Source organism: Tasmannia lanceolata, unplaced genomic scaffold (assembly GCF_043159265.1).
Source record: "Tasmannia lanceolata isolate RefF3 unplaced genomic scaffold, GAP_Taslan_0.1 ptg000016l, whole genome shotgun sequence".
NCBI lineage: Eukaryota > Viridiplantae > Streptophyta > Magnoliopsida > Canellales > Winteraceae > Tasmannia > Tasmannia lanceolata.
In genome coordinates, this window is record NW_027518693.1 from 13758142 (window position 1) to 13830230 (window position 72089).

At 38.5% G+C, this 72089-nt stretch overlaps 3 protein-coding genes and 1 pseudogene across 5 annotated transcripts; 2 read left to right on the top strand and 2 right to left on the bottom strand.

Moving 5' to 3' along the window:
- Nucleotides 1-629: 629 nt before the first annotated feature.
- LOC143848107 (PHD finger protein ALFIN-LIKE 2-like) lies at nucleotides 630-19548 on the bottom strand. Its single transcript, XM_077356920.1, has 5 exons — nucleotides 19293-19548; nucleotides 19165-19197; nucleotides 18767-18989; nucleotides 1113-1233; nucleotides 630-1035 (listed from the first exon to the last, which is right to left on the bottom strand). Exons 1-5 carry the CDS (start codon nucleotides 19390-19392, stop codon nucleotides 781-783), a joined length of 732 nt encoding a protein of 243 aa, XP_077213035.1. The 5' UTR covers nucleotides 19393-19548; the 3' UTR covers nucleotides 630-780.
- Nucleotides 19549-23783: 4235 nt separating this feature from the next.
- LOC143849201 (protein SMAX1-LIKE 7-like) lies at nucleotides 23784-32062 on the bottom strand. Its single transcript, XM_077358267.1, has 3 exons — nucleotides 30755-32062; nucleotides 25990-26236; nucleotides 23784-25834 (listed from the first exon to the last, which is right to left on the bottom strand). The coding sequence occupies exons 1-3, from the start codon at nucleotides 31882-31884 to the stop codon at nucleotides 23960-23962; spliced, it is 3252 nt and encodes a 1083-aa protein (XP_077214382.1). The 5' UTR covers nucleotides 31885-32062; the 3' UTR covers nucleotides 23784-23959.
- Nucleotides 32063-49959: 17897 nt separating this feature from the next.
- Nucleotides 49960-52888, top strand: LOC143848566 (uncharacterized). 3 transcript variants are annotated; one of them, XM_077357522.1, is made up of 2 exons: nucleotides 49960-50068; nucleotides 50688-52888. In XM_077357522.1, the coding sequence occupies exon 2, from the start codon at nucleotides 50913-50915 to the stop codon at nucleotides 52635-52637; it is 1725 nt and encodes a 574-aa protein (XP_077213637.1). In that variant the 5' UTR covers nucleotides 49960-50068; nucleotides 50688-50912; the 3' UTR covers nucleotides 52638-52888. The 3 variants fall into 3 exon arrangements, with proteins under 3 accessions (XP_077213637.1, XP_077213638.1, XP_077213639.1); XM_077357523.1 differs by having other exon boundaries at nucleotides 49973-50064; XM_077357524.1 differs by lacking the exon at nucleotides 49960-50068 and adding an exon at nucleotides 50178-50197.
- A 14061-nt stretch (nucleotides 52889-66949) lies between these two features.
- On the top strand, nucleotides 66950-67714 carry LOC143848465 (wound-induced protein 1 pseudogene; annotated as a pseudogene).
- Nucleotides 67715-72089: the final 4375 nt, after the last annotated feature.

A 72089-nucleotide genomic window follows, 5' to 3' on the forward strand; every position in this document is an offset into this window, starting at 1 on the left:
CCTTACCCTATAGGCATGGGCCTGGGACAAGGAAAGATCAATTTCAGAGCCAAGCATCCTTTTCTCAACGAGGGGAGAAAGAGATATGGGAGCAACTCCAGTTGATTTTTGGGAATTCAGGTTGAGCTTTGACCATAAAATCAGAGAAAGAGACAGGGGAGCAACTCTGATTGGTTTTCAGGAATTCGGATTGAGCTTTGATCATAAAATCAATTTGGATTCAGGTTCATTTTTTTACCAAAAGCTCGACCCGACCCATGTTGTACCCCTAGAAAAATATTGATTTTGGACCGCCTAATTCAATAGCTTGCAAAAGGTGGAGTTCAACCTTTGAAACATGGTTAAACAATATGAGGGTTGTGGAAGCTTAAGTTTTAATTTTTACGAAATAATTGATCAAAATTATATGATAGATTTTGACATAGAAATCCTTTTTGGACCAAATGCACTGGTGGTCCTGATATGAGTACTGCACTCCCCCGCCTCGTACTACCACGAGGCACCGAACAATGGCAGGGGAAAGTTTTTGTAAGCTTTAGAAAGAGGCCCTCTCTTTAATAGGAGGAGATTCAAATCAAGAAATTGTCAGGAAGTCTTAAGCACATACAACATGAATGATTGGACAGAGATTGTTACATAACAAACAGTATAATAACAATGATGTTTCTGAATGAACATGTAGAGTGTTCAGGACAGACTTCCACTTCCACTTCCACTAAAACATTAGTTTCACAACATCAGAAAACAGTTTACTACAATGTCAGCTACAATCAAGCTTAGTTACTGCCTGCCTTTCTTCAAACTGCAAGAGGGGCACTTGTATTGCTTGATACTCTCCGCTTTCGCGGGTGTTATCTTCACACATTTCCCATGGAACCACCTCTCACATATGTCACAACCAATCCAAAACTCATCTGCATTGTAATTACCACCGCAACTTCCACATAGGGTTTCACTGTGTTCATCTTCATCTTCACCGTAACCATCATCATCAACTGGCCTTGAATTGCTTTTTATCTGTCCGTCACTCGCTCGCTGTAGGAGTATCAGATCATGCATCTCATCTAGAAAACAAGTAGAAGAGAAATAAACAAAAAAAATTATGTTCTCACCTTTGCTGAGTGTCTGGATTTACTTCCACTGTCCCCTCCAAGTTTGTCTTTTACCTGTTTCCTTTCAGTCACCACTTCAAAGACAGTTGGCAGATCATTGATCATACTAAAAAGACGCTTCCTGTCAATCGTGAACCACAAGAAACAAGCCCTTAAATGTTGTGGTCCTCATAATATTCTGTAATGCCAGAAGAGCATAGTTTGGCAAAAAGCCAAACAAAAATATAGCGCTGCATATATGCATGTGCAAGCAAAAACACAGTCCCAATAATGTCTGACATGTGGGCCAATTCGGCACCAAAAACACTAATGTGCCAAAGACATTCATTAGCAATTTCTAGTAATTTGTTCCTGATAGTTTTGAAGTTTGTCTAGTATTTAAAGCATAGAAAGAACCCAGAAGATCTGAGGCATTTAGCCAACCCTGTTTCTGTTTTTACATCACTTTCAAGTGATTTTAGTTGACTGTAAAAATATGCTAGCTTCTAAATATGGAGCAGAATTATTAAGTTACTTCCGGTTCGTACAATTGCATAATAACTAACAATTCTATTATGAATAATTGATGTTTTTATTATTATGACTAATTGATGTTTGGAACCATTCAAAACATAATAATTAATGTTTGGGGTATAAGGAAATCTTACCATGGCAGTTCTTTTCATTTCAAGAATAACAATCAGAAACAGCTGGAAACCCCAAATTTTTATTTCAGCATATCAAAAATCAAGGCTCCAATTTCATCAATTCTTCACCTGTCAATTCGAACTTTTCTCTATCAATCCAAGTAACTAGCCAGGACCCCTATACATGGCTTCAAATATCGTTTTGGAATGTGTCAGTTTCAGCAGACATACGTCAACATCAGTCCTCACCAAAACAAAATACATTGGAAGTGAAATCGATAGAATATGTCGGCTGAAATTATGCCGACATCAGTGGATATCAAGATTATCTCGGTCATCAGTCCGCACACACGTGCACGTGCGCGCGCACACACACACACACACTAACTAGTAAGACACGACGTGCGATGCATGGCACAGAAAAGAAAAGCATATGTACAAAAAAGATCAGTTAAAATATCTACAAACAATAAGCAAAAAACTACATAAACCCAAGAACCAAGTCAAAAATGTATAAACTATAAGACCTAAAAGTAGAGAACCCCATCTCAGTATAAAAAATAACATACTATTTTGGGGAATCAACATAGGAGTTTTCTTAGACCATGTTCGTCTAAAATTATGACAACCAATTGGAAGTGCCAAACCTATTATTGGGACTCAAATTACATTTAAATTTGAGTCCAATAATCAGTGTACCACTCACAATCAGTTTTCATAATCTTAAACGAACAGTGCCTCAGGCAGTGTTCGTTTGAGATCATGACAACCGATTGTGCGCCTCAAACCTATTTATTGGACTAAAAATTACATTTAAATTTGAGTTCAATCATAGGTTTAGGTCTGACAATCGGTTGTCATAATCTGAAACAAACAGGGCCTTAGAGTATGTAGTAAATGTGAGATGAAGCCGAACAAAGAAACAATAATGTATCGTCCAGATAGTCCAGATCCTCATAGGCAAAGTCAGAGAAATCCATCTTAGACGAACCCAAAAAGTAGGTCTTGCTAAAAATGGAATTAGAAAAATAAAATTTAATTAGAACTTAAAAATCTAATTATCAAAATAAAAAATAAATTAGAATTGACATAAGAAAGAACTAATATAAAATAGAAGACCATCTTTTCTACTATTTAATTTATTCACGGACTTTCCGAGTTAGCGATGAGTTAATGGCAATCGGAGTGGAAAATCCAAACGACTCTTTTGTTGGGCCCTTTAACTTAAATAGGCTGTGCTCCAGAAATTAATCATCTTCAGAGCACAATCATAACCCTCCACTCTCAAGAAGTTTCTGTAATGTATGATCCTTCAAATGATCAGACAGAGTATCAAGATTTTATGGACAAGGAATATTTAAGCTGGGCAGAACAAATGAAGGGTTTGGATGATTCAACAACCTGACGAAAAACCTATAAAAACTAAAATTACAAATGGGCCCAACTTAAAAGGAAGATCCATTAAAAAAATGATATATTCTCACATAGCATATGAGATAAAAGAAAGGAATACTTCATTACGGAATAACCATTTAAAAAGGATAATTTTCCTTTAATCCATAGGGCCCCTTTTCACCTTTTTTCGCTTGAATAGCGCCAAAAGGAGAAGGAAAAGGAATACACAAAACAGGTTGTCGTTGTTCTTGAGAAAAAAAAGAAGAAGGAACGCTCATCGATTAGGGTTCCAATGACCTTCTTGGGAACCTGGGACACAATGGCCGATAGATAGAGTCGTCAAAGAAGGGATCGAGATAGAGGAAGGTTGGGTTGCTTTTGAGAAGAGGGTTCTTGGTCACACCAGTGAACAAAAGCCTTCTTTCCTCAGTTCCAATTATTGTAGTTTGCAACACAAGATGTCGGCTAGGGAAAACAGTGCGACAAATCACGGGTTTGGATGTAGAGATGACGCAAAAAAGGGATACATTGGAGCTCGGATTGGTGATGTCGGAATCAAAGAACAACTGCAATGAAAAAGACTTCACATCGGGACAGATCTGTTCGCGGCTGGAAGAAGTGAGAAAACACAGAGGGAGAAGATGAAGAAAAACTGAAGATTAAGAAAAACCCTAAGCTATGTGTTGCACTAGGAGCACGGATGGAAGAAGACGAAGAAAACCCTAATTTATCTACATGGGAAGAAGATGAAGGAAAACTCTAATCTATGTGTTGTGGCCTCCAGATAGTGGGACCGAGACAATAGAGGGGAAAGATTGAAGAGGGTTTGAAGCTCGGTATGAGGAGTGGGGTAGGAAAGAGAGGGCGAAAGAGCGCTTAGGGTTTTGGGAAGAGAAAGCTCGAGAGATTTTAAAAAGGGGTCTCGAAGAGAGAGAGAGAGAGAGAGAGAGAGAGAGAGAGAGAGAGAGGCATGTGCAAAGGGGATAAGAAAGGAATTTAGATATAGTTTTGGGAAGAGAAAGCTCGAGAGATTTTGCAAAGGGGTCTCAAGAGGAAGAGAGAGATACATGGAGGACGGGAATCTTCTCGAGAAAGAGGGAAGAGAGTCGTGCGACGAGAGAGAGAGAGAGAGAGAGAGAGAGAGAGAGAGAGAGAGAGAGAGAGAGAGAGAGAGAGAGCATGTGTAGAGGTGATAAGAAAGGAATTACGATATTTGAGGGGACATTTTAACGTGAGAATTGAGGCGAAAATCCAAATGTCAAAATGCAGGATTTTACCAAAAAAATCAATCAATTTCTGTTATGTTATAATATAATGTATATATCATAATATATTCTTGGACTTCGGTCGACATGTCAATATCACAGCCGGTGTCAATAAAAATCTTATGTTTTCAACAAATTGTTGATTTGATGCATTTCCACATCGATTAGTGCATGAAATTTTGAATTTGAATTTCAGAAAATTTCCAATTTCATGGATTGTGAGTTTCAAAATTTGGGAAAAACTATATATCCAAAAAATAATAATCATGTGCTGATGTGCATATTAGCATCTACTCTTTTAACATGTGATCTTGCACGATCTACCGATTGACGGAGTCAAGTTTTTTTTTTTCAAAAATTAATTATGTTATTTATTTTGTTAGAAAATCCTTAAAATTAGGAAAATGACTATATTAAAAATTTTGATAAAAACCCAGTGAAGACTACATAAAATGCTATAAATATTTGTTGCAAAAAGAGCAGTTTTCTAATCTAGAGACTGGTATGATTTCACATTTTTCTTATGAACATTAGTTTTTACTTAATATTTTGTATTAAAAACTTATAAAATAATAAATATTTTTAAAAATCATAAAACCGACATGTCTTCACTTCCATGACAACCGACGTCCATACGAAAACCAACATTTGAAACTATGCCCTATAGATCCACCAATGACTTCATTAGAGACAATAACAATAGACTTAACCAATTGCCTGTAAAAATATAGCTTCAATCTCAAAAAAGCAAGATATAATCTTTCCCAATAACTCCCAAGAACATCAGCCACGCGAAATAGATATTGGTGCCCGAGATATGAAAAACCACATATATCTGACAAAAAAATGGCAAAATGCTACCAATGTTACCTACAACTTCAGTCGTTCAGGTATGCAGTACCAGCGAGTGCCCATGGTGTGCACTTTGATACACATAGGTAGGGAAGACTATCGTTTGGGCACTTAGGGATGTAGTGCATGACTACCTTCAGTATGCAGTACACTAGGGGAGGGGTGAAACTCAGATCGGGTCAGTTGAGCTTTTGCTGAAAATGAATTGGAAACAACCCGAACACGATTTTACAGTAAAAGCTCAACCCGAATTCTCAAAATCAACCTGAGTTGCACACCTAACTAGGGGTAGGAAAATTCAGGTCCCACATGCACATACTACCAACTACATGTAAATTTGTGCACACAAATTATATTGTAAATTATATTGGGAAATGATGACCGCAATCCCTCTTCTGATAATGGCACTCCTTCATGTAGCACTCTTTAAAATTAGCTGTTATAGACTATTAAAATTGCTAGTAATTCATCAGCAGCCAATCATTGAAGTGTTTATAAAGTGAGTAGTGACATTTTCCTCAATATTTTAAATAATAATAAACAATGCATGCACAATATTTGGTATGAGAAAATGTGAGAAGAAGAGAATCAACTGACACCATGGGGACCGCTTGCTAATGCGAGAGGGAATGTTATATGACCCCACTTTGACTAGGACTCTAAAATGGTGATCCGTGTTGCAAACGTCCCTCTAACGGGGCTATGTAACCTAGATCAAGGAATAAAGAAGAGGCATCCATTTCGGATAATCATGAATGCTCAAGAAGTTGGAATTGCAAATATTAGACTAGAGTTGCAATCTCACAGTTCAGCAGACAGATATCTTAGTGACCCAACCACTAATAAAGAAGATTCAAAGAAAGCTTTTAAGAAAGGTTCGAACAACGTGTTTGTGAACGATAACAATATATTAATGAAATAAAGTACATGGAGCAAACTGAGAGGCAGAGCGATAACAAGAACAACAAGCAAAAGTTAACAAATAAAGAAGCATTTCTACCTCAAGATTCAAGGGAGAAACACTCTCTGGACACTCATTATGAAATGTGACTCGTATGACTCCTTTGGTTAAAGAATCTGCCTCCCTATCGGCCTTTCTAAGAGTCTATACAAAAGTCACTTCAATGGAACCACATAGGTCTAGAGAATCTCCTCAATCAGGTCAGCCAGCCTCCATGGGAAAGATCTCTTGTTAGAAACCATCTAATATATTGCTTGAGCCAACCCCCACTATAAGATGAATTTAAGATGACAAGTCACAAGCTTAGAGCCTTGACAAATAGATAGAATCCCAGTCTTATTGGAGTTGGTTAGATCCCACCATCAAAGAGAAAGGCCGTCAAAGCCAAACTCACAGTACTCTCATGATCTCTCTGTAGACCACTCATACCCAAAAGCGAGGTTTTAAATGTCGCTTTCTGTATGCATGTCAATCGCCACATAAATGAAAAAACGTAAGTTTTAGCCATAGATTTGGGCAGAAAACCTATACAATCACGGAAGTTTTAGGAAAATACATGCAAATGATGGTATTTTAAGATAACACTTCAGGAAATGCTAGTCACAATCATTCATAAAAGTTTAACAAGATTAAACATCTAATGAGATGCAACATTGTGCATATCTAGAACAATAAGATCCATTCTAAACTAAAAATGTATACAACCACATCTATATATGCTTTAAATAAATACAAAATATAGGAAAATAGCCACTTCATTCATTAATTTCAACAATATAATGAAAGAAATAATGTAGTAATGAAAATTCAAAGGATTTTCTTGATAGCAATGCTATCAAGAATCTACCAACCATGAAGCCGATCATCAGCTTTTCCACACTTTCCAATCCTGGGTCCCAAAGGAGGATCAAAGGAAATTTCCCCTCCTATAATGCAAACATGAAGCTACCACCTTGCCCAGATCCTCCACTAAATCAATACCCATCACCATCGACTTTGTCAAATTAACATGTGCCTTTAAAACGCTCCAAAACATCTAATAACAATGTGTGCCTTTTCCATTGATGATTCACAAAAGAATCAAATGTCATTCAGGAATTGAAGGTGCAGAAGCTGCATCCCTGGGTTGACTAGCCTGAAGTCCTCCATTGATGCATCACAAAAGAATCAGATGTCATTCAGGAATTGAAGGTGCAGAAGCTGCATCCCTGGGTTGACTAGCCTGAAGTCCTCCATTGATGCATCACAAAAGAATCAGATGTCATTCAGGAATTGAAGGTGCAGAAGCTGCATCCCTGGGTTGACTAGCCTGAAGCCTTGACAACCTCGCATCTAATTGCTTTCACAATTACCTATTTAAAGCCGCACTTTGTCAAAGATCTTTAGTGATCTAGAAATAGCATTTGAGAGAATCATCCACAAGGATTGAGAAATGAGCTTGAAATAGCAATGCTATCAAGAATCTTTCATGATCTGGAAATAGCAATGATATCAAGAATCTACCAACCATGAAGCCGATCATCAGCTTTTCCACACTTTCCAATCCTGGGTCCCAAAGTAGGATCAAGGGAAATTTCCCCTCCTATAATGCAAACATGAAGCTACCACCTTGCCCAGATCCTCCACTAAATCAATACCCATCACCATCGACTTCATCAAATTAACATGTGCCTTTAAAATGCTCCAAAACATCTAATAACAATGTGTGCCTTTTCCATTGATGCATCACAAAAGAATCAGATGTCATTCGGGAATTGAAGGTGCAGCAGCTGCATCCCTGGGTTGACTAGCCTGAAGCCTTGACAACCTCGCATCTAATTGCTTTCACAATTACCTATTTAAAGCCTCACTTTGTCAAAGATCTTTCATGATCTAGAAATAGCATTTGAGAGAATCATCCACAAGGATTGAGAAATGAGCTATTGATATGCATTCCCATATCAAGTTTCTCTGCTCGGCCACAAACCACATATTCTCAGTAAGTAGTCAACAAATCCAAGTGTTTGTATGCCTTTTCCATATCTAGCTAGCAAACTACGGACATATTGCCACGCTTATGTTACAATGTTTTCACAACCCCAAAGACACCATAAGAGAACCCAACAACCTTGGATCAAAGTCCTTGCAAAGGAAGAAGAAGAAGAAACCCTTGGAGACAGAAAACCCCTTTTCTTGTAGAAAAAAGTTCTTAACCTCCCTTTTAAGAATAAGTCCACCACTAAAGATAAAACCTTCTTTGGTCACTTATAATAAACACATGGCACGAATGCTCCTTCTTAAGGAAGTTAACCCAAGTGATTTTATATCATAATCCAACAATCTCCCCCTTGATAGAAAATCACCACTTGCCATTGCCAAAATCACCAAACTCAACTTGACATAATTCCGAGAGAAGTCAAGCTCCACTCCAACTTCTCTCCTTCAACCACCTTAGTGAGCATATCCGCCACATTCTCTTTGGTTCCCACTTTCAACAATCAGATCCTTCCGTCTTCAATGACTTCCTGAATGTAGTGATATTGGACGAATATGTGTTTGGTCCTTTTGTGATTAACCGGATTCTTAGCCAAATAAATAGCACTCAAGTTATCACAAAACAAATTCATGGGTTTTGACTCAATGCCAATCTCACCCATCAAACCTTGAAGCCAAACCGCTTCCTTGCAAGCTTCCGTTGCCGCCGTGTACTCCGCCTCGATAGTTGATAATACCACCGTTGTTTGAAGTTTAGACATCCAACTTATCGCCCCATTAGCAAATCGTAAAACATAACCCGTAGTAGATCTCCCTATATCACGGTCATCGGCATAACTTGCATCCACAAACCCTTGAATTGATGTCGAACCTTTGCTAAAAGTAATGGAATAATCACTACTGCCTCTCAAATACTGAAGCACCCACTTTGCCGCTTGCCAATGCATCTTTCCGGGATTAGCCATGAACCTACTTAACACACCAACCGAATGAGCAATATCCGGTCCAGTGCAAACCATTAGAAACAGCAATGATAAAGAGGTTTTTGTAAAGGCTTGCATGCAGGGGAGGGTCCTCAAATGGCTTGGAATATTTATTTTAGAAGAAATTTCTTTGATAGAGAGTTGGATGGTGTTGCTCGTCTTCTAGAAAGGTTGCAGTCAATTTATATCATGAGATCTGGAGATGACACTAGAGTTTGGATCTAGAGCTCTCCCCAGATTTTCAGTGTCAAGTCTTTCTATCATCATCTTGGACCCGTCCCTATATCCTCGTACTTGGCTAGAGTATGGTGCACCCCTGCCACACCAAGGGTGCACGCTTTTGAGTGGACTGCCTAACTTGACAAAATCCTCTTTGTAGTCTATCTTCGTAATCGGGATATGATTATCATAGATCACTATACCCTCTGTGTGGAGGCGGGAGAAACTATGGACACGTGTTCCTTAATTGCAAACTGGCTAGATTCGCTTGGGGTAGAATATTGGATAGATTTGGTACAACATTTGTATTCCCTCAAAAATTAAGTGAATCGATGCAAAGTTGGCAATTTGCTCCATGGCGATTGAAAGGAAAGATTAGAGGAACGGTAGAGTATCCAGGGGAATCGTAAAAAGGCCCAGTTTCAGCTATATAAAGATTCTTGCATTAACGATTGCTTGGGTGCGAATTCTAACCCCTTTCAGGTTTGTCTCCGCCTACGACTTGTGGCATGGGTGGAGGGAGATTTGTTGGGGAGTTGAGCATAGAGAGGTTATCTCTGCCTCTTGAGCCTGGCTCAGTGAAGCTAAATTATGATGGCTCAAGTCTTGGAAATCTCGGACCGTCGGGCATTGAGAGTCTCCTTAGGGATGATTATGGTGCGATTATTTGGGCTTTTTCTAGGCCTATTGGTTTTGCGAATTCTAATGAGGCGGAGTTGCAAGCGGTGCTCCAAGGAATACGGAAGTTGGAATCACATAATCTGGATAAGGTCGTGGTGGAAGGTGATTCCGTAAACGTGATCTGTTTGCTTAAAGGTTCTCCCCTGTCCTCTCCTGGAGGTTTGCTGAATAGATGAGATTGCTGACCGTGTCAGGGATTCATCAATTTCTTTTCTACATGTGAGAAGATCGGCTAATGGAGAGGCCGATAGGCTTGCCAGAGATGGAGTAGATAGGGTTGCCTTGGAGTTCTTTGACTTACCCCCTCCTTGATGGCTCTTTTTATTATTTGTATCTTCATATGATGATTATATCTTTGTTTTGACCATCTCGGTCGCGAAGTTCTCCCCTTTTTATCAATATAATTTTTACCATTAAAAAACAACTACTAATAGAAATCCTAAAATGCAAATATCATGAAAATCAATATTTAAAACCTTTAGTAGTCCCAAAACTCAAGCTTTCTTTACTTCAAATACTTATTTTTTCCCAAAAACCACTATGCTTTCAGATACCACCAAACACCTACCTCAAGATTCAGCCTCCATTATGCATGAACACTTGACGCTGGGTTAAGTACACGATCAGTTCGCAACACAGATCTTCCATCCAATAATGATGTCTTCAATATGGGGATGGATGTGATCAAACTTGCAAAAGCTTTCGTAGAAGCAGGACAAAGACAAGCATCAGTCTCGATTATTGACACAGTGTCCAAACATCCTATCAAACTAAGAGGTTAAGATTGTGAATGATCTCATTTGGAATATTGCCCATTCTATCCAGCTACAGAATTTGTGCTAAGAGTTCCATTTAGCAACAAAACTGGAATCCAATGGTAGCGATTTGATTGTTTGGAGGCATTAAAAGGACTTTCTCTTTCTGGTAAATTACTTTAATCAACTCAGCTTCAATTTGAATGTTTACTAACTTCATTTATTTGCACAATCTTCAGCTTTCATGGCACATAAGCTTCAAATGGTCCAAATAAATTTCCTCAATGACCCAAAGAAATTTGCCCTGAAGTGGATGTTGTAATATTAGAAAGATCCATTTGTTAACCTCCGAATGGGTTGCAAGCCCCATCCTAGAGGACCTAAGACTGAAACGATTTTCAAGGATTTCCACCGAAATATCCAAATAAAACAGTTTCATCATGACTGAAATTGAAATATGAAATCTTGACATCAGCTACATTGCTATCACCACAAGGACCTGCATAAGCCAGTAAAAATCTGTCACTGGGGTAAGAAAAAGTGAAAGTCACTCCCTCGCCCAGCCCAAAATCCACATCAAACAAATAGTAGAGTGATAGCTCTGAGAAACTTTGCTAGTTTTTGACATTGAGTTTAATCCACCCAAGGGTGGACATTAAAAATCCCTCAGACGCTCTGAGTGGGGGAGAAAAGGAGGGGACGAGGGCAACTTAGCGTTGATAAATATCCAATTGCAAATAATGTCTCCAATAACAGTACTCAGAAACATATTTCATTTTGATGTTGGGAAACTAGGATTAATTCTGACAATATGCAGATATAGCATAATAAGACTTGACTACAAAAATCACACTATGTTCAGGACAAGGTCTTCAATTTTGGTTTTGGTTTCGGTTTCAATCGCCATGGAAATGGAAACATTTCGGTTTCTGTTGAAAATTTCGGGGGAAATCCTATAAAATCAGGGAAATGTATAGAAACATATGCAAATGATAGAATTTTAAGATGAACTTTCAGGAAATGATAGAATAAACACAAATACAAACTTAGAAACCATCACATAAGCAAGACAGTCATTCATAATTTGTTTCACAACATCGAACACCTAGTAACATGCACTGTTGCATGTTTGATAATTCAATACATGCCACATTTTACATGTAATTCATATAAAGACGTATACATAATAAATATATAAAATTTCACTTCCAATTTATATAAATAAAAATATGTAACACATACTGATATAGTACACTACTAATAAACTTACATTTTTGTTTCAATATGGTGTGTGGTGGGGAGGGAAAGGGAAATATTTCAGTCATTCCGTGTCAGTTTCGGTGGAAATTTAAAATCATGATTCATGAGACCAAGTTATCTTATCTACGTAATCACGAGACGAAAAATCATGGTCCTTTTAAGTTTTCAAATAATGTGAAAGTCATTTGATGCTTAAAGACATGCCTTATCTCAAGATGGGTGTGACAACACAGCGAGGGCCCCCTTTATCCATGTAATCAGCAATTGATGCTCTGTGATAAACAGATTTTGTGAATAGGTTTGAGAAGACCAAAGCAAGCAATTCGCGGCACCACTTATCCAGCTAAAAATAGATACTCAACCCATCCTTGACAAAAAAGGAGATAGTAGTTTTGAAGGTTGTCACTTTAGATCTCCAAGAATTCCATATAGGAGAGCCCTCAATCACCCCTCTCCTAGGTACAGGCCGCACCCCTCCCTTTTGGTACTTGGAGATGATGATCTTAGCCTGTGACTTTTCCTTATTGTTTAGTGTTTACTAGTCACCATCACCGTTTGGCAAATAGTGTCAAACTTTGCATCCTAATATTCTTTATCCTAAGACTGCCAAACAGTTAAGTGGCCTCTCCTAAATGTCAAGTCATTATAGCATAGAAATTTCCAATGGATTCTCTCTATCCTTTCTGCTACATAATGGGGAATCTTATGCATGGAAGAAGAAAAAAAGTAGGGATATTTGTATAGAGGCCTTTAATATGGCAATCCCATGAAAAGACGGATACTTGGTTTTTCAAATTTTCAGTCTAGACTCGCTTCTTTCAACCATAGGGTCTCAATCATGGGGACAGAGGCGCTTAGAGCCCCTCTTCCATCAATAGGTACTCCCAACGCGTTGACCACACGGCCTAACATGGCCTTTCCAGCAGGAACATCCACAATAGATCCAGTGCGCTTGACAAGATCTCCTTCTTTAATAGCAGTATCACTACCAAAGACAACAATCCCTATCTTTGAGTGGGACCAAGGTCCTTACTTTGGAGGGAGTCCGAATTGAAATTGAGGACGGAGGCAAGGGGATCAACACCCAATTGGTCATCATTGAGCCCACACACAAAGGACTTTAGTGATTAGTTTTTGAATGGTGGTCTCCATTATAAATGTAATTAAAATGTTGAAAAAGAAACGTACTTCTTTCTTTTTTGTTGGAGAAGACTGCTAAGCCCACTTGCGAAGACATATCATTCTTATTACTTTCACAAAAAAATTATTGATGTAAACAGATTGACAGAAAGAAGCCTCAACGGATACAATTGTGACATTCGCATATTGCATGTGAGAGATGGACTGACCCCTCAGGCACAACATAGTACCTTGAAGGACACCGGTCTCTATAGCTTTAGAGAGGATCTAACCAATATTCTCGGTTGTCAGCGTTGAAAAGCAATTGAGACAAAGGGTCTCCTTGAAAGAAACCAATGGGTGCAATGAAATGACCAAATTGGCCCCCATTATGGTAAAGATGCACCACTAGATCCATTTTCTCCATTTAAGGCTGAATTGACCCCATTGGACGGCCTAAGATGAAAAACCAATTTGATTCCGCTCCATACCGCTCTATTGCTAACCTACACAAAGTCACTTTCACAGCAGCGACATGCAATGGCCAAAAGAAAATTGATGCAAGGATCCGAATACACTCCCCCACCCACCCATCAACCCCAATACCAGCCAAGCAGACAACATCATCATCAAAAGTGAGAGAATATGTTGTCACCTCCGCTCGTGAGGAGATAGAAACACTACCTTCACTTGTGAACTTAATACCATAGAATGGGTCCCTGGTCCCACGAAGATCTCTACGTACTTGTCCAGTCCAGGACAACTGAGATCTTCCGGTCTACGTGCGTGGGAGCAGCTCAAGCAAAGAAGAGTCTGGTCCGGTCTGAATTCAGGCCCGGCCCGGCCCGCCCGTCTGCTGCTAGGTCCGGGAATGGCGCCCGAAGTTGAGCTTTAGCCAAGCAAGGAGAGAACGGGGGACTAAGTATCAAGGACTCAATATCCAGTCCTTAATTAGATCTTGAATATCTATACATACAAAACTAGGAGACTTTGACATGTGTTCTAATACTTCAACAATGATCCAATTAATTACAAGGACAATTTCTTTACATTTTCCATTGAAGATTCGGTCATTTCTATACTTACAAAAATTCCAAAATATTAAAGAAAAGAGGAATTCCCCAAAAGCAATTGAGGCTCTCATCTCCCACCAACATACACCACCATCCCAGAGAAGATGATAGCAGAAAAGACATTTATTTCCAAACGCACACCAAATAAGCTAAAAAAGTAGCTGCGTATTTGAGCCAACCACGAGTATTGAATGAAAAGGTGGATAGAGGACTCACCGAAGCACCACAAAATGTGCAATCACGAGAATCGCAGACCTTCCTTTTAATCAGTTGATCTTCAGTGACAACCTTCCCATGGAATACACACCACAAAGGCAATGGTCCTAAGGTTTAGCCAGTAATGATTTAACCAAGAACAAGCCATCTTGTTCAAGAGTACATGGTATCTCATTTGGGTACAAACTTCTTCGGGTCCCAAAAAGCGTACGTCTAATTCACAAAGGAACTTCCATTACTGCAGATTATGTTGAGAAGAACAAGCCATCTTGTTCAGGAGTGCACACTATCTTGTTACAGATTATGTTGATGGTCGTGTAGCACATATGACCATTACTCCTCTAATTCAAGAAGATACTTCCATTAGGATACCTGGTGAATTCTTTTTGAATTTGTCTCGTGCAGGACCAAGGTTTTAAATTTCGACCGAAATCGAAATAGGGTGAAGTCGAAACATTACAAAATTTCTACCGAAATTACCGAAATAGGGTGAAGCCGAATTTTAAGGAATATCTCCAAAAAATCTGGTTTTAATTCATTATTTAATATTATTCCGAAATTACTGAAATTTCGGAAATTTCATCAAAATTATATACCCTATAAAATAGCCGTTAGGAAGATTTCGTCAGATTTCGCCGAAATTTCGGTTTCGGTGAGGACCGAAACGTATTCCGAAACCGAAAATTAAAACCTTGTGCAGGACGATTGAAGGTTGAATTAATATTTCTCTCTGATACCAAATCTGATGCAAGACGGGTCAGTAGAAGGGATGCTAGGGGTGAAAAGCATGGGTAAAAATTAGGTTTTGGTTCCTAAAATATGTTATGAGGTTGGAAAAAGATTTCTACTAGGTTTAGAAGCATGCAGACACATGCCGGGAGGTTTTCGAAGGGTGTCGGGGTGGTGAAGGGTATGGTGGTAGGGAATATGGGTGAAAGCGATGAGTAAAAATTAAGGGTCTAGGTCCTAAAATAGGTGATTAAGTTAGGGACATATTGATAGGTGTGGATGGGTGTAGACATATGACGGGAGGTTGTCGAAGGGTGCCGAGAAGGTCTAAAATTAGTTTTTGGGAAAAACGAAAAGAGCACAAGGGATGAAAGGGTTCGAATGGTGTTTCTAAGGTTAAAGATTTCATTTTAATAGGTATTCTAGGAGTTTTGGGTAGAGAATGGGTAAAAAGAAAAATGCAAGTTAGGTTTAGAGTTTTTTTTTTTGGAATGGTGGGTTATGGGAGAAAAACTTAAAGAGAAGAGATAAGAATAGTAAACAATAAATTATTACTACTTATCTCAAGGCCTCACACCATAAGTTTCTTTGGCACCCCACCAAAGAATCCTTGGCATCTCACCAAAGAAGAAGAAGAAGATGATGAAACCCATTTTTCTCCAAGAAGCTTTCCATATCTCATAGCAAATGAAAGTAGTCTTTTCTTTTACAAACCCAACATAAAGTATTTATATGAAACCAATAAAAAACCCTAAGGACCAAACTACATTTTTCGAATGACTTAAAGACAGGCTCCCACTTAAAATCCTGTAATAAATGTGTGAGGCCAATTTAAAACAATCATAACTCACACAAGTTATTTTGATGCAAAAAGACCCTATTACTCCGACTATAACTTAAAGAACTTAAAAGACACCTAAAACACACTTTAAAATTAAAATATGGCCCCACGATGGTCCCCATCATTCTCCCTTGCTTGAAAAGATTCAACCCGATTTGGCCCCATTGAATAAAATGATTGGCATGATGAGTAAGAGTTCTTCAATTGGAATCCTCGCACATATCGCATACGGTTGTCCTTTCCAACGAACTAGGTACTTCCAACACACAAGTAGCTTTAGGCACTCATGTCGTTGGTTTGAAGTAGTATGATCACCATGTGTGCTTTCGATGTATAATTGATGACGTGTCCGCTTAGGCAAAGAGAAACTTGGTTCTTCTACTTCCTTATGTCTGTAGGCTTCTACTTGTGTATCCTCGAGCAAGCAGTGAAAATTTGGCGAGGGTCCAAACATTAAAATCGATGACTTTCCTGGTGTAATCTGAAGCTCCTGCTGACTACGTCGAGCGGCCCTCCTCTTCTAGGCATGTTGTATGACAGTTGTTGCTCTTGATTCTCATATAATATTCACAAATTAACTTATGTCGAAACCAGCTTTATATGAGGATTGTGGCTCTTGTCCGTTGTTCTAATTTCGTGCTCTCCAAAGAAGGTATCAACAAAGGTTGTTCCGGCACGATCTCCTGACTCTGTGCAATCTGCGAAGTCTTTGCGGCTAGAGGATGAGCATGAAAATCTTGGTAAATATGATCCATGTAATCCAAGTGGGATAGCAACCCGTCAAATTTGGTATTCAAGCCTTCCAATAGTTCAACTATTCAATCTTCAGTGCATCTATGCACTAGACGACATGTTTCCATCCTGGGCTCTAATACCAAATCTGACATAGGACGGGAACAACTTCTATGGGGTTATCTAGAAGCGGAAAGGAGGCAAACTATCAAGTTCTAGAAGACCTGAAATATGAAAAGGATAATAACAAAAGTACCGCGAATCTGGACAGCATGCAACTTCTACAATTCAACCATAAAAATATGATCAAACAATATATATTTTAAGATTATCCATGAGTAAATCTAATTATGTAATCAATCTACACATGTGCATGCAAATATCAAGAATTCCAAAAAGTCACAATTCTAACAAATGAGAAATTTCAGCAACCCCACTAAAGTGCATTCCAGTCCAACGTACAAATCTCACAAAGTCTTAAAACAATTGCAATATGCCTATGAGGAAGATTTTGGACCTCGAATAGGGCTTTGGGTAGGTTTCGAAATATGCAGACAAAAGTCGGAAGGTTTTCGAAGGGAGCCAGAAGGGGTAAAATTAGTTTTTTGGACAAAATGAAAGGGGCACAAAGCATGAATGAATTGGGATGGTGTTTCTAGGGTTGGAGAATTTTTTTATGGGTATTCTAGGGTTGTGGGTAGAAGATTAGGTGGAAAAAGAAAAAAGAAAATAGCAAGATAAGTTTAGGGTTTTGGCAAGATGGGTTATGGGAGAAAAAACTAAAAGAGAAGAGAGAAATATAGTAACTCATTATGTAACAAGTAAAATAAGTATGCTACTTATCTCAAGGCTTCACACCATGAGTTTCCTTGGCATCTCACCAAAGAAGAAGAAGATGATGAAACCTTTTTTTCTCCAAGAAGCTCTACATATCTCATAGCAAATGAAAATAGTGTATTCTTTTACAAACCCAACACAAAGTATTTATATCAAACCAATAAAAAACCCTAAGGACCAAACTACCTTTTTCTAATGACTTAAAGACATGCTCCCGCTTAAAATCCAGTAATACATGTGCGGGGCCAATTTAAAACAACCATAACTCACATAACTTAAGTTATTTTGATGAAAAAAAGACCCTATTACCCCTACTATAACTTAAATGACTTAAAAGACACCTAAAACACACTTAAAAATTAAAATATGGCCCTATGATGGTCCCCATCATTGTCTCTATGTATTATTTCTCTCCTGTGAAGTACGAGGATGATTTGGTTTGGTCTCCAGAGCAAAGGAGTGAATTCTCTGCTAAATCTTTGTATGCCTTAGCAAAAGGTATCCCCTCCAATTTGAGACTACACAATATCTAAAAACCTCTCATAGAGCTATTTCCTTCCTATGGTGTATCCTCTATGGCAAAAGTCTCACAAGCGTTCAGTTAGTAAAAAAGAATACTTGTAATTCATGGGATTGCGTACATTGTGGCATCGTTTTATGTAACCCATCTATGAAAAGCTTACTCTCTTTCTTTCTTTTGAATGGTAGGAGATATCATTAGAAAAAGACCAAGATGGTCAAGATACGAGGAGAAATATAGAGTATCTATGAAAAGAGTATCCAACTTGGAGAAATTAATCAATAAAAATCATGTTCAGCTTTACCAATAAAGGAAAAGAGCCCACAATTTAACAGGTAAGAAAACCACAATTGAGTTAGTGTTACAATAAGAATGTATCAAATGAATTAAAGTTTATACCACTTCAGAAATCAAAAGCACTCATCCCCCCCATTATACTTATGGCAAGTGTGATGTTCTTCTACTGGTTTGCAACTTTGCATAATGACAAATCCCAAGCCATAAGATTACACTCATTTCATGTGCAGAAAAGTAAAATAGATTCACAAAAATGCAATACACTTATAGCATCAACCCAAACCCTAATCCAAGAACAAGAGATCATAAGTGGCCATACCTTTCGTTGCGATTAAAGCGAGCACCAAGATAGAAAGCAACAGAGAGCAACCAGGAATCGCTATGTACCGCAACCAACGAAAGCCAATCCTTTCTGTGCATTCCATCCCTCGCGAAATTGATCCCTAGAGCAGGCTCTGGAAGCTCAGGAGGAACTTCTTCTGCTGGAAGAGTTACTTCCCATGTGTCATTTGGGTGTCCATAGAGACACAAATTCTCCTTCTCTAGACACCCACCAATGCACAAAAAACACAGACACAATAGAAAATTCATAATCCTAAATTTAACCTAAAAACCTAAAATGAAATTGGGAGGCAGAAAGAAAACCCTAGATTCTAAATATGAAGAAAATGAACTCAGATTCAGATAGAAAGAGGAAACAAGAAACAGGAAACTCACCTGGATCGCAAAGTGAGTAGAATTCGTCGACATCTGAGAGCAAAAATCGAACAAGGATTATGAGAGAGAGAGAGAGAGAGAGAGAGAGATTAGAGGAGAAAAGAGAAATAGGAAAAGAGAGTAAGTACCGTAGGTTAAAGCTCGAACAATCCCAGCCCTTCGGCCACTGTAATCCTTGAATATCTCTTCTACCGTGCTTGGATTCTGAGAAACTGAAGCCATTTCCATGGCCTGAGATTTTTAACAAGTAGGAATTAATCTGAGAGTCAGATCCGAAAAGATGGACGATTAGATGGAGAGGAAAGCGTGAGAAATCGAGGAAGACGCGAAACAAAAAACGGAGAGAGAGAGAGGTACTAACTTCTTCAGATCTTGAAAGAAATGTACTTTCTTCTTTTTTTGTGGAAGAAAACTGCTAATCCTACTCGCGAAGACACATCATTCTTTACATTTCGCTTGTGGCACGCGCTATACATTTTATTGAATTGATAGTGACACGCGCTGTGCACTTGTTAAACTTGTTAAGCAAACATGAGGAATGATAGATGCAAGGGTGCCTTAGGGTAAAGAAACGGACGAGGGCCCTTGATTGGATTGGATCTACATAATGAAGTGCAACCGATTTACTTTTTCAACTGATTTGAAAAGGTTTCCGAAAATGACTTGGATCCAATCAAGGGCATTTTTCCGGCTCTTTATGCAAGGGCGCCCTTGCATCTATCATTCCTCAGCAATTATATATGATGGTCAATGGTGGGGTTTTTTTGTTTTGGTGAAGACGTCTACAACTTGATCATGGCTAGAAGACATCTACCACCTGTCACCTTTCTCAGGATAGAGTGCAATCAATCTCAGTGTCTTTTTTCTAACTCAAAACATTCTATTTTGAGTGATTTTAATTGAGCTCGGCTTGTGGCAGGAAAGAATGAGGGATGGGGTTTGTTTTGCGGGAGGTTCATTGGTTAGGGGAGTCAAGTTTGTGCCATGCATTTCCGAACTTATACTGAAGAGTTTGAAGTATGTGATCATTTGATAAGGGAGGGAAATCAAGTGGTTTGGGACATTAGACTTAGAAGAGACCTTAAAGACGAGCAAATAGTGAGTCTATCCTCTTTACTCTTACCTCCTTAATTCTTGTTATGTGTCCCCATTCGAGTTTGATTGCTGTGTCTGGTCCCTAGATCCCCATGGTCTCTTTTCAGGGAAGAATCTCGTCGGGTTAAATTTGGAAGACTATTGCTCCCCCAAGGGTGGCGGCTTTTGCGTGGATAGGTGTCCATAAAATTATCAACACTTGCGATCGCATTAAAAGAAGAAAAGTTAGATTGGCAAGCCGATGTATCTTCTGCAAGATGGAGGAGGAAACTCTGGATCATCTTTTGTTGTTATGTACTTTCTCGCATCAACTATGGATAGGGGTTATAAAAACTTTTGGAATCTCATTGCTATTTCAAAAGTCAATCAAGAAGGTGCTTATCCATTGGGTTGGTGTTCCTCTTGGCAGCGTGGATCTGTCAATGTGGAAAATTGCTCCATATGCTTTGATTTGGCATATTTGGAAAGAAAGAAACAATAGAATTTTCAAAGAAAAGGAAAAGAGATGGCGACGTGTTGCAATGGATATCCGGTTAGACTTGATCGCTTGGCCAAATGAGAAGAATAATCCTTGCTATAGCGTCGGCGACATTCTCCGGTGTTGGCATGTGGTTATACATGAAAAAAAATCAGAGGAGATATTCTGCCCTAAATGGATCCTGCCATCGGAGGGCTACTTTAAGCTAAACTTTGATGGTAGCTCTTTTGGAAACCCCGGTCCTGCCGATATTGGAGGATTGATGCAATATTCAAAAAGGTTGTATTGTGATGTCCTTTTCGGATCCGGTTGAAGCGGAAGCAAAGGTGTTGCTTTGGGGATTGAGATGGTTTGCGAAACAACGGTTAGGACCTCTCAGCATGGAAGGGGATTCTACTAATGCTTTGTCCTGGGGTTCTAACACAAGCCTGGGCCCTTGGAAACTGGATGATATCACATCTGAGATTAGAGACTTGGTGCGCATTATTGGCCCTCAGTTACAACATATGAGAAGATCCGATAATGAAGTGGCGGTTCGTTTGGCGAAGAAAGGTGTATCGAAGGCAAGAAATTGAAGTGGTTCTAGGCATGCTTTTAAATTTCGGATTTCAGCCTTTACCAAATTTCGGTAATTTCGGTCCGAAATTTCGAGAAAATGCCATTTAAAATAAATAAAAAATGTTACGAAATTTCGGAAATTCGGTTTGAAATTTCGAACCAAAGTACCAAATTTCGGCCCGAAATTAGTACCGAAACCGAAATTTAAAACCTCGGTTCTAGGCAACCAACAAGATGGAATTGGATAACTGCTCTCGCCTATAGTGTTTCGCCGTTTTTCTCTCTTTCTCTGTTTTTCTATCATATTTTGTGACCACCGTGGATTTCCATTGTGCCCCTAGTTGTTGAGCAATGGGTGCTGATGGTTGGTACTCATTTCTTTATATGAAATGAAACTATTATCTTTCATAAAAATAAAAAAATCCAACTCACACAAAAATGTGTCTCAATCACGCAAGTTTTCTAATCATCGATGTCATGGTTTTGTACTATGCTTCTGCACTAGATTTGAAGTTTAACAGGTACAGTGGAGAGTAACAACCGGCTTTCTGGACTTCTGATGAAAGTGGCCAACGGTAATAGGCAAACACTAACCAAAATCAAATCATGTGACTGATCTCTAAGTATTAGGATCACTTTTCTCTTAGTATTAGGATCACTTGCCCATTTTGTATTAGAGTATCCTTCGACTTTGATAACATTCTCCTGATGCGCACCATGAAGTAGACCATGGTAAAGGGATGCCCTTATTTATTGCATAACTCGTATTAGATCTAGACTCTAGTGACTTGCAAGGTCCCTAGCATACATGTTATAGGTTAGTGTTTTTCAAGTAAGAAGAAATGCACTATAATTCCTCTTTGTCAACATCATTCATACCAAAATCTTCGTTTAGACTATTTACTTTCTGAATCTCATTGTTACCACTTCTAGTTGCTATAAGAACATCAACATAGAAGACAATTGTCATACCTATTTGAGTGTTTCCAATGAAGAGAATTATTTTGGCTTGCTCCTTTTAGACTCTTGTTTTTAAAGTGCTTGATGGTGAAGACATTTATACTGCGGGAAGTTTTCCCTTCACGACAGAAACCGCAAAAGGAAATACGTAAATGTGTCAATGGATGGAAGGAGAAAAATCCCTCCTTTCCATCTAAAACACTAAAACAGAAACTCTAAACCCATCAAGCTCTCGGTGCACGTTTGAGTCCTTATGTCATTCTCTTAGGTTTATACATATTACTTTTTGTTTAACTTCAAATCCTTCTAGCTTCTTTTTTTTTTTTTTTTTTTTGAATGGTTCAAATCCTTCCAGCAACTCCATTTAACATCCCCCCTCCCCACGCACGCGCAAACAAAAAAAGCTAATGCCAAAACACAGTGCAATATAATTAAAATGAGCCTCGACACAGGGAGCATGATGGCATGAGGTTCAAATATTATGACAAGATCAAGAATCACATTGATAGCCATTGTTCATCTCAGCATTCAACTCTATGAGCGACAAATATGCAGATGACAGCTTTGGGAGAGACTCTCTTACACCGAGGCTGAAAAACCCAGCAAATACAACACCATGATTCAGTACAGAGTAGTCTGTAGGATGCACATTGAGCTCACGAAATAGACTATTGGCCAAGCATGAAAGAGAACAGCAAATTGTTAATGTGTGTGGTTGTGTGAAACGTTTGTCTACAACTACCGAGGAGCACTTGAGTGGCACAGCATAGTAGGACCAACTATTTAAGGTGCCAATGCTTGCGCTCAGCAACTCCATCTGGAAGTTCACAGTTCATAAAATTGTACTAGTGAAGAAATTTAGTCTATAATTCTTCAAGAAAAAGCAAAGGAGTTTATACTGTCAACAAGCAATGAGCATGATTTGCCTGCAACTAGCATGGTCATATGCATACACATGCCAATCAAACCCACAGACAATTCAATTTTTTAAGATGAAAGGGAAGATATATGAATGAGAACTACTGTTATCTTTTTGTCATGTCATAGAAGCATCTCATAAAATTGTGAGGCAGTTTCCAATTTTCTAATTGCATAGTAAAAGATTGATGTAGAGAAATCAAAATGAGAAATTTGTTTGAAACCAAAAACCCTTTATATTGTTGACATACTCTCCCTCTCTTTCAAAGAGGAGTGTAATCTATTTTGGTAGGCATTGAACAGCCTATATACGCCAGCCAATGTCCTTCAATGGCAAATTAGTAAGAAATTAGTACGTCACAGGACAGCCGCTAGAGGAGTGTTATCATAGACACCCTGTGGATGAGTGTTATCAAACACAACCTCCCAAAGTTATCAAACCCATCTCCAAAAAGCATCTACTTGGAAAGTGATCATGAACGTCCAAGGTTGAAGAATAGAGCCTTGACCAATTAAGCTACAAGCCCAAACCCTAATTCCTCTTGAAATTCGGATCAATAAAACTCAATTAATGAGAACCTCGACACAACCAAAAACGATGCTACAGAGATTACAAATCAGAGGACAAATCATCATACATTCTCTAACCACAACAAATTCAATTAACAAACATAACCTGATAAAACCCAAAAAAAACTATGGGATTAACAGGGGACTATATTTAATCAACTTAAGGCTGATGGATGCTAAATGGTATGTTATACATCTAATTACATGACATACATTTCAATTCAGAGTAACTCTTGCAGGAAGGCAAACTCCGGGTGCCCGCTCTTCCATCAAGCGTTCATCACAAGTCACTAGTTTCAGTACACAATTAGCAGAAAGACTAGTGTACCTTTGCCGAGCCTCTGCGAAGCTCTTTCCAAGAACCTGCTCTACCCAATCCTCGAGCACTCTCATCCCATCTGACAACCAGGAGGCTGCAAGTATCTGCTCCATAACATCGGAATCAATCTCCAACATAACCTCAGATCCAATTGTTTTCTGGAAGCACTCACTGACTTTCTTTAACACATTATCAGCAAGGGTGTCAAAATCAAATGGCTTGAAAATCACTGTTTCATCCACTGAATCAAAGAACTCTTCAAGCCATGCTTCTGTATTTTCTGACACACGGTCATTCTCGTCGTCACCATTATCCATATCAATTGCTTCCATCTCTTCTATAGACATATTCAAATCTAGGAAAATATTCGATGCCCTGTGGACTCGTTTGGAGTGTGGTTTGTTGTCATGTTCGTCCAGCTTGCGTTTGTTGATGAATACTTGACCTGAAGTGGTTTGTTTGTTTTTGGATTCATTCTGTGAAATAACTGCCACATTCGAACTATTATTGGTTGAGGTCTCAGAGATGTGTCGAATCAAAATCTGCATTTTCCAGTCTTGGGCTGCCAGAATCCTTTCCTCTGAGAAACTACAGCAGTCTTTCCCAGTGAAGAAAGTTTTAGCCTTCACTGCTATTGTTGTTGTTGTCACAAAGATAGCATTGTTGACACCAACTTCTCTTCCATGCGAGTTTGAAAATTTACCTGTATTAACAGCCCGGGATAAGCTATCCTGAAGCAATAAATCAGCCTTATCCACATTTTCAAGGAAAACAACCGATGGTGGTTTCCTGCTTATCTCCCCAAAAATATAATCAACTAAGGGATTCCCTCTGTATTTTACATCATACCCATTTATCTCTTTGCCAAGGTCAAAGATTGTATTTGATTGGGAAATGCCAACTCGAGAATTTACATCCACAGAAATTATATTTTCTCTGCTCCCGAATACCATCTCTGCAAGGGCCACAGCTATTTTTCTCTTTGCAACCCTATCTGGGCCAAGAAAACTCAGCCATATAACTCCTTTTGGGTTTGCACCACGACACCTTTCATTCCCCATTCCACAACGCGCTATAGTCTGGCAAATAGCACAGATGGCTTCATCTTGACAGCCAACCCTTTCTGTGAGACCTCGCCACAGCATCTTGAAATCTCTAGGATCAAAGTGGCCAGACATAGAAGAAGAATCCAGGCCTCGTGAATCATTAGCACCCGCATTGTCCCTCATTGGATTTGAACTCTGGTAGGTTCTCATGGGTAAATGTGCATTTGCTACCACATGGTTTGAAAAGGCAGAGCAGGATGAAGAGTGGACAGGAGCGATTGGAATACTTTCATTGATTGCATCAACCTCAGCTGGCAAGCACCCAGTGAAGTTCTGCAAACGTTCTTTATGGGTTTGAAAGCTGTGTTTCTTTTGTTCCTTACAAAGAGGAGCATCAACTATTCCCAAAACTAAATCAGTCGCTACAGTTGTAGGAATGGTCTCTTGTGGTGAGGAAATCTTTTGCAAATCTGTCGATAATGAAAATACATTTCCATCTCCACTATGGCTCTGAGATAAATCAGTACCCTTATCGTGATTATCAGCTCTCTCCTTTCTATCCGTAACATATGGAAGACCAACAATGCCCGGATGAACTTGGGCTCCCACCCGGTAAATATCTGCTCCATGCATCTGGCTGTTAGGGTGAATATGTTGACAAATATCGTTCCATTTTTTTTGCAGCTCCATGACTTTAGCATTCAATACTGTCCCACCATCTTTGGCCTGCACTGAGGAGATAGAACCCACATGTATGACAACTCGCCAACAGAGATAAATTTGTGGTAATGAAAACTTTTCCAGTCTACATTTCTGTTAATTAGCTTTGTTATTAAGATGGTTAAACAGAAAAAAGACATGACGTCGGAAGAAATACACACCATTGCTACATCCAGTCCCTTGTTCACGCTGAATATTTCGGCTCTTTGCAGCCAGGAAGGCAAGCTTTCTTTACGCTGATCTGAAGCTGAAACTGTGGACCCCTTCAACATAGCAGACACTTCTTGTTCATACTTCTCATTACATAAGTGACAGCGGACCATAGATTGATATGTGTTGCTTAAAGGGCTCCTTAAATCGGATGCTGTTGAAAAAAACCCACCAAATGGAACAAACGACTCCATCAAGCTGTAAGTATATCATGAACACTCAACTGTGAGATTCAATTGACACAAATGGTCAACAGCCAAATTAAACACACAAGTATAGATGGCAATGCATTGTAAATGGTAATCCAATGAGGGCCAATAGTTCAATTTTAAATAGGTATAACCCCTTCGAAATGGATGCACTGCCACCCGTGACAACACTCCAATTTTAAATTATAGGTGATGTACCCATGCCATACCAGAGTAGCTTCGACTTTCTACATCCCTTTAAAAAGTGTATGCGTGTATGCTGTAAACACAACATGGCAGGTAATTTGCATGACAATTTAAGAGTAAATTAGGTGAGATTTTGCCAACTCCTCTCTAGGTAATACCATAAAAAACAAACTCTCACTCATTAATTTGCATTGTTCCTGATCATATAGAGGAAGCAAGTCTTTATCAAGAGGCTACATACCTATTTTCCAAGGCACAAGGCCAACCAAGGAGAGTCGTATCATATAACTCTATCCCACTAAGACTTATGTATCCTATCTTTCCATAAAGATTACATACAGCATGTTCCATAAAACCACAATATTGGGGATGCTACTGTACATACTCCACCTGCATTACCTGAATATCACAACCATGCCACTGCATATATCAAAGACTTAGGTACACAACAAAGCTCCAAATGCTGATGCCGATAGAGAATGGTTTACCAATGGATCTCTACTCTTCCGGTCTTCCCCTATACCGTAAATATAGTTCATATGTATGCATAATTATGATTACCATAGCTGATGTTGATTACTTGATTTATTTATGGTAAAATGACCAAAACCTTCATTGAAAATATTTACCAAAACCTACTTAAAAATTGCATATTGCCAAAAACACGTTTCCCAAAGTCTTTAGCAAAACCTACTTAAAATCAACTACTGTAAAGTAAGTGGTACTTTAGGAAAATTTACCCTTACAATTTTGAATTTTATGGAAAATGTACAATTAAAAGCCTTGCAATACATATTGACAGCAAGGTTTTAAATCTTGGTTTCGGCTATAATCTCGAGATTCACTGAAACCAAAATTTCAGCCGAAAATTCCCAAAATTTCGGTCAAAATTCGGTAGAAGTTATCGAAACTAAGGATTTTTCTCCCGAAATTTCGGCTGAAAATACCGAAATTTCGTAAAGGAATAAAATAATAATTTTATATTGAAATTTTGACAAAAATTTGACGTTTCGGGAATTTCGGTTTCGGTGTTGACCGAAATCCGAAATTTCTGTCAAAATTTAAAACCTTGATTGAAAGTATAAGTGACGGCCCATCGTGCATAAACCATGGAAAGTAGCTTCTATGTACGATATATATAAATACATACATATATATATTTTCCTGATATAGGGGGCGAGGTTTCTGAGGTATCGCGCAGCCTGAGCAAGCCACTATAAACACACCATCTCCATGTTGTTTGACTCATTCTACCCATTCATTCTATAGCACCTCACACAGATAGGGTGTTCCTAACAAACCATCTCCATACCATAATCCTAACCATTATATATATATATATATATATATATATATATATATATATATATATATATATATATATATATGTGTGTGTGTGTGTGTGTGTGTGTGTGTGTGTGTGTGTGTGTGTGTGTGTTCGCCCCTTTTTCTTCCTTGGGTCGCCCGCTTGTAGGAGATAACAGCCACACAGGCTCACTTTTCAGCAGATTTTGACTTATTCATTTAATTCATCTGAGGTGGCTGTTCTCTCCTGCGAAAGTGAGAAGCGAAGCAGCTTTCTGCGAATTTGCCCAGAAAATCCAACTTGTGTACGAGTGTATATAAGTCATCTAGGTTAGATTACTTTTATGCTGATCAGTTTTGTGTACAACCTAAGGAAACATTATGTAATTTACTTTGGGATATATAAAGGAGAGAAGACAAGTCATGAGATCTGACTTGAACTCCTACATCTTTCAAACAGTCCATGTGGTTGGATTTCCTCTTTTGTATTTTTCACTTCCTCCATCTTTGACTAATCTCGACATGATATCAGAGCCAAAGAAGGCCTAAGGAATCAGTTTGTGAAGAATAGAAATCTGAAAAAAATTTCACGGGGAAAAAAGGATCCAACCATCTGTCCGTGGAGTTTGTTTGATGGGATCGGGTATGCAGATTTCGCAGTTAGGATCCACATTCAACTTCAGCGCTGGAACAAGTAACTACTCTTTATTTTTTTTTACTTTTCCAACTAATCATATTAATCTCAATATAGGTGCAATACCTAGGTGTGTCTCTTCTAAAATCAGGTGAACTATTCAGCATATGAGAAACCCAATACATATAAATGCGCGTAGTCTCTATAGTAAACACGAGCAAGAAACTCTTTGATGTATCTAAGAGGTTTCCCACAATCAGCAGATAAACAACGATTAAACACCATTGGATATCAATGGGTGCCTTTGAGAGTAGATCAAGAGCATACTACCATTTTGATATAGACATACCTTGTGATGATCAAGCAACCTCAATTCCCAAAAATTATCTTAAAACACCAAGGTCCTTCATACCAAAGGCCCTCTATAGATATTGTTTGAAATTATTCATCCCCTTTATGTCAAATCTAGGTTGACTAATAACACCGACATACACAATCAAGACTAGACTCCCTTACTATCTTCCCTTAACAAAAAGGGAGTGATGATCACTGATTCAGGGAAACCCAATCTATAGGAGAGTGCTACTAAATTTATGAAACCAAGCTCGAGGAGATTGTTAAGTCCATAAATGGACATTTTCAATCTGCGTGCTAGATCCTTGTCACCTTGAGAAACAATACATGTTCCGTTAAATCATCGTGAAAAAATAAAAATAAAAACCGTTCTTCACATCCAATTGGAAAAGAGACCACTTCTTATTGGCTAACTCAATAAGAATAACCCAAATGGAGTTCAATTTGGCAACGGTAGCAAATGTCTCAAAGTAATCCATTGCATCCATAAGTCTGCATGTAGCCTTTAGCTGGAGAGGTGAGTCTTATATCTCTTTTTTTTCTTTTTTTTTGAAAATTAAAAATGGGTGAAATTTAAAGGATTAAAAATTAAAGGATTAAAATTAGCTGGAGAGGTGAGTCTTATATCTCTTGTCTTCCCCATTAGGAAGGTACATGACATTATGTAACCATCTGCATCCCAAATGTTGTTTTCCTTTACACAACATCACCAAGTCCCAGGTGTAATTTTTTTTTTCTTTCTAAACCCACAATTTCTTTCATGGCCTTCCTCCAGTTTGGATGAGCCAAAGCTTCTCTCAGTCTATTGGGACACTTATGAGAGAAAATAGCTGCAAAAAAGGACCTGTCGGTGGATGAAATACCATCATATCATACAAAGCAAATTAGTTGATGGGATGAGTCATGTAAGATATCTTACCTTTTCTTAAAGCAATGCGAAAATTAGGAGCAACTAGAAAATGAGAATCAAAGGCAGGAAATTAATAGTATCAAGGATCAAAAGATCTAATCTAGGAACATGAGCTTGTTGACACATCTCCTTTCCGCTCCATCCGCATATGCATTTTGATTCTAGTACCATCAGTACTTCCTTGAACATCTTGACTGGGACTATAAAGAATTGAAGTCATCTACTGCATGAATTGGCTCCGGTAGTAGTGTTGCATATAAGTAACAACTTGTACTAAATTCACGACCACAGGTTCACTAAGTCGCAACTTGTACTAAATTCACGACCACAGGTTCACTAAGTCGCCTTTTATGTCTTACTGGTGAGTGGATTTAACCTAGCAAGTTCAACAAGATAGACTTGAACAAAATCCAGTTCAATATTTACCAGAATTTCCGTTGTGAAGAACCTACAACACTGCTAGAAATTCACTTAACTGCAAATACAAGAGATAAGACAATAAAAACCCTCTCCATTTACATGTCTCCTCTCTTCACCAACTGATATATGATGCAGATTCAGACTGAGGATTCACCCAAAAAAAAAAAAATGGATGAAGTTCTATGAATTATAAATAACCATCTTAAGAGCATGATTAACACTATTCCTTCAGCCAGTGAAAGAATTGGTCAAATTCAGAAGTGGTTTTTCTCCAATGCTCATTTACACCACTTTAGTTTAAAATTAGAACCAGCAAGATAACTGATGCCATGCAGAGATGTAAAATGCTTCTACTTAAACAACACTATGCAGGGTCGTATAGCAGTCTGACTCTTATCAATAAAACCATCATTTTAATACAAAAATAAGCACAGATATAAAACAAAGGCATGCTGGTATTGATGACAAAGAAATCTCTACTTACTCCATGATATAGTAACAGGTAAATTCGGAAATTTCATGTAATAAAACGCACTCAGACTAAACATCAGTAAACAGTGTTAAAGAATAGGCAACCAATATACAAATCCTAAATATAACTCATGATTCAAGAAAAACCCATGACAAATCAATAATGAATTCATCTCATCTGAAAAGGGCAATACTTAGAAAAGGTGGATAAGATATAGAGCACCCACCTGTTGGGTTTGGGGTGAAATCCTCCCATTGGAGGTCTAACAGAACTAATGGGCAGAGGCTGAATATCCCAGTCCTTCTCAACAGAAGGATAACAACTCAAAAACTTCATATACGTATCGTAATTCGTCGCCACTCCAATCAACCACAATCGCCCGCGATGAACATCCAACAATCTTGTCAATTCAGCCACCACAAACCTCATCCCATCCCCCAAAAACCCCTTCAAATCTCCAACATTAACAACCACACCAGATCCCGCCAATCGCCCCAATTCAGCAAACCGCGAAACCAGTAATCCCTCACCACCACTAACTCCAATCTGCAACACCTCCTTCTCAATACAAATAAACTTCAACTTCAACCCAGACATTTCTTGACCAACAAAAGCAGACCCATCTCCTCTCTGTACCCAATCTACGAAATTCCGAACCGCGTCTTTTGCTAAAACCCCAATAAGCAATGGGTTCCTATTCTTCTTCCTGAACAAAACCTCCCCAATTCTCTTACAATTCTCATCAAATTCATCAAACCCAGAAAAGGGAAAGTTGAAATTCCTTCGACCCAGTTCAGAATCAAAATTACAGAGAAAGATAGGAGGGCGTAATCGAACGGCCGGAGGTCGGACGATTGCGATTTTAACATCATAGCTTCGAAACCCTGCTTCTCCAAACACTCGGCTCACAACTGGGTCATCAAGAATCGAAAGAATAAGCTGTTTAAGCTCAACTTTAACACATAAAATCGAAGATTGTTGATTCTGCTGTTGTTGAAGAAATTGAAAAGAATCAGGGGTTCTTCTTTGATTGGCTTGAGAGCGTTTGATTGCAGCCATGAGAGAGTTCGAGATTGGAGGTTCATCTAGGGTTTGAGAAGAAGGGAGCCGATCGAGAGCGACTACGAAGCTGAGCTCGAGAGCTCGGAACTGGAGCCGCGGCGAGAAAGCCGAGCTACGAGCTCGGGCACAAGCTTCTCTGAGAGCCGACGATGGGAGAGCCAATAAAGCAGATACGGCGTGGAGCGAAGTCGTTTGAGCGTGTCCGCGTCGGCGCGCCACGCCAACGGCTTCGTCCAAAGCCGCCGCTGCTTCGCCGGTTAGGATTTCCCGCGCGCTGCTTACCGGAGTCGGCATTAATTAAAAAAAAATTTTTTTTTTTTTCACCAATCATCCCACACGTATTAAAAAATAAAAAATTCCACTAGAATAATAATAATATAAGCTTTTAAAAATTGATAATAATATTTAAAGAGGAGCAGCAGAGAAAAGGTAAGAAGAGAAGGAAGAGGAGAAGGAAGTATGTGTCGTGTGTAAGAGGATGCGTCGGAGTATTGTAATTCGTAGTGGGGTCCAAATATTCCTTATTTTTATCTTTAGAAAGAGATGCCGTGTCCACGTTTGATGGTGTGTCCACGATACAACACATTTCTCGTTTTCTTTTGGACCCATTTGCTTGTTTTAACTTTTAATCCCTATCTCTGTCTGTCTCTAAATCGAAAAAGAAGGCTACTAGAAACACAAGCTCGAGCTCAGATTTCTTTTTTTTAGATTAAAATACCCTTGTCAGTACCCATCCCCAGATTGTAATTCCTATTCTTTTTAAATGTAGGTTGGGTCATTTTATATGGGAAATGATATCAGCACAACCATGTTTTAGTAATTGCTTTAAACCGTCATCTCAACTCAACTCACAACTCAACTCAGCTCAACAAAGCCTTTGTCCCAAACTAGTCGGGGTTGGCTAAATGAAAAGGGTAAATGGAATTTACCTGACTCTAATCTTGGTTCTAGTTGAATTCTTCTACGTGGATCATTTTCTTCCATTCTATCCTATCCAAGATCATGTTTTCTGTTATTTACCTAACTATCAAGTCTTTCCTCAATGTTTCTACCCAAGTTATTTTCGGTCTGTCCCGACCTCTTTTTACTCCATAATCGTCTCTTCTCACCGGAGCATCCAAATGCCTAACATCTTGTCTTTTATAATTTAAAGGAGCTGACAAAGATTATTATCCTCCCCGGCAAGCTCTCACAGGCCAATTAGAAAAGAAAAGACAAGATGAGTTTGTGCAATTATTAAAACATAGTTGTGCTGATATCAGTACTGGCTGTTTAAGACAAAAGACCCACTAGGAAAATAATCATTGTCAAGATCAGCCGTACAATCAACTTATGGGTACCAAATATTTACACATAATTGAGACAGTTGATCTTGTAGATCATCTTGAGGTGACCCAATGGTCTTTGTCCCTTGCCAAACTGATATCTCATGGTACACGCAAATGCATTACCTAATACTTTTCCTAGAGGAACCTGAATAAGTCTCAAAGGATCCAAAGGCTATGATCATCTAATCGAGGTGCGATCAACAGTAGTGAATTAGACATGTGATTGGAAATTCAATTGACGGATCCGATCACATTCATGCGGACATGTGGATTACAAAAGGCTGAGTGTTAGGAAATACCCTAACTACTGTCATTGTTTTAGCATTTTCTTGAGACAATCCCAAAAAAATGATCGTGAGTGGCGTGATAAGGCCTCCTCCACCGCCACCACACACGTACCTTTCATATTCTCTTTGGAATATATAATACTAAAAGAGCTTAGATTTCCATGCCCTCTCAACGTCTATCTTTTTCTATTTTGAGGTAAAAAGAAGTTCTTTTGTCTCTTCTTCTTCATCTTTCCTTCACATTTGAATGCATGGCTTTACTTCACCAACTCCCCAACACCTATCCTTTCCTCTCTCCTTTTCCCTTCTCTATAGTTTATGAAGTTGATTAAGAAGGTACGTTTGTCTTTCAAAGTAGAAGAAAAGTAGCTCACAAAATTTTCTTCTCTAATGCATTGGGTGGTCCAACTCCAAGTCCCTTTCAGTCTCTTGCTACCCTTTGTTACCCTCTAAGGGCCACACAGGCTGACCTCAAACGACAAGCCTCTATGGGCCGTTGAGGCTGACCCCAAAAGGCACATATGTGTGATTGATGACTTGTACACATTTGCACATACATAGGTCGTGTTTAATAACTCTCCTAGTCAATCGTCGGCTCACCTGAGTTGACACCCTTTAACTCGATGAAGTGTCCCAGTTTGAGTTTTTCTGTAGTGAAAGAAATCAATTTCCTGTGACTCACCCTAATTAATGAAAAATTGACATAGTCAAACATTGATTAGTTGAGTAGACTCCCTTTTACCTTGGCCTAAGTTCTAGTTCAAGTCAGATTTTGGGAACATAGTGCACATGCGTGTCACACACAAATGCAACTGTGTGGAGTATCTTGATGACTTTGCATCAGAATCTTACTTTCTTTAAGACTTCTTTCTTTCTCTTTTATTGGGTTCTAATCTTTTAGTCTATGGACCTATATTATTATTTCAGCCAGAATAGATGAGACACTGTAGGACCTCTGTGTAGTCGACCAGGAAGTGGGGAGATATTTTGGCAAGAGCCGTATCCCACATTAGTTGTCATAGTGATAGTGATGGTGATGTTGATAGAATCATTTATTATTGAATTCTCTTAGGGCCCGTTTGGATACCTCATGCATTTGTATTTTGATTTGGATTTGAGTTTTGGATACAAAACGCATCAATCATCTTCATGATCATGTTTTAAGAGAGAGAGAGAGAGATGTCTCGCTGCTACCGGAGCGACGTCGAGGAGCAGCGATGGTGACGGAAGTCGCCACAAATATTGATTTCCAAATAATGTCTCGCAGAAAGGATTTGAAAATCGGAATTTTTTGCACTGTTGTAGCTGATTTGGAAATCTAAGGATCTGATCTAGTTCAAAAGATCAACTAAATCCAAATCTAAATCTTGCTAGTATCCAAACGTGGCCTTAATGGCGGTTGGACTGTTAATTTTCATTCATCCTCTAGCCAAACCAAGTAGATGAGATGCCCTACCAACCCAACCATACGGGAATTACTCTCATTAACAAGTATATCAAAGGTGAGGTTGATGATTATGATGTTGATCTCTTCAACGTTTTGCCCCCGTTTCTTTGGATTTTAAGAACCGGTTGTGAGTCCAAAACTGATTATTAAACCAAAATTAACATCAGTTTTGGACTCACAACCACTTCTCAAAATCCAAAACAAATACTCAACTCAACTCAACTAACTCAACTAACTCAACTAAGTCTTTGCCCCAAACTGGTTGGGGTCAACTAATGAATCCTTTAGAAAATTTTCATGAAGAAGGTAAAACCCAAAACAAATAGGCCCTTAAAAATTCAGACTTGAAAGAGTACTCGAACAAATTAAGTAAAACCGTAAATCCTCAGGTAAGTCACACTGATTGATATGGTCAACACTTCATCAACTCAAGAAGAGTTTTCGATAGATTGGATAGAATATTGGTAAGTCTAATTTCGACATAACCCTGTCAACTCGACCGAGTCAATTATTAACTCATCTAGTTATTAAACAGTAAATCAATCTCTTTGTGTGTTTGTGGGGGGGGGGGCTGAAAAAGAGGTGGAAAGTAAAAGATGTGAAGTTGATGGAGACCACTATAGTATGCGATAAGAACGCCACTAGCAAAGATTCAAACGAGTGGTGGTGAACATATTCAACGCTCCACTCCTTTGTTTCGAAACCAAGAGAAAAGGAAACAAACCTTTAGCCACCATTCCCTTCACATGTAACCTTTTCGCCATAAAGTTGCCTAGCATTATTGCACCACCCATTCCCTTTATCCTCTTGCATTGCCCAAAGAATGCCACATCGATATTCTCAGTACAAGATCACCCTTCCAACTTTCCTCTATGCGTTCAGTCTCTTTCAGTGTCTCCTCCGATGCAAAAATCATGGCACACTTGTGTGTCAACTAGACTTTTGGCCTGGTGGTCCATCATAGACGAGCCATCTGGTGAAGGTCCCATGTAGAACAGGCATTCCATTCATAAAACTAAAGCCTTGAAGAATAAATGGTTTAGCTCCACTTGGCAGAACCCTTAATTAGGCCCTGTTAATTTGTTTTAGGGAGATTTTATATGCTGGTTGCACGCCAAGTCCAGTATTCTTTTCAAACTTAACGTACAATGGGCAATGTGTCCGATTCATAGGATGATCCAGACCGTTCGTCTGTTGGCCCACAACTTAAGTAGGCTATACCCTGTAAATCATCTCCATATGACGACCATAACCACGGTAAATAATCTCTATTATAGAAACCTCTATAGGCCGTAGGATGGTTAGGATCATCCTATGAAGATGATTTACGGGTCCCAGCCTATTTACATTGTGGGGCCAACAAATGAACGGTTTGGATCATCCTACGATGAGAGCCCCACTGCACATTTTGAAAAATACTCTGACTTCATGCTCTCATAGTATGTAAAATCTCTTGTTTTGGATTTTGAGAATTGATTCCGAGTTGGAAACTGATAATTGGACTCAAAATTAAGTTTAATTTTCAGTCCAATAATCAGGTTAACTATAATTGATTCGCAAAATCCAAAGGTCCGATTTGTTTTGGATTATGCGAGTATCCGAGCGCATAGCACGTAATCAGGGCATCACCCTTGATATTTGGTCGAACGATAGCTGACTTTTTAATTGGCTGTCGTTGGATTAAATATCAACGGTGGCACCTTAATTTGTCCTACCTCACGTGGGTATCGAATCAAAGTGGGACCATGGAAATCCATAAGACTTGTCGTCACCAACCAGGACAACAAACCAAAAGACATAGATGTGGCAGCTGTGGACAATAGGGTGACTGAAAGGAGCCCTAATAAATGATATCCACACTCCCAAACTTTGGTAAAGGCACTTTTCTCCATGTTTAGCTTTTTGGAATTTGTTTTTCAAAATGTGCAGTGGGGCTCTCATCGTAGGATGATCCAAACCGTTCATTTGTTGGCCCCACAATGTAAGAGTCGAGGCTCATATATTTTATTTTTCCTATGCCAGCTTTTTATATAAAATATTAGTATTATAAAGTAAGTCTATCACCCGAATTTTCTTGCAATCACACCACCCCTTAAATTTCTTTTCTTTTTTTAGCATCTAATGCTAAGAGAGACGTAGGGAGGGTGGGAAGAGAGATGAGTGTACTTACACTCTGAATTTTGAGAGATGTAATCTCTTCTATTTTCTTTCCCTTCTCTTATGTTCTACCTATATTAAGTATTGTAAAGTATATGTACTTTGAACAATATTTTCTAAGAAGATATTCTCTTTTATCTTATATCATTAGATTTTTCTATTTTTCTCTTTATTAAGTATCATAAATAACAAATTATAAATGACCAATGTAGGAATGGTCTAGTGGTACGATATAAGAGATTATAAATTTATGGAGCATTAATTATGAAAGCCCCAACTATAGGTAGAAAAATATAAATTAGAGGAGTGTCATAACTAAATATGAGAGTGCAAATATCGTTTCTAAGAAGGTATATATAATGTTTTCTCCTATCGATCAAGCGATTAGGATCATCCTTAGGAGATGATTTTTTGGCCCACCCTGTTTACGTTGGGGCCATCCAAATGAATGGTTTGGATCTTTGAATAAGGTGAGCCATTGTATAAAATCTCTCTAGGGTTTTTATGAAAGTTCTTGTGAACCTTCTATATTGTAACAACGAGATTTTATACGGGGGTTAGTCGTGCTGGATTTTGAATCCCTCGTGGACTTCGCGAAATTGTCCATGACTCTTTGGGGACTTGGACTTTGAATGTGAGGACACTTGGGACTCTTGAGAGTACATGGACTTTAACGGGAACTTTTTAGAGTCATGCGAACATTAAAATTGCATGTTAGCCATCAACAGGGTTAATATTCAATTTTTACTACTACCCTTTGGGTTTGTGGGCTGGATTAATGGATATGAATACTAGTGTGCATTTGTGGGCCCCACTAATACCCCTAAATAAAGAAAGATTTTAGGCCTAAAAGTGGGTAAAACTTATTGAAATCCTCAGCTAACAAGTATAAAGACAACAAATAACACAATATACCCAATCGGGGTTTGAGAAACGAATGGAGAGGTGACTTTTATTTGTGGGAGGTTTCTGAAAAGGAGTGAAAATAGGGGGGTGGGGAAGCGAGGAAGGAAGAAGGCCGGATGGGGATTTTGCAAAAAGCTTTATGTGGTAGACACTCTTAGCATGCTAACAACCAACAAAATAGAGAGTGCAATATACAAAATACCTTTTCTTGTGGGTTTGGTGGGGAGGGAAACCCTAACCGGAACTTTCTTGTGATGGTGAGGAGGGAAACAAACAAGAAACTCTTTGTGATGTTGCGGAGGGAGACGAACCAAGACCATAAGCAGAGGGATATGAGACTAGGGCTCCACACTCTTTCTTACCGGATGGGATGAGATGAAAAAGTAGAGATAGGGTGGATTTAAAATTTCACCTGTTTAAGGTGAACTTTAGGGTTGAGTGTTTTATGCTAAACGACGTGACTTTAGGTTTGGGGCGTTACGAAGTACGCCATTTAGGGGAACTTGCCACTAACGGTGATTTTTAATACGCGAACAAAAAGTACGACACAACTAACGCTGATTTTTAATACGCTCATAAAAAGTATTACGCGACTAACGTGTGACTTGCCAATTCCGCCAAAAACCACGAAAATCTCTCTCCACTACCCCCCCGTGTGCACATGAAGTCCAGTATTTTTCCAAAAGTATAGTGGTCCCCTTCATAGGGTGATCCAAACCGTTCACTTGTTTGGACACAACGTGAATAGGATGTAAGACGGAAGAAAAGTTACATGGAAAAACAAACAGGCACAATATTCTTTTTCCATGGCTAAAATTTATTCTATAATATATCACCTTTTTCGTATCTGTCTAATAAGTGAGGCTGCTGGCATTCTGGCAATATGCTATCCGTCAAGTTTGAATCGAATGTTCCACTATTCTCTTTTATCTCTAGATCATCTTTTTTCTTGTGTAGATAATGTGAATGGAGACGGATCAAAACAAGATTCCTCCTCTTTGGAGATATGTTTTCCTACCTTTCCTAAATGGATGAATGTGCTTAATTTTCCCACACCTTTGACCCTGTAACTTGACCCCATGACATTTATCTCCATCTAGCCAAGCAGAATAAAAGAGAAAAGGTCACTCAAGTGGGAGAACTGTGTTGTAAGTGAAGAGCACTTGTGTATGCGATGCAGGTGAAGATGTACAGAAAAAAAGCTGTCGTAAAGTTTTATTGTTACCCTATGTATGGTAATGACTACTTGTTTTTTTTTCCTGTATTCATACTCGATGGGATGGTGAATTCTGATAAAGACACACTCGATTCCTTTGAGTAAACAAGGTTAACCGTGAAGATTGCTTGCTTTTCAATCAAGTGCAAGCATATATTTATAAAGAAATAATACAAGACATTGATCTCTTCTTGAGATTGTTTAGGAGATGATCTTCATTCCACGTATAGCTTTATCGAATTCTAGATGCTCAGAAAATATAATATGAAGAACAAAACATCAAATTTGAATTTGGATCTTGACATGTCGATCAGTGGTTTTTGACCAAATATCTGGCCAGGATGGCTCACAATGAATTAGTTCAGGGTGGCTGATGGTTGGTGGGCCCATATAAAATGTTTCTTTTATGTTGTCTATACTCATTATAGAGACTCGACGTGTGTTTTTGTATTCTTACTCATCACTTGTTTGTTTTGTATTCAGACTTGTTTTGCATTTTCTCTCTCAAGTCAAGACTCAATGAGTTGACTCGTAACTTGATTGAGTCTACTCCACAGAGCCCGACCAAAGGAAAAAAGAAAACCAAGTCAACTCATCAAAGTGACACTTGGATGTCTTGGATTCTAAGACAATTATATAGACCATTTGTAAAAGAAGAAGGAAAGTTGAATGTAGTAACACATCGATATCCCAACACCATGGTTTTATTTGGAAAAGAGTTCTTGGAGGGGTCCTGATGCAACTGGTTTGCCAGCCTACAATTGGGTTCCTTCTTTTAAAATATTGTTTAGGAAAGGGAAGAGTGAAGAAACTCGAAAAAGACAAGAGAATCGCCTTCAAAGCAAAAAGTGTGGAAATAAAATATTGTTTGTGGTTTTGAGTAGGGTTGAATATTATGAAAATACCCTTCATGAATAAACATAAATGGACAAAAAATAAAGGGCATTTTCGTACGTTGGCACCGTTCATTTGGATCTAGTATGGTCCATCGGATTTTGTGACTACGTTTGGATCACAATTCAAGATAATTTCAAACCTTAGGGTATGGATCCGATGGACATGATTGGATCCAACTGATGTGCCTAAATCATGTTTCGGATCTTTTGGATCCATCAGATTGTCTTTGTCCATTGACTCCCATATGATTAACAAACTGGAAAATCAATTCAATCTGGTAGGATTATCATCGAGTTCTATCATTATCATGAAGTTGGAAGCAATATAATATCCAAGCAGGAGCTTAAAGCATTGTAGATGAACTTAGATATTGTAATACCTTAGGATTCTTAAATGTCTTAGTATAAGACAACAAGGTCATAATTGACATGATTGTTTGTAACAAGGATCCTATTTGGTGGATTAAATAGTGTTGGCAGAAGCCTCATTCTCTTGTCCTTATTTTGAAGCCTACCTTTACACATCAATTTAAAAAGGGTAATTGGGTTGCGAGGCTTCAGATAACCTGACCAACTATGCTTGCAAGTGTAAAAAAATTAGTGTGTTTTGGCATTAGAGATCTTCCTACGCTAGCTAAAAGCGTTGTGAGATGTGATTTCTTAGGAATCCCTAGCTTTTGTAGTGGTAAGATTTTGTGTATTTGTTAGTTTTTTTAATTCTGAGGTAAGGTGGTATGCCTCCTCATGTAATTTTATGACTCCTTCGGTATTTTAAGCATTTGTAGCAATAAAGGTTTTTTTTTTTTTTTTTTTTTTTTTTTTTTTTTTTGGGGGGGGGGGGGGGGGGGGGGGTGTGGTATTATTTTTGTATATGTGGAGGTAAGGTGGTATGCTAATAAAATTTAAGGCGCTGACCCGAGTTCCTAGATAAATCCCGGTATTATCAAAATTAGAAAATCACTATTCTTTTCACCTCTCAAATAAATGACCCTACCTTTCAACATTAAAGAAACTCCTCCTTGCAGCATAATCACCCGCTTGCTGTCGCACATCATCTTTCTTATTCCTTTAAACCTAGAGAAGTCAATCTCCATTCCAAGTTCACTTGACCAATCTTTGAGGACACATTCTTAATTTAGCCATAGTTCCTAGTTTCATCATTCCAACATTGGTTTCTTCAATAACTTGGCATACAAAAGGGTATATATTGCACTAACATGCAAGGTTTAAATTTTGGTGATGACCGAAACCGAAATTGCCGAAATCTACCAAATTTTGGCAAAATTTATGATAAAATATTAATTTTTTAATCCTTTACAAAATTTCAACCAAAATTACCAAAATTTTAGCCGAAAATTCTGCTCAAATTTCGGTTTTGGTGAGGACAGAAATTACCCCCGAAACCGAAATTTAAAACCTTGCTAACATGCCGAAATTTTGGGATTTCTGCTCAAATTTCGGTTTTGGTGAGGACCGAAATTACCCCCGAAACCGAAATTTAAAACCTTGCTAACATGTGTTTGCCTTGTGGTGAACCAAGTTTTGTCTCGTTCAATTTTTAATCTGTAGAATGATACTATTTGATCCAATAAACATTTTTTTGTCATCTTCCTAATTGTTGAATCAAGTAATCCTTGCTATTAAGTATTAACAACTCCAACAAATTAAAGAAAGATTTTTGCATGAATATATCAAACATTTTATACCACTGTCGTGTTGCTTGCTTCATTTCAAGTAAGGATTTCTCCACTTTGCATGGAAACTTCTTTTTCCGTTTTCAGGAAATAATGGTGAGAGTTACACGGTTACACCTACACTTCTTTGAGATTTTAGTACAAAAAAATATATTTTTACATCTATTTGCCATACTTTTAAAGCTTGTAATCCAACAAGCCTAACCAGCCCTAAATGAAAACTAACTTCACAACCAACAACACAAAAACATTGAAGATATTTTTCGGGCAGTGATAAATCGACCCCATATAGGGCAGTGCAGAGAGAGAGAGAGAGAGAGAGAGAGAGAGAGGGGTACTTGGGGGTCGATGTAACACTGCCGTATTTTTTAAAAGGGCAGTGATAAATCGACCCTATTATATCTTAAGGGGGTTGACTTATCACTCCTCTTTTTAAAAGGGAAGTGATATTTACGTCCCTTATGATCACCAGGGACACCCAACATCAGTGTATCAATGAAAAAATGGGAGCTAATGTACTTTATATCAGAAAAATCCGGTGGCTTTGATTGCAAAGTACACTGGCAAATGGGTGTCGCTGGTGATAAAAGGGGCGTAAATATCATTTCCCTTTTAAAAATAGATAACACATCAAAATGGATATTCCTACTTTGTGATTATTGTACGTGTACTAATCTCAAGTTGGTTGATTTAAGATATTTGGGGGTCGATTTATCACTGCCCTTTAAAAATAGATAACACATCAGAATGGATATTCGTACCTTGTGATTATTGTACGTGTACTGATCTCATAGCCAAATCATCTCACACCTTTTACATATCCCAAAAAGATACCGTTATATGAATTTGGTTCTAGCCTATTCCTTTTAGAAATCAACAATAAAATTATGAAAAGGGAAATGATAAATGCGCCCCTTTTCATTACTAGGGACACCGAGCTACAGTGTATGTCTATGACTGCAAAGGGGCTGATGTGCTGCACATTTGAAGGAATGAAGTGACCTCATTGCCACGTACAATGCAGCTGGGTGTCCCAAGCGATGAAAAGGGGCGCATTTATCATTTCCCAAATATAAGCACGAGAACAAAATTATTTAAATCAAAATAACAAGATTCAGTTAATGATTGTCAGCGGGTAGGTCCGCTACTCTCACAACATACATCGACTCCGACATAAGTGGGTGTTGAGAATGAGGTTAACTACATCGAGGTGGTAGATTTTCTTGGTTCTTCACATGAGAACAAGATGTATCGCGTAACCTATTATTATAGAGAGAAGATGAGAAATTTGAACCGAGTAAGATAATAACTATGTGGTTGAGGAATATTTCATGACATATTGATATATACATCATAACTAAACTCATAGGCTTCACATCATGAGCTTGCACAAGATTAGAGATAATTTACTTTGGTATGTTGTTAGTATAGTATGCCCTCAGAAGCCAAATTTTAGCCTTAGTCTTTATGTATCTGTCACTTTTCAAAAATAGAAACTTTTATTTTTAACATCACTGTCATGATTAATCAGTATTTTTAATAGAATTAAATTCAACAATATAGGAATATCGTGACTCAAAGGCACCTTGCAAAATAGGAGAATGCTAGACTCACAGGCACCTTGCAAAAAAGGAGAAAAGGGCAACCCAATTGACCAAATGGATATTGACCATTGGGGGCGCCCTTTCCCCCTCTTTTTTGCAAGGGCGCCTGTGAGTCTAGCATTCCTTATGTTATAAATAAATTTATTATTTATAAAAGAAAATTTTACAAATTAATTTGAAGGTCCCATATAGATCCACAAGTGTCTGATTTCTTACATCAGTTTTTTGAACATTCAATTATGTAGAGTGAGCCTGGAAAATTAATGTGGCTTCCCTTCTAGCCAACAGTGGCAGCCACCCATAACAGTACTCCGATTGTGATAATTGTGACTCTCGAGGGAAATCACATAGGCCTCATTGTGACCAACCCAACTACAATTACAAACACTATGTTGGGTTGGCCACAATGATATTGTCTCTACAACGGTATGCGATAAATTTAGGAATTTTCACTAATTCTTAGATGATTTACATTAAGCACAAGGAGTGTTTTTATAGAACACTCAAATGATAAACATAGCAAGAGAATAAGACAATTATGGAAAGACACTACCCTAATCTAATTCACTTGCCTAATCTAACCCAACCAATCAATATAGCCTAATCAAATCAATTCTTCTAATCTCATAATATTTGATCTTGATTTGATTTCATTATCTAATATGCCCACTCAAACGTATATTGATTACAATAGATATCCCCAAAAAGAAATATAAAAATTTGTAAATGTACGTTGATGCACACTGCCACGATTTTTCTGCACGCCGATGAAGATCCCCTAATGATGGTGAGTGATGTTGATCGCCAAATAAGATGATGATTCCTGCCATCGCGGAAGAATATGTCGCTTGGAAGATGAGCCTCAACAAACGACTCAAGCCGGAATGGGCAAAAAAAAAGGGTCACAATGGACCAATGCCGGAATGGGCAAGAAACTGGTCACTATGGACTAATGTCGAAATGGGCAAGAAATGAGTCACTATGGACCAATGCCGGACCATGGACAAATGCCAGAATGGGCAACAAAGAAGAGATAAACTTAGAAAAAAAAGATGGAAGTATAGAGATGAGCGACAACTGGCGATAAAGAACGATGATGCAAATATCGACAAAAAAATTGGACATGGCATTAGAAAAGAAGGTGCAAATAGCAAAAATGGGGATTAGTGTGCCAATAAAGACACAAGAGAGGTGCCTCTACAGAAAAACACAAGCTCATGGAAATTAAAATTGAGGGGCTGCCATTATCAATGTAGATGCAAATAGTTTGTGAAACACAAGAGAAATGAGGAATGAATATAACAAATGAGAGGGTTTCACAAAAGAGGCTCATAAGAAAAAGAAAGTGAGAATAGAACTTATCGGAGGGTGTCATTATCAAGTTTGGAGTGAGATTATTTTCCTAAAGATAAAAAAATATGAGGCTGCATTTCTTACACCTCTTCTTGATATGCCTTTCGCAAAAATCTAGAAATCTCACTCTCAACAGAAGGGTCATAGCATCCTTGGTCCAATCCCATTGAAAAGCCTCTCAATGGTGAAGTCAAGGCCAAGAAGACCCTTTTCTTTTATAAGAAACAAAATCCAAGCACGAGAGCTTGACAACAATAAGAAAAAGAAATGAAAGAGAAGGAAGAAGAAAAGTTGTGTTTGCAACGGTGATTTGTTGGGGCCCGGCGGATCAAGCCGTCCGTCGGAGAGCGAAGTTCTATAGCTCGTGCTCAGGGCGAGGTCCGCTGTCCACCGGAGAACAAAGTTTTACAGCTCGTGCTCAGGGCGAGGTCTGATCGACCCGCTCTGATACCATGATAAATTTAGGAGTTTTCACTATTCTTGGATGATTTACATTAAGCACAATGAGTGTTTTTATAGAACACTCAAATGATAAACATAGCAAAAGAATAAGACAATTATGGAAATACACTATCCTAATCTAATTCACTTGCCTAATCTAATCCAACCAACCAATATATCCTAATCAAATCAAATCTTATCTTCTAATCTCAGAATATTTGATCTTGATTTGATTTCATTCTCTAATATGCTCCACTTCATCCAGTCAAGTTCTCACATCATCTAATAATTACCTGTCCACTTCATCTCTCACTTCATATAAGTATTTGCCAATCTTATCCTTGCTCAATGATGCTTCACATCTAGTGGAAAACTTAACAGGCATTTCCCTTTGTGGCTTCTCTTTTACCACTTCACCTCCAAGTATTATTGACTACTTATCCCACATCTGTCGAACTTTCCAATGGTATCCCATTTCTCACCATGATTCAACATGACATTTTTCACATTTGTTTGCACATCAAAGACATGGGATCACTCACGTATTTGCTCAGCATTGAAGTAGCTCGATCTCAACCTGGTGTCTATCTCAAACAATGCAAATACACCCTTGAGATTTTCCATGATATGACTTGTTTTTTTTGCTTGCCCTAATGATTTTCCAATGGAGAAGAATCTGAAACTCATGTGTATTGATGGCGCACACTAGGACCATCTGACTAGTTATCGTCTCATCAATTGCCTCATCTACCTCACCATCAAGAGACCCACTTGACATCTTCTATTCTGTTCACATTCTTAATTTATGCATCAACCCAGGAGGCTACATATGGATGCTGCTCTTCATGTACTCGATCTAATATCTCAAGCAATCAAAGTGTTCTGATGTTTTCGACTACTAATCATTCATTAATGGCATTTTGGGACTCAGATGATCGATCATAGGCTACTGCACTATGCTCAGCTAATCCCCCCTCTCTCTTGGAAGAGCAAGAAACAAAGCACCGTGTCTTGTTCCTCCTATAAGGCTGAATATAGAACCATGGCTTCCATTACTTGCAAACTTACTCACGTTATCGACATGAAAAAGTGTTGAAGTCTATTCACGTTACCCTCTTTTTTACGCTATTTGATGTCAAATTCCGTTAAAAGGTTGTGAATTATCCCATAGGGGTGCGAATTTATCATCTCCCCATTTAAAATATCTTATTTTTGTCATAGTCAATCTTTCATCTCTAGCCTACACTCCTCTTTTTTAACAATCTAACGACTCCCCACATGTTGGTATGTAAAGGGAACATACCAAGTAGGCCTCTAATCCCACCATTACAATTGTTTATAATTGTCATTCTTCAAAGCATAAACTTCAACACGGTTTCTCCCACTTTTACAAATTATATTTGGAATACTTGTGTTGAACAACAGGCCAGCCACCACAGCAACATTTTTGCCAAATACAGCTGGCGAAGTGACCTACTCGTCCCCCTTTTCTTCCCCAGACACCACCTTCCACCACCTTCCAGAAGTTATTAGTTATTAGCTATAACTTATAAGTTATACCACTCGTTCTATTTATTCCCTACAAGGGGGTGGCCCTAAGAAGAAAGTGGGGCGAGTTTATCATTTCCAGAAGTTTTTTCATTGGCTGCCTTTTGATATTCTTTTGACTGTCATCTTACCGTTTCCACCCGTTTACTTTTTTTTTTGGGAAAATGACCAAATAGAAACGGTTTCTTCTGACTATGACATTTCAAGAGTGGTGTTTTCTAAATCACCAAATAGAAGTGATGTTGACTGGTTTGGATGCTTATGTGACAAAAATACCCTTAGTAAAAAATACCCTCATTTTAAAATACCGTCACCTCTCTCTCTCTCTCTCTCTCTCTCTTGGGATGATCCCAACCATCAATTAGAGGGTCACAATTCCTCTCTCTTTCTCTCTCATGGGATGATCCCAACAGTCCATTAGAGGGCTCTCTCTCTCTCTCTCTCTCTCTCTCTCTCGTGGGATGATCCCAACCGTCCATTAGAGGGCCCCAATGCCCCCCACTCTCTCATGGGATGATCCCAACCGTCTATTAAAGGGCCACAATGCCCCCCTCTCTCTCATGGGATGATCCCAACCGTCTTTTAGAGGGCCACAATTCCTCTCTCTTTCTCTCTCATGGGATGATCCCAACAGTCCATTAGAGGGCCACAATGCCCCCCCCCTCTCTCTCTCTCTCTCTCTCTCGTGGGATGATCCCAACCGTCCATTAGAGGCAATGCCCCCTATCTCTCATGGCATGATCCCAACCGTCCATTAAAGGGCCACAATGCCCTCCTCTCTCTCATGGGATGATCCCAACCGTCTATTAGAGGGTCACAATGCCCCTCTCTCTCTCATGGGATGATCCCAACCGTCCATTAGAGGGCCACAATGCCCTCTTTCTCTCATGGGATGATCCCAATCGTTCATTAGAGGGTCACAATGCCCCGCAGGTTCGTGCACCTCTCTCCGGTATCCTCTTATTCTGAGTGAACCTCCTCTCACAGGTTGGTAGTCTCTCCCTCTCAGTTGTTTAAACGCCTAATTTTTTTAGAAATCTATGGTTTAAAGCCCTAAAGTTTGGTTTAAACCCCTAATTTTCTCCAAATTTTTCACAGATTTTTGGTTTAAACCTTCAAGTTTGGTTTAGAAATTTAGTTTAGAAAACCCTATATTTTACCAAATTAGTTGAGAAAATCGTATATTTTGGAAAATCAGTTTAGAAAACTCTATAATTTTCCCAAATCAGTTTAGACTCAAACCAATAAGTTAGGGTTGGTACTCTCTCTCTTTCAGTTTGGAAAATCAGCAACTAAAACCCTAATTTTTTTTAGAAATCTATGGTTTAAAGCCCTAAAGTTTGGTTATGTTTTTTAGAAATATATGGTTTAAAGTCGTAAATTTTTGTTTGAACCCCTAATTTCTTAGATTTGTATGGTTTAGAGCTCTAAAGTTTGGTTTAAATCCTTAATTACTTCCAATTTTTTCACAATTTTTTTCGACCCACAATTACGGGCAACTTCTTCCCGCCGACGTATTGAAATGATACCGCATCCTTTACAAAGCCGTCGACGTGTAAGATAAAAGAAGCTCTTTGTTCTACCGTTCTTCTGTTTACACAAAATTAAACCATTGTCAAAATAACCAATTGAAAAAAAATCATTCCAATTAACAAGTAAAGCTGCCATTTTAGAATTATGCACAACTTCAACCACTACTAAATCTCCATAAAACAACATAAACCACTACTAAGACAATTTGGGCCACTTTTAAACACTCTAGACCACTACTAAGTCATGACAAGGAAATATGAACCACTGCTTACCCTATATAAACCACTTATAAATTCTATAAACCACTATTAAGCCAATATAAACCACTTATAAACACTCTAAACCATTGGTAATCCTAAATAAACAACTTATAAACACTCTAAAACCACTGGTAAGTCTATATAAACCACTTATAAACACTTTAAACCACTGATAGGGTTATATAAACCACTTATAAACACTATAAACCACTTATAAACACTATAAACCACTGATAAGCCACTCTAAAACCACTGGTAAGTCTATATAAACCACTTCTTACCCTGTATAAACCATGTATAAACACTCTAAACCACTGATAAGCCTACATAAACCACCTATAAACAGTCTAAACCACTGATAGGCCTATATAAACCACTGTTTACTTTATATAAACCAGTTGTAAAAACTCTAAACCACTGATAAACCTATATAAACCACTTATAAACACTATAAACTACTTCTTACCCTGTATAAACTATGTATAAACACTCTAAACCACTGATAAGCCTACATAAACCACTTATAAACAGTATAAACCACTGATAGGCCTATATAAACCACTGTTTACCTTATATAAACCAATTGTAAAAACTCTAAACCACTGATAAACGTATATAAACCACTTATAAACACTATAAACTACTTCTTACCCTGTATAAACCATGTATAAACACTCTAAACCACTGATAAGCCTACATAAACCACTTATAAACAGTCTAAACCACTGATAAACTTATATAAACCACTGTGTAACCTATATAAACCACTGTGTAACCTATATAAACCACTGTTTACCCTATCTAAACCACTTGTAAACACTCTAAACCACTGATAAGCCTATATAAACACCTTATAAACACTATAAACTACTTCTTACCCTATATAAATCATTTATAATCACAATTATAAACACTCTAAACCACTGGTAACCCTTAATAAACCACTACTTACGATTATAAATCACTACGGAGGAATCTTACCCAAAGAACCTATATAAACCACTTATAAACACCCACTTCAATACTGGTTTATGGTAGTGAAATAGTGGTTTAACTTAAGAAATTAGTGGATTACAGTAAAATAACAATGATTATAAAGTGTTTAAAGTAATTTAAATAAGATTAAATAGTGATTGAAGGCTTTCTGCAATGAAAGACAGTAGTTTAACATGAAAAACTTTCATTCAAGTTTATAAACATGCCTTATAATGGAAAGAGAAGGGAGAGGGGTAAAAATACACACCTTTCCATTCAATGGAAGCTTTCTGCAATGGAATGGTGGTTTCTAGTGAAGATTTTTCAGATTTCCAAATCCAATAACGTTTTTTTCCAATATTTTTGAAAATGGAGGCGTTGTGCAATGCAATGAAGGGTTAGGAAGGCTTTCACATCTAAATATGAGGTTTTTAGCAATAGAATGGAGCTTTTCGCATCTAACAATCGAGGTTTTTGGGTTTCAAAAATGGAGGTTTTTGGGTTTTTCATACGTACGTTTTTTGGGTAGGTGGGAGGAAGAAGAAGAAGAGGGAAAAAGGTGGGTTTTGGGATTTGTTTTCCCCTAAATGTAATCATTTCAAATAGGTGATTTGATAGGGAGAGAGAGAGAGAGAAAGAGAGAGAGTCAAGGGCATTTTAGTCATATGCACTTTTGATTGGTGATTTAGAAAATAGCCCTCTTGAAATGTCATAGTCAGAAGAAGCTGTTTCTATTTGGTCATTTTCCCTTCTTTTTTTTGTTCGTCTTCTCCATCTCTGTGCAGAGGATAGTATTCCCAAACACAAATTGGATTGAATTGTCCTCTTGGTAGGTATGAATTTCATATTTTGGATTGAGGTTTTGTGTTTCTCTTTCTCGGTCGATCAGAAAACTTCAACTGTGAGGCTTTTCTGACCTATGGGTTTCTATCAAAGTTTCTACTGTAACAATTGCGTTTTAGGTATTTTTATTTAAGTTTTAGGGACTATCAGAAAACATTATTCGCTTAATTTTGCTTTTTATGATGATGGGTATTACTCAAAATTTCAATTGAGAACGATTGGTGATATGGGACTTTCCAATTTTGCTTTTTGGATCCATCAGAAAACTTATTCTTGCTATCTTGATGTATTATTGATCAAAATTTTAACAGAGAGAAGCGAAGAGGGTTTTGTATTTTACTTTCTGGATAGGTAAGAGACCTTTGATTTTGGCTCTTTGATCATGTCCCAACATGCCCTTTGAATCGGATTCGCCACTGTATTGAGGCTTTTCAGAAAAAAACAAAAATTCAGCCAAAAACAAGTGAATATTTTTTTTTTCCCTATTTCACTCTTTTGTTCCTTTTAGGTTTGATATATTTCAGTTGGAATCAGTAAAAATTTGTTTTTTTTTTACCTTTTCTTTTATGGGTTGACCAGTAAATCTCAATTTTGTGCTTTCTGGACCAGATTCCTTGCCATATTCTTAATTGATCAGAAAATTTCAAAAGATGCAGTAAGGCTCTTGTAGTATTTGAGATAAGGGCCTGAGATAAATTCGTATGATGATGAGCTGATCGATGATGGTAGGTATTTTGAGAGAAAGGTCTTGTTGGTATCATTGAATCTTCTAAAACAACTCAGGGACATTGAACACGCGTTCGAATTGTGGGTTTTTGGTTAGGTATAGAGAAAATGGCTTCAAATGGTAATGGGAAGTTCCCAGATGAAATTCAGGAAGACTCAGTGTCAGGTGCGACTTCAAATGGTTGTAACGTCGATGGTCAGCTCCCTCTTTACATCTCAACATCTCAGAAGGGACTGTTAACTCAGAAAAGCCGTACAAAAGGGTTTATGAAAATCTTTTCACCTCTTCCTAGTAGACAAGGGTTCATGAAATTAGGATCTGCTGGTATGTTAAATTCCCCGTCTGCCAAGTTTCGAAGGATCACTGAGGAAAGAGATGAGATTTCACGTTCAGTTGCTTCTAATGGCCACGGTCTTCGAGAACGTTTAAGTGTCTCATTCGTTGGGAAAATTAATTGGGTTTCCTTGCAGGAAATTTGCAAACAATGGATCAAAGACCCCATGAACATGGCTCTTCTTGTTTGGATCATCTGTGTCGCCATCTCTGGTGCCATACTGTTCCTTGTAATGATAGGAATGCTAAATCATGCATTGCCAAGAAAATCCGAAAGGAATGCATGGTTTGAAGTCAACAATCAAATCCTGAATGCTCTGTTTACTTTAATGTGTCTATATCAGCATCCAAAACGATTCTATCACCTTGTACTTTTATGCAGATGGAGACGAGATGACATCCTAAAACTCCGTAAGATATACTGTAAAGATGGCACTTACAAACCTCACGAATGGATGCATATGATGGTTGTCGTTATTCTTCTCCATGTGAATTGTTTCGCACAATATGCATTGTGTGGTCTTAACATAGGATACAAAAGATCGGAGCGACCTCCAATTGGAGTTGGTATATGCATCTCTGTTGCAATTGGTGCACCCGCTATAGCTGGGGTGTATACAATCCTTAGTCCTCTTGGTAGGGAATATGCGTCAAGAACAGGTTATGAAGAACAGAATGAGACTGTAAGTGTTGATGTTGTCAAACCAATTCCTCCCCATATGAAGTCATTTGAGAAGAGATATTCATTTGTGTTAGGAGGCGATCAAAGGGTTGTGGAGAGCAGTCCAGAGTGGAGGGGGGGATTGTTTGATTTGTGGGATGATATTTCAGTAGCTTATCTTTCTCTATTCTGTAGTTTTTGTGTTTTCGGATGGAATATGGAGAGACTTGGGTTTGGGAACATGTACGTTCATATCGCGACTTTTCTTCTATTTTGCTTGGCTCCTTTCTGGATCTTCAACTTGGCTGCCATCAACATCGGTAATGAGGTTGTTAGATCGGCTTTGGGAATCACGGGGATTGTGCTTTGTATATTTGGACTGTTATACGGGGGCTTTTGGAGGATCCAGATGCGGAAGAGATTCAATCTACCTGCTAATAATTTCTGTTGTGGTTATCCAGGAGTGACTGACTGCATGCAGTGGCTTTGTTGCTGTCCTTGTTCTCTCGCACAGGAAGTGCGGACAGGAGATTTCTATGATGTTGAGGAAGATAGACTTTACAGAATACAAATGGAGAATAGTAACATGCCTGCATTGTCTCCTCTGCCTCGTGAAGAAGGATCGCCTCTCTTCATATCGAGCCCAAGTTCCCCACTTTGGAGCAACTCCAGCCCATCAAAAGTTAGGATAGCAAACTCACCAAGTCCTACAAGAATCGGAAAAAGGTACGATACAGATGCAATGTTGCCTGTGGTTGAGGAAGAGACATCTATTAAAGACGGCACAATGACACCACCCGTTCCGCCGTTGATACAAAGAGAAGATAATCGACCATGACCAAAAGCTAAATTGGTATAAAGGTACGCTATGCATAGAGTGGAGGGCTATGTGATTGTAGGTTAATTTTGAACCAGGCTCTTGTGTTTTTTTATACTTTTGTTGTATCAATATGAAATTTTACATTACATGCTTGGGGAAAAAGAGCTGATACCAATCTTGTCCTAGCGGCTTTAATTTATTTTATTCACCACACCTGCCATGGATACTATTTACGAAAATTTCAGTACACCTTCACATGTTACTCTAAACAGGTATCAACCTGCATCCTATTTTTTATTTGAGAAACATTAAACCAGTGGAAGAAATTGATTCCTTTAATCAATTGTAGACAAATTATTGCATGTCACATGTTACTTGAAAACATGCACAAAACTTCATATTGAGTGTTTGACTGATGAAGCCCTTAGCATTTTCACGCACATAAGAAATCTTTTTTTTTTGTATGTGGCTTGCAACTTCATGTGGTGCATTGATGCACATATTGTGGCTAAGTGAAACTAAACATATTTATTGAAGTGTGCAATGTAGTGGGCACACTTCAGTAAATATAGATCTGCTTTGATACTTGGAGCATAGTTTTATAACTCCCCTGCGTCATCGTGGACTCCCGTGAGTCAACTCCCTTCTACCTTGGCTGCATTCTGCGTTTTGCCGCCGTGTTCCGCATTTTCCATACAGAGTGAATAAAAACTCCTTTCTCTCCCGAACTATGACCGCGGTCAAGCGAGTACTCAGCCGCGTCAACCAAGTGCTCGACTGCTTTGGAGTTTGGACAACACTCTAGTGGGCTGTTCAGCAAGTCCCTTCAAGAAAACCTTACACAGTCCTTTTCTCTTCCTAAAGACTACTTTGTAACTCGCAAAACTTGTCCCCTTTGGTTTTCTTAGATGAACCCATACTTGAAAAAAGGCCTCCTGGTTGTGTAGATCGGTGTACACCGGCCAATCCTCACTTTCCTCTAGTCCTTTTGAATGATCTCATGGATTTTACATCAAACCCAAGAGCATGTTCTATAGATCTTGAAGATCTCATGGATTTCAAGCCAAACTCAACATTGTGTCCAATAAATCACTTTTCTTGTTGATTTTCCCTTTTCATGATCCCCAAGAAATGTAGGAGCGCAAGCGTGAAACACTTCAATTTTTATATTTTCAAACGCCTCTGTTGTCTCTGTTGAAATTGCATCTATAAATTTTGTACCTCTCCCTTTCTTGAATATTTTCTATTCATGTTTAGGAAGAAGAGGTTCTTTTGAGAGAAAAAATGGGTCTGCTCGAAAAGAAGCTGATCTCACTATCCTGAACAATGCAACTGTTACATTCTTTATATTAGATAAAGAATCACAAGAGCAAACAAACCGTTTTTTTTTTTTTTTTTGAGAAGTAAATGCATCACTTATGTTACGCAACTACTAGACAGAAAACATAACTCTTGGTGACACTATCAGTCAACAGGATGATGCCAATGTGGCATCCCAAACTTGAAGTTAGGATATTGAATGTTTCCTTCCATACTCATTTAATGAGCATATGAGAAATATGATCGTCACTTCTAATGTACGTGATGACCTAACCAACTTCATCTCGTATTTTTCTGTAGTTTAGTGAGGATATTGAATGTTTCCTTCCATTCTCATTTGATGAGCATATCAGAAATCTAATCGTCACTTCTAAGTGTGGAAAAAGAGCACTTTTGGATATCATATCTTGGTCCCCTCTGGGTTTTGAATCTTTTGATACTCTATCGTTGTAGATATGGACGTCCCAATTATGCAGAGAATAGAAAAGAGGTTGGCTGGTTGGAAAAAATCTTACCTTTTTGTTGGAAGAGTCACCCTTATAAAATTTGTTCTCTCCATCTTACCAATAGACTTTATGTCCATGTTTAAGATGCCTAAAAGCAATGGCTAAGAGAATTGAGCACTTGGGCCCTCTATCATAGAGGATGAAGGTCTCAACACATCAATCATCTACCTTTTCTTCTGTCCATGACTGCACTTCAACCTGTCTTTCTCATTTGAGATCATACTCCCACCATTAGCCCCTTGTTCAATACCACTGCCAGATTTGTTTCCATTCACTTCAACTCTTGAATATGAAGCTAATGCTGGGATCTTAGGAAGAGAAGTACCAAATCTGGAGCCTTAGCATTCGTTCTCTTGCTACCGAAACTTAAATTTCCAACTAATCAAGATCTGAATCAAGCTCTTTTAGGAATTCAAAGGTTCCAGTCTCCTTTCTCAAATTTTTAACAATAGGGACAATGGGTTGATAGTGATCCAGCTCCTACTATTTACTCCTGATAATATAAGGCCATGTTTGGATACCCACAAGATTTAGATTTGGAACTGGATCAGGTCCTTAGATTTCCAAATCAGCTACAATAGTGAAAAAAAATCCGATTTTCAAATCTGTTCTGCAAGACATTATTTGGAAATCAATATTTGTGGCAATTACCTTCACCCTCGCTGCTCCTCGACCTTGCTGCTGCATCAGCCAGACATCCCTCCTCTCTCTCTCTCTCTCTCTCTCTCTCTCTCTCTCTTGTACAATATGAGCATGAGGATGATTGATGTATTTTGTATCCAAAACTCAAATCCAAGTCCAAATACAAAACATGAGGTATCCAAACGTGACCTAATAGTATTCTTCCGCAGATATCTATCCCGATTGAATTTTGTTATGTCTTGATGTAACAAGTAGACCCTAGTAATATCATGCTTGTGAGAGAGTATGTCTTGGCCGCACTATTCTAAACTCTAAATATCTTTGCTGTTTGCGAAAATCGCAGCCCTCTACTATGACAGGCTGCACGGATGCAATAGCCATGACATGATTGTGAGGATTACAAATTTTCATTTCTCATAAGCGGGATCATCCTCCATCAATTCTTTTATCAGACCATAGATGTATCCCAAGTTAGGTTTGCTCTCAATAAGCATCTTTGCTGACTGAGACCATTCAAGATATTTCATTTCATTTAGTATGATGGTTGTGATTTGAAGTCCAAGATGGTCCACATGACTACTTTCCTAGGTCTGATATGGATTTAAATGGGTCACAATACTTCTAGATAGGATCTATTCATACAAACATTTTCGTACGGCAAGTGACATCTCATCTCTTTTATATTTCCTTTCTTCCTCTCTCCATTTAGGAAAGCAAAGTATAGAAGGAAAGAAAAAGATGAAGAAGGAAGAGGGGAAAGATTTCATGGGAATGGAACTTACCCAACATTAGTAGGCTCATCTTTTATTCACTGAGGAAGAGAATTACATCAAATGAATGCCCTTATTCGTTGAAATATTTATAATCCATTAAAAAAAATTTACATTTCAACTTTAAATTATTCCATAAATAAATTCAGCACTAATTGGCAAAAAAGTTTGTGTACTACGATATGATACTGCTATGGAATATGTATCACAAAGGTCCAAGATTATTTGTAGTTATGAAATTCTCAATCATAAACAAAATGGAGTGACCATTGTAAGAAACTGAACAAAATGGATTGTCAGAACTTTAACATTCTTATTTTATTAAATTAACACATAATTTACTATTAAAAGTGTGTTCTAAATTACTATTAAAACTGTGTTCTAAAAGCATCTCGGGAAGATGCTTTTTTTTACTGTGTGTTACTTGATTAACTTTAAGCTGTCTTTAGTATTGTGGGGTAAATTTCTTTATTCTATTCTCTTTCTCTACACTACTTTTTTTCCTATTCCCAGTGTATTTGGTTATGTCTGTTTTTTTGGTAGGTAAGCTGGGGTTAGGCAGACCCCCACAAGATTCATTAATAAGGGTAACATTACAATCTTTTGAATGACATTCCGGAAATATCCAGAGCTACAATATCAAGAAGAGTGGGCGTCAAAGAAGAAAGAGGGATGCTTGCCCCTTTTCAAGGGCAATCGGCCTTTGAGAGGAAATGCGGCCAAGTTTGCTTCTCTCAAAGTGTGGCTGGTTTCTCAACTTTTGAACCTCTTGAGATTATCAATTATCTTAGCTAAGACTACCTGTTTCTTCCAGCGGCATTTGTATGAGCCTTTAATGACGTTGACTGTGAGAAGCGAATCTGACTCTATTCATAGGTTCTCCACTTTCAAATATTTGGCTAGGTTTGTTCCTTGTAGGATAGCTGGATTTCAAGCTCGTGAATCTCTTCTGTTTCTTTTTTTTTTTTTTTGAATGGTAAAATTCAAATTCAATAAAAAAGACCGAGATGGTCGGAAAATACAAATAATAAATAAACAATACAACACAAGAAATAACACCCTCAAGGGGGAAGAAAATCAAATCTCTTCTGTTTCTACGTTGAGGGAGAAGGCACCATGAATACAGCCCTCCAAGTCTCGAAGTATTCCTCCTATTGAAATTATGTTTCCATTCCATGAAGCATCAGTGTTCAGCTGTACAGCCTGTACTTGATTTGCTTTTGGGTGGATCCACTTGCAATATTGATGATCTTCTGGCTTTGGTTTGAAGGCAACCGAAATGGGAGGTGACATGCACGGAAAGCTGGTTTAGTTCTTCGTCTAGGGAGAGATATCTCAGCCTAGCCAGAGTGGTATCTAGAATGGTTTGCAGCACTAGCTTTTTATGCCTTTCCTTTTTCTCATGGATCTGCTTGTTACACTCTATCCATATATAATAGATGGTTGCCGTTATGGTTTTAAATTTTGGCTGAAATACCAAAATTTTGGATTTCGGCCGTGACCGAAATTTAAAACTGAAACCAAAATTGCCGCCAAAATTCTACCGAAATTTTGTTTTCAGCTAAGGCCAAAACTGAAATTTCAATCCTTGGTTGCTGCAAACGCTAGCCTTGCTGTTGTGCTGGATTGGTCTCTGCCTTTGAAAGTGGATCTCACCCAAGCCTCTCCATCCATGAGATTCTTGCATGGTTTACGTCGGTAGGTTAGCCTCCAGAGGATGGAGCGCCAAATCCAAGAGGAATATGCGCAGGCAAAGAAGAGGTGGTTAATTCCTTTTTTTTTTTCAGATTTGCATAATGGGTAACTAGTGTCCACTGAGTTGCCCAAGAAAGGAGGCGGTGAGCTGCGCTTAGTTTACCTTGAAGCACTATCCAAGAAGTTAGAGTGTGTGTGGGGACCTGTCCTCTGAACCATAAGGTTCTTGTCAAGGCCATGGGCTGTCCTTGCTTCTGAAGAGTATTCCAGGCACTTTTGGTAGAGAAGCTGCCATTGGCTTTAGGCTTCCAAATGGCTTTGTTCTCTGGTCTAGGAATGATCATCGCTTTAGATAGGACTGATATTATGTCTGTTTGAGAAGGCTTTTCAAAAATGTAGTCCAACTTGCCTTCTTTGAGTAGCTGATCTACATTCTCTTTCTTGGGAGAGTGGTGTCAACAGGGCCCATGGAGATTTGATGTGAGATGGGGCCATTTGGGGGCGGCGGTTGGTTCCAAAAGTCCATACCATGGCCATCGCCAACCACGTAACAGATGCTCTTTGGAGAGCTGTTTTGTTCACTGTTGGCATCCAAGTGTTACTATTAAATTTGCTATTTCAGGATATTCTCAAAATAAAAAAGGCAGTATTGTTATGTTCAAAATGTGTTTTGTTTGTTGATGTTACTTTCTGTGAATACTTCATATTTGTTTGACGAAGCATCTGCCTTTGTAAATGATTTTTCTCGTGATTTTTAAGAAGCAACATGTCCATTTTCTTCTATTCTTCTTCCATTGATTACTCCTCAGTCTTCTTCAATACCTTTTTTTTTTTTTTTGAATGGTAGTCTTCTTCAATACCTTGTGAAGTTGTTCCTCTAATACAACTAATATAGTCGATTAGAAACGACTATAGGTTTCACGAGTAGATTATTATGACACAACAAGCTAATCAATCATGTTGTTTCCATAGATCCTAGTTCTACTTCCAGTGATTTTGATCTTCCAATTGTTATTTGCAAAGGAAAACGAGCTCATACTCAACATCCTATCGTGCATGATCTTTCCTTCATACAAGAATTTTGAACGAGGGTTGCTAGCAAAACGCGATCCTGTGCTGAAAAAAAGCATGATGTCCTCCTATCGTGATACATGCACAAACAACAAAAAAGAGTATTCACATAAATGCAAAAAAGGGGGTCCCCTTCTTTATTTTCAGCACGGGATCCCATTTTAGAAGTGTCTTCCATTTTGAATTGTCCCTTGCTTTCATCTTTCCTTCATATAAGATCTTTCCTCCTTTTTCTCATAATGAATGAAAAAAAGAAGCTATGGATGAGATGATTGTTCTCATACGAACTAGTATGTGTGAGCTGATTGATTTGCTTGTTGGTAAACGTCGGATCAGTTGTAGATGGGTCTATCTGGTCAAATATCTCCCGGATAGTGGGGTTGATACTCTAAGTTAGTTGCTAAAGGTTTCATTGAAGCCTTTTGGTATTGACTATTCTGATCCTTGCTCTTTATTCAGTTTGTGTGGTTGTATACATAATTGCTAAGATGGATTGGCCATTGTGGCAACTTGATGTTATAAATGCTTTCCTAAATGATGACTTGCAGAGTAAGTGTATACATGCGCTCAAGTGCTCAACCTGGGTTTGTTCTTCTTGCCGACGGGAGAGTCAGATTTGTACGTTGAAGAAATCTTATATGTTTTAAAGTAGTCCCTTGGTGCATGGTTTGAGTTCAACACTATTCTAACTACATTACTAGTAAAGGGAAAGATAAAGGAAAAGCCCGGTAAGCAGCAAGCTGAAAGAAAGGGACTTTCCAACCTTTCGCTTTCCTCTCCTAATAGGAGGAAGAGCAGCCTAAACGATTAAAGTAGAGTTCCTTTGGATAATGTAAGACGAGCCAGGCGTCATCACTTTCCTCTCGAAATCTCAGTCGAGCTAAACGCCTCCTCTAGTAAAGTTCTAGTAAAGTCAACGCCTTACTAATAATGGGGCGCCGATTCCATCTTATCGGGCGCCGATTCCATCTTATCTCCCTTCCCTGAAAGTTGACGTTTTACCGGTCTTTTCAACAGCAAGCAATGGTAAAGCAAGCGGTCGAAGGGTCTACTTATTATCAATATACGGGCAAGAAAACGGATGTGCGTTAGCCTGTATTGTATAAGGGATGGGGGCTTTCTTATAGCTAGTGCGCTCATCCCATCCATTGCTTCTTTCTGCAGTTCTAGTTTCAGTTTCAATCTTGTAACTCCCCTTGAATATCTGTCTTTGTTTCAGTAGTAGTTTACAGTCCCTATCCTTCTTTCTGTCCAGTCTGCAGTAGTTGTTTAGGTTTCATAAGATAGTGATTACTTGAGGGGGTTTCACTCTATGTTTATTTTGATGAACCTTTTTACTATTATTGACTTGGTAGTGTATCTTGAATTCTTGATGACATTGTTATTACATACAATGATTAAACTAGAATTGATTGAGGAAATATCTTTTTCAACTCTTCTATACAAAAGAATTGGGTTAACCACCATTCAAAAAAAGAAGAAGAAGAAGAAGAAGAAGAAGAAGAAGAATTGGGTTAACTAAGGTATTTTCTTAGTATCGGTGTGGCTAGATTTAAATGTGGTGTTATTCTGTCACAAAGGAAGTGACGATTTTCTAGCTGAGATAGGTTTTTTTGGTGCTAAACCAATCAATACCAATGTTCCCTGGATACAGGTGTGGATGTTAGATAGCATGAGGATCTAGTATGGGATCCTCTAAATTCTAAAATCGTAGGATACATTCATGTACGATGTCCCATCTTTTTTGTGGACAAATAAAACTAGAGATGAGTATGGGCTCGTGCTTAGTCTTATTATACCTATCTCTAGCGGCTCACACATTTTTTATTTTCTTTTATGTATCACTTCCCAATATTTATTAGTAAGTATTGCATGTATAAAACAAATAATTGAGCCTCCATACCTTGTCGCTGCTTGCTATGAGTTGATTAGAGACCACCTCCATTGTACTTGCTGATGCGTCGTGAAGGGTGTGCTCTTGCCTGTGATATGTGAATCAGATCTTGAGTAGGGAAAAATCCCAATTTGTTTCGCCCGAAGTTGCTAACCAGTGCATTCAAACCATCATATCGCAGCCGCTCAAGGGGTATATGACAATCAAAATCGCTCATCTTGATCCCTTCATTATTACACGCCCCAAAGCTTTAGGGTATCCCATCATTACATCAAGCTTCTCAAGATGGTTTGTTCAACATCCTAACATTTTAGCCATTATGGCAGTGATAAAACCATTAGGGCCCGTTTGGTTGCCGAGAAGATTTTGATTTGGATCTCTCACATTTGCAGCCCATTTTGCGTTGTGATTTGGATCCGATTCAAATCCTTGAATTTCCAAATCAGCGACTGACAGTGAAAAAAATCAGATTCCAAATATGCTGTGGAAATAAGTAATTGGAAATCCACAGATTTGGCAGTTTCCATCTCCCTCTTTGTTCCTGAACCTCTACCCTATAGTAGGAAGTCCCCCTTCCCTCTGTCTCTAGGAAGTCCCCCTCCCTCAACGTTGAGCTAGCGGATCTACTCATTTTGTATTCATATTTGGATTTGGAATTGAGTTTTGAATACAAAATGAGTAGATCCGCTAGCTCATGTTGAGGAGGGAGACAGAAGAGAGGGAAGGGGGTATTTCCTACTAGAGGGGAGAGGTTGAGGAGCAAAGAGCGTGAAGGAAACTGTCAGATCTGTGGATTTCCAATTACTTATTACCACAACATATTTGGAAATCTGATTTTTTTAACTGTCAGTCACTGATATGGAAATCAAAGGATTTGATCCGGATCCAAATCACAACACGGAAAGGGCTGCAAATGTGAGAAATCCAAATCCAAATCTTCTCAGCATCCAAACGGGGCCTTAGTGTTCCCTGAATCTAAACGAATTGTGAAAGACTGACATTTAACCAGAGCTCTAAGCCCGAACTCAAAAGCCCAAACTGTATTCACATAGCCCGAGTGAATTGCAGTCATGTCATCTCGACTGTTGGGACTCAGGTAGAACTCACCCTTAAAAGCTAGCCATCAAGGGGAAATATTATTGTTAACAGATCGATGATCTGTGGATGGTTGGTTTGATCTATTACTTTCATTAATCTTTCTTCGAATGCTTCAAGGGAACGTTTGTCGCATTTGATTAGCTGGGGGAGAAGCTGTAGATGAAAACAAGAAGGTGGGGACAAGCTGTATTATTCAAAGATTATCTATCCTGCTATCAAACACGAGTGTGGAAGAGACTGGATAATGGTTGTGCATCAAATTCAGATGTGACCCCAACCCAACTTCATCCCTTTTTATCTGTTCAATAAAATAAAATAAAGTCCAAAAATAGAAAAAAAAAATCTACAATGCAAAAGCAGCTGGTGGTGCGCATTATACCACTCTAAAATATAATTGAAAATTAAATAAGCAGTCGTCATTTTCTAGTTTATAGTTTTTGTCACGTGATGAAACGGTTAAAGATTGCCACGTGTCATAAATGGCTGTCGTGGCAAAAACCTGTCTGTCCGATTCGGAAGAAAAGCGTGAATCTGCCATGCGTTCAGATTTTGACACCTGTAACTTTCTCATTGTTTATAGAGAGATCAGATGATTTAATCAGATTGTTTCCTATAACAGCAAAGTTAACCGATTTACCTGAAACAATTGAATACCGAAATTACCCCTGTGATGGGCCTCTTATGTGTCAATCTTATCTGTTGAAAGATGTCATAGATCATGATTAAAAAACAAGGGGCGTCCGCGTTATCATCACCTGCCTTAGAAATGATAAATCCGCCTCTTGATTTACGTGGCCCCACTTTGGTAGTGGTTTTCTAACAGTTGGAAGTAGTGGGTGGCGGTTAAAAACTAAAAAGGGTATGCACTTATTCCTAGCCTTGTGAATTGAAAACCTTTGTTTAGGTAGAAGATAATAGCACTCCCTTGCTTTAATAATGGCACTCCATTTTTTTTATTTGTTGAATAACTCGGAGGGGCGCGACCTCATTCTAATACAACGAGGCACGCCTATTACACCACACACCACCATGGTCCATGGGTCTCACCTTTCAGTGACCCATATCAATCGCCTAAATAATATTTGGAATATAAGTGAGCACACCTCTCGTTAGCAACTCTCTCTCTCTCTCTCTGACACACACACACACCCACTCGCGTTCTCTAGAAGGTTGGTTTCCTTCACCTAAAAGGCCTCTACTCCATGTCCAATATTCTCCCATTATTAGTACATTGGATTAGTAGGATAAGCACAATTAGTGGGAGTTGCACCATCCAAATAAATTTATGCTCTTACAAACTGACCTTATTAACTAATGTGATGGGCCACTACTATGCTATGCAAAAGGAGATCTTGTTGCTACAATCCACACTTTCTAGATTCATTTTCCATGGAATTTTTATTCCAAAATTCAATATTTACTCAATTTAATTTCTAGGAAAAATTCAATCCCCTTGGAGTCTAGACATTTTTCAATAAAGACTCCTAATTATCTCGGCGACTAATAACTGATTTTCTAGATCAACAAAAAGGCCTCGATCATGATCATTCAAATTAGTTTCAAAATTTTCTTGACTAGTTTAGGGAACCTTTTATCTTCTAATATAATTAAGTTATAATCGAGTTCCAAAATTCATTAATAATCTACCTACCGATTGCTAAGTGTGGAAACAATATATGTATACCCGTGTGGGTACCACTCGTAGTCTCCACCATCCCGTCATGCATGCGATCGAGATACATTTATGGGCCCCATGAAAGAGTATGTCATTGTCCAAATTGCTTTCGAGGACCTAACAATTCAATTAGTGGGTCTGAAAACAATTGTTAAAAGTCATTAAGCGTCATGTGAGGAACTGACACAATTCTTTTGACCTAAAAATTAAAATTGATCCATGAATTTGGCCTATGAATGAATGAATGAATGAAGAGCACACTTCTTTTTGTTTTTGTTTTCCTAATCAGGAGAGATAAAACAAAGGAACACTTCCGAGAATGGTTAAAGAACGCAACCTAATTAAGTGGCCAACATCCACCTCTTAATTAATAATTTGATTTGTGTGACATTAAGCTGATCATTAATTCATGATGGGGCCACAACTTTTTGATGTATACGGCACTTGCTTATTGAGAATGGTAGTTTGGAGAACAATAATCTAATGCAAAAGTCAAGTTACTGACTTACTGGCCACTTCGTTCATTACGTATGTGCAAATCTAAGTATAAGACAAATTTTCAAAGCACAGTCTCATTTGCATTAATTAATTAAAGTTTAGGTGTAAGTGTTTTACACTCTTCTCTAATCAGATTTTTAATATTCATATAGTAGTTATCAATGACCATTCATATGCGTTTTTAACATAGTTTTAAATAATCAGATGTGTTGAACATTGGAATCTCATTGAAGGAGAGGGCTTAAGCTTTTCCTTCACGGCCACCATGGCTGCTCCTCTATAGCCAAAGATGCAAAAACCCTTCCGTATAGAACCCTAGATTCACTAATTTGCCCCTTCATTTCGTCCGAATCATTGATTAACCACTTTTATGAAAAATTGGTCTGATTTTAGAAAACAGATCTGCGCCTGGTCTGATTTTTTATTTTATTTTATGAAAATAGAATGTATACATGTTGTATTATCCGTTCTTGATTTGATTTTGCTTGTGTCTTGATGGGGTCCAAAATCTGCAACCAATCGGCTGTTGACACGTGGCCCTCACAGGGACCACTGCAAAGCCAACACCAGTCCCTGCTAGGTATGACGCCTGGACCAATCAGGGACTTCCACCTGTCCCTCTTAGGGATGACACCTGGTCCATACAGGGGCTACCACCTGTCCTGGTAGGTGGCGTGCCAGATCAGCCCTTCCGGCCCTACCATAACCTGTTACCAATTTTAGACCTAACATGTCTCATGGTCAGATCTGCTAAAAAACACTGGATCTTATTGTATACATTTTTTAAGGTGTCTAATTTCTTTCTTCTTTTCTTTTTCCGTCGTGTGTTTTGAAGGTATAGTGAGAGATTATACGATAGGGGTGTAACTTGGATGAGATCGGGTTGAGCTTCCCCTAAAAAATGACTAGGAACCAACCCGAACTCGACTCGATTTTAAGGTAAAAGCTCAGCCTGAATTCTCAAAAATTGACCTCTGTTGCACCCCTATAATATATAAGGTAATACCCTTGATATTTGATCCAACAACAGCTCCTCAAAAATTGAGCTGCTGTTGGATCAATTATCAAGGATGGTATGATGAGTACATGTTCATAAGGCCCTTCATATTATAATTTATCTTGGTATAGTTTATCAACAAATTAGAGGGTTAGATCATCCAATGGAGATGATTTTTGAGGCATCATATATAGATATTGGGACCAAAACAACTGAATGGTTTGGATCTTAGAACAAGGTGGGCTTCATTGTATTTTTCAAAATATAGGCTCACCTACAAATGGCCGTAATACACACTGGGGCACACCTAAAAATCGTCTAATTAGGAAAGAATTTTGGGATAACGTATCCTTGGTGTGGGCAAACAAATGAATAATATAGATTGTAGACACAAATTCCACTTTTTGAAGCAAATGACCATTTAACCTTCGCATTGATCAGTTGTGGGTTTTTTTTTTCATCGTTTTTTATTTTTTAATTTCATTAGCTGAAAATTATAAATTTCCCGGGATTTTCAGCGCAAGTGAACAAACGCAGGAAACCTTTTCCTGCACAGTTTTCTGGGATTTCCTGCACAAGCGAACAGGCGCGGGAAACCTTTTCCTACACAATTTCTTGGGATTACTTTTTCTTTTTGCCACGTCAGATTCTCGGAAAACCTTTTCTTTTCCTTTCCCGAGAAAACAAGTGAATGGAGCCTTTTACCAAAAAGGAAAAGAACAAAGAAAAAGGCATTTGATGTTGGCACTACTCCATTTTAATAGTTGCACAATCTCAGCCTGCCCCTTCTTTTTAAAATTAGCTTTGAGAGCTTTTTGGAAACTGTATAAAAAAGAGAAGACAAGCTGAGTTTCTGCAATTATTAAAAAGGTGGGCCCACTGTGTTTTTGGTAGATAGGGTATGCCCAAAAAATCAGCTCCAAAGGATCATCCTAACCCTTCAATCTGTGGACGAACCGTCAACTGACGGGGTCTACCTTGCAGAAATTGAAACCACAAGGGGGTATACTTGTAACTTTTTAAGCATTAGGGGTTAAGTTGAATGTGTCAGAAACACAGGGGTCTAAGTGTATTTTTCCCATAATTATATTAAGAGTGAGTTGTGCTTGTGCCAGGGTTATGTCGAGCCGCCTCCCAATGTGGTCCGGAGTACTAAAATAGGAGTATGTTTGTCATTTGCCAAGGAGATAAGGATAGTCTGTCTTACCATAAAAAAATGGCTATTAATGTGTACTTAATGTAAACAAATTTGAAGGAAGGAAGGTCGTAGGCGCATTCCTCCCACCCGCTTGTCTTCTCAGCAGCTTTACTTGATAACGTCAGCAATTCCGAAAGCCACAAAGGTAACTGTGAGGAAGATGCATGATATAATTAGGAATGTCACTAAGTTTGGGTACTTTTACAAGAGGATGAATATGTGCTTATACAGAGCACTTACGTGATAACCATGGAATGGAATCAAGATAATTATAGAAGGATATAATCCTAATCAAATACACCTTCCTAATCTCTCTTGCTTCATCTAATCCACTTGCCTAATTTATCTAGTTGCCTTGTTTACCCAACTTACCTAATCTTCTTCTAAGATTGGTGAGATCTTAACACAATCCAACGGTTGGATCCCACACATTCCTAATAATCATCCAAAACAAGCCACAAAAACCCCACAACATTAGCCATCAGAAAAACTAGTATTCTTTCCCTATGCTATGCAGGGGTGTAAAATGGTGGCACCACAACATAAAAAAGAGGTGTATAATGGTTATTTGGGCGGCGATAGTGGGACCCATCCCATCAAAACATGACTTGTAGAATGGTGTGGTGGGTCCATTAACACCCGTAACGATTACGAACAAAAGAAAATGTATAGACTATAGTAAGGAGTGCCATTATTAAAATGAGGGAATGCCAATATTATTACTTATAATAAATCTTCACTAATTTTTATCATAAAGTATAAAATCCCTTGTGGATGACAGCAACGCTTGAAGTGGGGTCAATAAGGTTGGCTTGACCTTGACTATTGTGGGGAAAAACCAATGGCTTCGGTGGGCCCCACTGAACCAGCTCTATATAAGGAGAAGCTCCCCTCTATCAACCCATTACAATTTTCAGACTCCCTTCACTTTCCTTTCCTCACCCCTGCTTTTGTTAACTTCACCCCTCTTCCCTTATCTTTCTCGTTCTCTTACCAGCACTGGCTAATCTCGAAGTAAGCCTGGAGGAAATAGATGCCAACAAAGGGGTAGTGCAAGCCCTATATGAAGCCCTGAACGCGAAGGACGTAGACACAGTCCAACGCCTCCTAGCGACGGACCTCGAGTGGTGGTTCCATGGCCCACCCTCTTGCCAATATTTGAGCCAATTACTTACAGGAGGAACCTCTTTTTCTTCCCAAGAAGAAGATTCTTTCTCTTTCAATCCTCACACCATCAAACCATTGGGCTCCACTGTTCTTGCCGAGGGACACGATCCTGTCCGTTCAATCTTCTGGGTCCACGCTTGGACGGTCACAGATGGGATAATTACACAAGTTAGGGAGTACTTTAATACGTCCCTAGTAGTTACTCGTCTCCATAATTCTACCCAATCCTCAGCTATCTCTCCTTATCATTGTCTCACTTCACCTCTTTGGAAGAGTAGTATCACCGAAAAATCCATGCCGGGTCTTTTATTAGCTATCTAATAAGATTTGTCTGTGTGGGTTTTGAAGTGGGTACCATTTTATACATACATAGAGATGTAAGAAGGGTTTTGTTGAGTCTGTTTGTTTTTTCTTGCTTGGTTGTGATTAGGGTTTTTTCTTTTGTTTAGATATCTGTGTGTTTGAATTGTAAAATGAAGAAGAGACGAGCTTTCTTCTCTTCGTTTTCTCTATGTGGTTTGTTTATGGTATCAATAAAAGATATTTGTGGGTTTTATGAGAAAATGGATTGTTTTTTGGTACATGATTTATGTTATTTTTCCTTGCCATGAGGGGTTTTACAGAGTAGAGATCCGAACTTTTGAGAGAGGGTCGGTTCTATGGTTGGTGGGAGGGAGACCACCGAGATGGTGGGCTCTCTTGTCTCATTGGTAGAAATGTGCAGGGAGTTCTTATTAATCTGTATACACGTGTACGGTGGGATATTATTTAAGGCTATGAGCGTGTCTTGGTCTGCTAGATGCTACGAGAGAGGATTTTGTAGTGTCAAACAATATTTGGACTTTCTGTTTTTGTCTTTTTATTTTCAGGAAAGCAAAGAAAAGGGTTAGAAAAGTGTGGGTGAAGGGGTGGAAATATCATTTTAGAAACAGTGCGAGCGAGAGACAAGACAGGAAAGGAGGAAAAGGTTGAGGGGTGCGCAATAACCCCGATGCCTATGTTATAAATTAACCCTTTTTCATTTCGAATTCTCCCTTAAAGTTAACGTAACATGGGCTAAATTTTCATAGAACTATCATTTGACACTGCACTTAAAACCATGAATAGAGAAATGATAGTATATTCGGTCCCTCTTCTCTCTTGGCCATCCCTCCCAGTATTAAAAGAGGAATCCAAAGATACACTGAAGGGGGTGGGCCTGGGAAGAAAATGGGGCAAATTTATCTCTTTCCATATGAATAATCTAGTGCAACCGTGTTCCATACTACAATGCATAAAAGCCCGACTAGATCGATTAATCTAAGCCATTCATCATCTAAGCGCTGCAGAACATTGCCCGTATGAATCAAACTGACTTTGATGGGATCATCTTAATAGTCCAATCCCCTACCAAATTAGCTGATTATGTAATTCATAAGTTTTGATCATTTAGATCTCTTAGGCTTAGTGTTTGTCACTCATATGTGCTAAGCCTCGGCTCTCCTTCTCTCGCATGTTCTGAGTTAGGGTTGATTTTGTGCTCTCTTTATCAAATAAACCAGTAGGCGTCCCGCCAAACCCCAGCTTATCCATAAAAAAAAAAAAAATCTTAACAGCCAATCAGGAGCTTCTATAAAAAAACGTTTAGAGAATGATCAATTCAAATAAAAAATGCTCAGGTTCTATTTGGTTGTCATCCCTGGGTATGATGTGCAATGTGAGGATAGTAAAGTGGAGTTGGAAAATTAGTGTTTGATTCTAAATTTCCAAGACGTGTGATGTGGAAATGAAAGTGGGTGTCATAATCAAAAGGAGACTTTTTAATGAGTTTTATTGTCGAAACAATGTTGGTTAAGTGTCATTATTAAAATAAAAGGGTAATGATACTGCGCCCAAATAAAAATAACAATATGCCATTAGTGAAACTAGGGATTTTCACTCATCGGAGGAACCTTATAGAGATTGTATCAAATCTTATCTTCACAATATTTTTCTTCAAAATTTGTATTTTTGATCACTTGACTAGGTGCTGCATCAGTCGGCAAAGAATTGGCAAGGGGAATGGCTGAAATTGAGAAATTCCTTTCCAAGTAAACACAAAAAAATTAAAAGAAAGTAACCTAAAACATTATGATATGCTGAGACATGTCAGGATGCAGATGATGGTGAGGAGGTGACAGTTTCTGTTGGCGGAGAGGACAACTGAGGTCCTTCCCCATAGTTGATTGGGTGAATTAAATAAAGGCAAATGATACATGTACATTTGGCCAGGGGCGATGGCACTTGAAAGGGAAGGGGGACAATTGCCGCCCTTTTGTGGGAAAAAAAATATGCCTTTATTTTTTAATATTTTTTATACTTACCCCCTTTTAAAAAAAAAATATGCCCCAAAATTACTATAGTTTTTGCCCCCCTATGCAAAATTTCTGGCATTCAAGAACTGAGTTAGTTCGATAGTATGCATAGTTGGTTTTTATAAGACCAATGGATACATGCATGTATGAAAAGAGGAATGTTAAACTCAAGGGCGCCCCCATTAGTTGCACGTCACCAAAGTGCATTTATTCTTCTTTTGACTCTTACAATTTATAAATGCACTTTGGTGATGTGCAACCAATGGGGGCGCCCTTTTATCTGATTTTTGCAAGGGGACCCTTGTGTTTAGCATTCCTCATGTGAAAAATAGGTGGAAAACCAACAAAAAGTTAGGATGACTCGGGTACGAATGAAAGTTTCCTATAGAGAGAGAGAGAGAGAGGGAGAGGGAGAAGGAGAGGGAGAGAGAGAGAGAGACCTGAGCATATAAGGTATTGCTATACCTTATGCAAAGTACGGAGAAGAAAACATCTTGAATGCGGAGGAAGTCAAGGTGGGTTAACTTGGACAGTGGGCGCTCTAGGTTCAATCTTTTATGTGGTTAGCATTGACCATGTAAACAGCAACAATAGAACTCCTATCTTCAAGGTCGATTACTGATTCTTCATCTAACGAGCGCGATAACTAAGAAGTTGACTTATTCGCTCTATCAATCCTTCTGCCATTTACCATTGCTGCAATCCGTGGATCGCAGGTTGCAAAAGCGAAAGCGAATGGTGCGCACCGACCCCTTGAAGGGGACCTTAGACTCAGATACAATTGAGGCTTTCTCACATTGTCCACTAGGGATTCGTTGATTAGCCCCTTGCATGTCAGTGCTATAGATATATGCTTTCTACCACTCTATTCTATATACTAACTCACTAGATGGGAGAAGTACAATCGGGTCCAGGGCCGGGTCGAGCGGCCCTCTTTCTTATTTATTATAAGTGATAAAAAAGGTTTTCCGATTGGGTTGCCGGAGAGGATTCGTTTTGGAATTGTGAAACAGCCAATTACTCCAAAAGCTTAAGCTGTTAGAGATAGAGTTATTTAATCATTTATTTCAACACTACCTCTCATGTGTGCCTACTCTTTTTTGGATTGGCCATACACGTGGCACATGTGGCTACTCTTTTGGGTTGGCCATTACATGTGGATTTTTCATATCAAAGAGTTCTGAACGCAGTGAAATTGCTTTGTTACCATGTGAATTAAACAACCAGTTGCTCCAAAAGCTTAATCATTTATACCAAGAAGGATTAGGTTGAGGGATTGGTTATTATCTATTTATAATCTCTGATACATTTGGAAGTAGAAGAAGGCTCCTCTCCCATGGAATCTTGCCCGACCAAGTAAACACTCATGCTATATTTATGCTTATAGTTTCTTTACTATTTCTATTGTAGTTAAACTGTATAGATCGTTGTAAGATTAGCCGAGAATGTGTCATCCCAAGAGTCCTTTTAGGTGTTTGATTTCTAGAAGCTTAGGTATTTAGAGTTTGAATTTATCGTACCGTTACTTGGATAGCTATTAAAGTCTCTGTGTAAGTTACAACTCTAGATGATTAGATTAGCTATCTAGAGTTTGATTTTATCAAATTTGTGGTTATCAAATCAAATTAGAGTTTGTCTTTAATGTAACTACTTGAGACATAAAAGAAGAGGGAACGTAGGTATGAACTGAGATTCCACGATTTTCCAAAGTGTGTTAACGTTTTGGAATTTTTCTCTCGTCTCACTTTTTTCCTAAACAGTTTCTCATCTCTCTTATACTTTCAATATATTTCTTTCCTCCATGTTACCAAAGGAGGTTCACAAGAGGTATCCGAGGAAGGTGTTCGGAATACAGGTTTGTTCTTTTGATTTGCTTCGTGGGTATATCGAGGTGGGAATATCAGTTTGCTCTTTGGTTGCTTCGAGGTGACAACGAGGTTGGAAGAAGAGATGGTGGAAAGTGGCATGTTGGCGGGGATCGAAAAGCTCCATAATACCAATTACATATATTGGAAGTCTTGCTTGGAGTCATATCTTCAAGGTTAGGATCTATGGGAGAAATGCCCAACTTCAATATTGGGCAGAGTGTATATGTGCGGCCGTATGCATAACTAATCGACGTCAAGAATAACAACTTGGTTATGAGTCACCTTACCAAAAGCTCACTGGCAGGAGGCCGTCAGTTAGACACTTTAAAGTATTTGGTTGTGTTATGCTTGTACGAAAGCAAATGAGGACAAAGATGGAGAAAACGGCAGTTCGAGCCATGTTCATTGGTTATATGAGCAAAGGAAAGTGTGGAGATGCTTGGATCCATGTAAGAAAAGGGTTTATGTGTCACGAGATATGGTGTTCGATGAAGCATCGTCTTGGTTGTCAGTGGAAAATACCGCGTTGCCAGATTCAACCGATTTGATTAGCAATTTGAAAAAGAGGTTGGATTCGATTGTGCTACCACAAGAAAACCATGGTGTAGCAAATTCAGTTTGATCCAAAGAATGAAAAGCACAATCGATCTCTCACTGATGGATGGAGATGTGTGAGTCAGAACATGAGGCGCCACATCAAAGTTCAATGGCAACCCCACAAAAAAATAGTTCGACGAG

Coding starts and splice junctions, on each gene's coding strand:
- LOC143848107 (XM_077356920.1), bottom strand. CDS start 19,392: ATGGAAATGGCTTCAGTTTCTCAGAATCCAAGCACGGTAGAAGAGATA. Junction 19,198..19,292: donor TGTTCGAGCTTTAACCTACG/GTACTTACTCTC, acceptor TTTTGCTCTCAG/ATGTCGACGAATTCTACTCA. Junction 1,036..1,112: donor AATCCAGACACTCAGCAAAG/GTGAGAACATAA, acceptor ATACTCCTACAG/CGAGCGAGTGACGGACAGAT.
- LOC143849201 (XM_077358267.1), bottom strand. CDS start 31,884: ATGCCGACTCCGGTAAGCAGCGCGCGGGAAATCCTAACCGGCGAAGCA. Junction 26,237..30,754: donor TTTCACCCCAAACCCAACAG/GTGGGTGCTCTA, acceptor ATATACTTACAG/CTTGATGGAGTCGTTTGTTC. Junction 25,835..25,989: donor AGGGACTGGATGTAGCAATG/GTGTGTATTTCT, acceptor TCCTCAGTGCAG/GCCAAAGATGGTGGGACAGT.
- LOC143848566 (XM_077357522.1), top strand. CDS start 50,913: ATGGCTTCAAATGGTAATGGGAAGTTCCCAGATGAAATTCAGGAAGAC.